We start from the raw sequence: 72089 nt of genomic DNA, 5'->3' as shown, positions 1-72089 counted from the left end.
GAGTCAATCAAGTTCATCATTTCACAGTATATATATATATATTTTTAGAACCATTTCATGAAGGTACGCGTCAAAGTTATGAAAAAACTTGCTTGTGTTTTGTTCCACCTGTATGGTATGGGTACCAGGACATTTTGGGGACTTTGTTCCTGCAACATGTGGAATAGTCTCTCAAACTACTCTGCCACTCGACTGCAGTTACAGTTTTGCTGCTCCAGAGTTGTTGCATTGAACATTTAGGCATTTTACCCATAGTGACTTACAATGAGTGAGCTGGTAGGGTTTCAGTAGTGATGATGAAACAAAGCTTCCTGAAGCAATGAGGTTTTCCTTTCAGATGTATCGAAAAAGGATTCATTACTGGAAGCAAAACGGTGTACGTTAGTGGCACCTGGTGGTCAAAAGGACAAAGAGCAGCTATTAATCTAATGAAATCATATCTAATGAAATGGTTCCTTCCGGTGCTTTGAAAACATGGTATTTGTTGTCAAAACAATGAACAGTATCATGACGTTTGGGTGTTTTACTTAAAATTAAAATAATATGAATAATAATAATACCTATTATTTCATAGGCAAGGTTCATGTAGGCTTCATATATGAACTCTAAATCAGGAAATAACTGTGTGGTAGTGCTTGATTAAGTCATAGTGCTTGATAATGTGACATTACGGTAAGCAATGCATTAAAAAACACTGGCCTTATCCTTTAATGTTGCCTGTTTTGAATGTATTGTAATTTTGTGATAAACTTTTGCATTATTTCATTGTGCTAATTTAGAAAATGCTCTACTTTGGTGTATCACACTTGTATAATGTTACATCAGGTGACTTATTTTGTGTATGAATAACTAAACCCAATAGTGAGCTCATTGTGAGTAGATGGATAAATTAACCTTAATCATTACAAAATCTGATTTAAACCAGCAAATATGCTGCAGTCCTATAACTGTATATACCAACATTTCTCTAGAGTTTTTTCTTTGCTAGGTGTGGAGAGGCCTCTAGACCATGTGACATTTAAACCATGGGACACTGAAACTCTCCATTGAAAGCAATACTAATGAAATTATTTTATAGTCAGCTTGCATCTGTTCTTTTATTCAAAGCAACAATCCCTGGAGCGCTTAGCCTAGGGCTAAGTGCCTTTTTAGCCCTGGGCTAAGGAGGCACTTAACCATGGGCAAAGAAATGATTCACACAGGCAAATTCCAAAGTGGGATAACCCCGAGTTTAGCCCAGGGCTACCTGGCCCTGCTCCAGAGCAGGGTTAACCCCGACTTTTCAGGGTTATCTCCAGAAAATTGTTTAAAACCAGGGTTATCTGTTGGCTGTGTGAACAGGGTTAGAACACTTTTGTGTCACTTGTGTGTTGTCCAATCAAATCAAACTTCTCCTTCACAATGTTGCTAAGCAATGATGCATGGTTATATCTCTATGGCATGGCATTCCTAAGCTCAAGTGTTTTTATCACAATAGAATATTCAGACATGTAAGCCCTGGGCTAACAAGAATGCTGTGTGAATCGTTAGCCCTGGGCTAAATGTCTGTGTGTGAACAGGTGTTAAGCTAACCCTGGGCCAACTGTTAGCCCAGGGTTAAGATAACCCTAGGCTAAGAATGTGCTGTGTGAATAGCCCTTAAGAGTCTTTGTGTCAAGGCACCGCTCACTGTAGTTCAAATGATGAAGCAGTTTCTCTATTTGGTTTGTAGAGATGATGCCCTCCCCACATTTGCATTACAAATGTGGAAAAGCCAGAAAGGCCAGCAGTCAAGTGTCTAAGACGGAGTGCTGTCATCCGGAAGTTCAGGGAGCAAGATCAGCCGGACACAGGAAGATAGCAGTGTGGCAGAGTGGCAGGTTGGAGTACCCCAAGCTGTGAGAAGCTCTTCTAGGAACACAGGGTCATCCCAGTTTCTGGGTTTGTCCCACAGGCGGTGGATGAGTACTTTGGCTCATGTTGTGAATGGAAGAAGGAAACTCACTGAATCATACTGGCTAGCCAAAACATGGTACACATTGCGCATGGTAGGTGGGACATCATCCATGGGCCGGTGTTTGTAGCCGGTGGTATCTGAAGGGCAGTGCCAGTGCAGTTCCAACATCCATTCATCCTGAGAGAGCCAGAACTCAGTGTTGTTAGATCAAGCTTCTTGCTCCATGCTCCGAAGGATGCACATAGTAGGAATAAACTCTTCATGCTGCTTTGCAATCTGTGAATCAGTTGCCTGTCTGAGCTGTAGCCTGATAAGCCCTGCCAAGGCTCTGCATGGAGTCTGCTGCTCTTCCATCAGTGAGCTTGAGACCATGGGGGGATGTCATACTGGTTGCTCCCTCAGATGGGTGTTCCTCAAACAGGCCTTCCTCTTCATGGCTGTCTGCATGTTGTGCTGTATGTATGTTAGGGGCAGGGGACATCAGAGTAGTCTTGAATGATTTTGGCATTGCCACCAGTAATTGGAGATGCCCTTACAAGCCGAGATTAAACCTGAAATTTGCATATGACTTGCTGCAGTTCGAAAATTAAAAAGTGTGTACACATTGTTTACAGCCAGTCTCTGCTTAATACACAACTCTGAAAGAAAAAAGTTGGGTGGGGAGCAAGAGCGAAGTGTGTCTAATAACAGATCACCCATCTCTTCTTGGGGGCAGTAACAATTTTCTGCTCCCAAAGCATTCAATGCTTGATACTAGTGGGAGTGAGCTGCCTTGTTTCAAGATACTGACACCTATTCTAGAAAATTCCTGATACAAGTGAAATTGCATTGGAAACAATAGGAATTAGCCACACAATAAAAATAATTTTAAGAGAATATGAGATTTATTAAGATAGACATATTTTGCAGTAACTACAAACTAGTGTCATCAGTATGGTGATGGAAAAACAGTCCTGTCTGGCCTGTTTATGACATGTTAAGGATATGATTATCTTGAGGAAAATGTCTCTGTATATTATTTGTATCCCCACTAAATAAAATAAATGGTATTAAAATGTGCAGGACATTTCTTTAAATTGCCACTAACAATTTTAGGCCTCTGGGGGGCAGCATCGAATAATGAATGTTCCTAGATGTGGCTTGGACTTGGGGCCATTTCCTTATTCATCATTTATTACCAATGTTTGTATGGATTTGCATGTTCACCTCTGTTTGAAAGGTTAAAAAAATGCTAAAATAAATTGTTTTCCTGGTTGTTTTTCATAAATAATGTAGGCCTACCACCCAATTAACCCTTATCTTCAGTAACATTTATAAAATTAATGGGAAATGTATTATGTTAACAGGACTATTACATTATTAACTGCAAATTGTTATTACATTATAGGTTTAGTACATGAATGGGACATTAACAGTTGTAACAGTTGTACCAGTACCAATTCAGAGTGCTCATTTACATAAGATTCTGCTTTGCTGTTGACCACGTTGTGTCTATTTAAAAGATGCACCACCACAAGGTAGTTGAACTGTTCCACTCTCAAACAAATAGCACGCTCTTAAAAATAGACCTGATGCAGTGTGTTATTTGAAGCTCTCAGATGAAGGCTGATGATGATAATGATGATAACCATGCAAGTCCATTCTGACATTCTTTGAACAGTCCATTTACTTTGACCTGTACAGTCAATCCAGGTCATTTCCAGTTCATTGAGGTACACTCATTAACGGTCATTAACTATGAATGACAAAATGTTTACTGTCCTCTATCCTCTTTCTTTAACTATTGATGTACACAGGCTCTGCTGTCTGTTATTATGAATACACACAAAACTCCCACTAATGCTCTTAAAATAATGAGATTTGAAAACATCACTCATCTGGACATGTTCAACAGGCTTATTTGGTTCTTCTGTTAATGTTCTAAAAACAGCAAAAGTACAGCAATTTGTGCTATTTAATCAGTGTGTGTCTGAGGCTTCATGAAAATCATCTTCGTAGCATGAATTCATCACAACAACCATGTAACATAGCTGAGTGAGAAACCTACTACTTGCATTACAACTGTACAGTACACAAATACGGAGTGGAAACAGTACCAAAATATCCTACTCAAGTCTAAGTAGCCTAATGTGTTGTAATCTACTTGTTGTTGCATCCAGTTTCCCTCAACCTGCTTTCAGTTAGTGATTTCCTATGTTTCCCAGAATGCCTTTGCCAAACCCAGAGAACAGGTGTGAACATGTGACTATATGTGTATAGAAATAAAGCTAGCTAGCCGACTAGAGAATAATAGGTATAATAGGTTGTGTCTATGATCGCAGCTACGCCTTACTCAAAACACATCATCTCTTATGGCTGCATTCAATTCTGATTGCCAGTGAGAGCCAGAGAGTTTTAGACCGCTGAAATATTTTCTGCTATCAAATTCCATTGTAGCTGTTGGAAGTATCTGGACGTGACGTGACGTGATGTTGTCTACGATTGGCCAGTAATCCACAGGAAATAGAGTGGATTTTTTCTTCTGTAGGAGTAAAATTACTGGTGTAACAACAACAACAGCAACAGCTAGCAAGGCTAGTGAACTAGCTCGACAACAACCAGGCTCGAACCAAAAATATTCTAGCTAGAGGGTTGGTGTTGATGAAGATGTTATCATCGATAAATGATCATGAGCATTTCATGTTATTGATGTTATTTAATATTCATTTAACTTAGCATTACCTTCACACATTTTCTGCAGTTTTGATGTATGTAATTTAGGACTGGCCAGTTTCTGTTTTTGTACTCTGTACAAAATCTTGATTAGATTTAAAATGTAGAAACATAAAATATTTTAGTCAAAACATACAAAGTAAAAGGTAAAATTAATGATTTCAAAAAAATAAAAAAGGCATAAGTTCACATAAAAGCTACTCAATTACTGTAATAAAACTGAGTGATTTGTTTCCACCCTCACACACATCGCATAGCATAACTTTAAAGACTTATAGACAACTTTTTGCTTTAACTTGCACAGGATAACGGCTATAGAATAATGACACCATCGGCGTTTAGATTTGTTCCCTATAAGCCTCGCTTTCACTATGCAATTCTGTCTGCCACCGGGCACGATCCAAGAAGGTTCTCCTGGGACAAGAAGGCTCGACTTACGGCACAAAGGAAGTGCGTCATCCATTGCGCAACCAACAGAGGTCCGGTAGCTATCCCCAGTAAAAAAAAAAAAAAAAAAAAAAAGGTAGCTATCCCCAGTAGCGGAAATGGCGGACGGTGGAACAACCGCAGTGACAGTGGAAACACTACCCTCTGTCATAGCAGCTGTCTAGATTGGGGTTTCTAGTTCAAATTGGGATTGTTTCTTGCTTTGGACAGTAGCAGGCTGCTGGTGGTAGCGTTAGCCATGTTGCTAACGTTTCTGGCTGCTAGCTGTAGCGTTAGCCATGTTGCTAACACCGTGTGGCTAAACTGCTTGGCTTTCCATACACTGGTAACAGTTCACCCGACAAAGTTCACACATAGTCACAGTTCCTCCTCACAAAAACACAGCGCTGAAAACATACTTAACATACATATAACTTCAATTAAGAGAGAGAGAGAGATGGTCGAGCGAGCTAGAGAGAGAGAGAGAGATGGTCGAGCGAGCTAGAGCGGCCGAGAAAGAGAGAGAGATGGTCGAGCGAGCTAGAGAGCGAGAAAGAGAGAGAGATGGTTGAGCGAGCTAGAAAGTGAAGAGAGGGAGCGGTAATAGCGAGAAAGCCGTTGAATCAGAGAATTAAAACGTTATTTTCTGATTGTTTCACAGCGGTTACGTTCTAAAGCGCAGAGAGAGAGAGAGAGCCCCGTATCAAAATACCGGTAGCCTACCTTAGAAAAAAGATTAAAAAAAAAAAAAAAAGATCAATGGAGAAATGTCTTGCTGCTGCTTCTCCTGAGTTTTGTTCAACAAATTTGAAACTGATCGCTTGAATTTCAGTCGTACTTTTTTCTCTGTGCCACCATGGCGATCAGCAAATGTGACTGACATTTGAATGAAAGTAAAAAAAAAAAAGAAACTGCTTCGTAGCGTCAATGGCAACCGGTTTACGGATTACATATAAAATTAAATTTAAAAAAACGAATATCCAAATCCCAAAATTGAAAACCGAATACCTACCCAACGAACGAATATCCGAATAGTCGAATATTCGGGTCCAGCCCTAGTGGCTAGCAGCCAGAAAACAAACCAGGAGCTACAAGGAAGCCAGGACCAGCCAGAAACATACATCTATGTTTGTTTCTAAAACAAAAGAAACAAACATCTAACTATGTTTGTTTCTGGCTGCTAGCGTTAGCTATCGTAGCTAGTGTTAGCAACATTAGCCATGTTGCTAACGCTAGCTAATGCTAACGCTAGCAGCCAGAAACAAACAAATAATCCATTGTCCGTTTCATAATCTAAACAAAGAACACGTTTTCTTGCAGTGGCCTTTCTAAAATGAGCAGTGGTGAAAGTTACTATATTGTGTTATGATCAAGGAGTTGATAAGCAGACAGATGGTTTGTTCTATTGCACAGATCTAGGCTCTAACAGAAAGAGATCCGGTTGTCTTTGCAACAGCAGTGCAAACAACAATACCACTTGGAAACGCTAGAGGGGGACAACGGGGGGAAAGTTGAAAAGTTGTCTGTATCCACTTTAAACAAAGTCCCTCCTCCCTCCTTCAGTCAGGCGTCTCTTCAGTGACCTGTAACACACACAGGATATACAGAGACAACAGTTGTCAGGATGGTGAAAAAAATAGCATACACTGCAAAAATATTCATGCTGACAAGTTACTTAAACCTTTATTTGGCCTCATTTCATCTATCTATCTATCAAACAAGTCATAAAAATTAGTGGGGTGAGATCATTTCAGTTTTTCAATAAAACTCAACTTGCTTTAAGAATTTTCTTGAATCAAGTAACCTTATAAAAAAAAACTGCCTTATTTTAATTTGAAAAAAACAAACAAAAAAAAAACTTGACACTTCAAGTGATGATTGATAGCAAGAAAGTGAAGCTCAGTACGGGTACAAATTTGAGTAATTGCTCATAAAATAGTTATTTTTTGAGGATAGAATCATCTCTGTTCAAGGTCAGTATCACCCTCAGTCTCACCTAGTGGATAGTAGAATAGAAACAGTCCTGGTCTGTTAAAAATGGATCAGTTCTTGCTGAGGGAATCGGCCTCGCGGAGGCGCTGGACACTCCTGGTTCTGCTTTGGAAACAAGTAGAATTATCTCAGCCTGTGGGCATGTTTCATTTGCCTTAAAGAATAAGACATTAAGACTGAATATGATAATAAATACTTTGTTTAAGGTGGACATATTTGGCAGTGTGTCTTGAGCTATAGAACACAATCAGACTGAACTGGAAAGAGAGCCATGTCTGTCACTAGAAGATGCTCTGCCATCGTCACAATCAAGTTTGGGTTTGATCACACCTACAGTATAGTTTGTTTTCTTTGGTCCAAGCCATAGTGGAAAAGTTGACTTTGTTGCATCTTTGTATTTGGTTCCTTTAGGTTCACACTGCTCAATTACAGGTGAACCAGAGCTTGTAAACAAAAGTCACGTGACTCACAAGTAGCTTGTTTATTGGACAGAGCGTGGATCAAACCAAACTCAGTCCCTGTAAATTTAACTAAGTCTGATGGACTCTTCTTCTCTGGTGTTCAGAAATAGCTGAATATGAGCATCAGTCCAGACTTCATGTTGCTATGCTAGGCTTTCCAAGCTTGAAGAACTGGCTATTAGATCCAAAATCCTCCTCCTTATACCCATAAAACCTTGTGTTTTGGAGTCGTCGGTAGCTGTAGTTGGTTCTCACTCCTACAAAACCGTACCAACTCACATTTCCAGAGTTCAAATAAACCACTCCAAACATGTTTGGTGTGAACCGATCCCTAGACATGGTCAAGGTGTTTTGTCACAGCTTGACTATTGGTCCAGCTGCAGCATTGTTCATAGTTCTTATCAACACCTGGAGAACAGCTGTTACCTTTGTAATAACTAATTAATATGGGAATAAATACTGTAATTAATGTAATAAAAGCTTGGGGAGTCTCACCCAGACTCAAGGCGTAGTAAACAGGGGCATCCTCACCTGACAGAGAGAGGGGGAAAGTGTGAATCAATGAAGATAGATAGAGCAAAGGAGCGTACTGTAAAACTTAACAATGTGATTTTATGGCAAGATAAAAAAAAAACAACATATTTTAGAATTTAGAAATTTAGAAAGAGTTTTGAACTGATATGATATTTATGTCCCGATTTCACAAAACGATGCAGGTAGCAGCCATAGACTACTACAGACGCCAACTTCCATTTTGGCACTGTATTCACACAGGTTTTCAGCGTTGGAGTAGGTTGTTGCATCAGCACCTATTCAACATCACAATGTGTGTATGATACTTAATCCTCAGCAGAAACTGGGGAGTGACTGAGTGAGAGACAGTAGGGGAAGTGAATGTGTGAGACAGATATTACATGTGTCGTAACTCATTTCCACCATTTTGTTTCGAATTCATATGGATACCTCAAGACATAATGCTTCTAAGTTACTCTATCAACCTATATTACCTGTTGTAGTGTATGAGGCAAACTATATAAAGTCTTCCTCATTGCCACAGAGTCTAGACAGGGGCCCTTCTACCTTTTTCTCTCTGTGGTTTTCTCGTGTGGTTTCTGTCAGAGAAGCTCAAATTATAACCAGCGTCTTAAGCGTCTGAAACAAAACTCAGTCCGCCAGCTAAACAAACTTTTGAAATGACTTCACAAATGTCAGTTCAATAGCTCAGTGGTTCTCAACCTTTTCTGCTTGTGACACAAAAGCGATGTCTACTCACAACCACTGCTGCAATGTGTAAATGTCAGGGTGGTGAACTCTGACAGCAAGTGATTTATTTTTCCTTTTCGAGCTGTTCTGTTCTTCCTAATAGCATTTTGTTTCTCAGAATGAAGACCACATGTGCTACTAAAGTTCTCTAGTAACTAACATAAATATTGTTGTATCTCAAACTTGCTGTGGCCTTACGCTTCACACAAAGTGAACACAAGTCAAGTCAAAGTAAAGTGAAAATAACAAAGTAAAGTACCTTTCTCCTTCCTGTGTTTTGTGACGACAGCATGCGTCATCATGGGTGGATTAGCTACACTGGCTCCTCCAGAGACAAAAAAAAAAAAAAAAACTTGGTAGGAAATAGAGGTGTACAGAGACGTCATTATCTGTATCTGTTCAACCAACAAAATTATCTGTCTCTGTATCTGTATTCAGATAGAAGACCGGACGTGGCCGTGGTTTATACCGGAAGTCACGTTAAATCGGGCAAATGTTGTATTTTCTAACCTAATATTCATTGGCAATGCAATTTTTTTTGCCTTCAAAGCATCAAATTGTTTTAATATTGCCATATAATTAATTATGAAATATATTTCCACATCCTCATACTGTACTTTTTATCTCTCTTTTTTTATTTTTAACTGGGGGACATTGAACAATCAGAAACTGAAAAAAATGTTTTGTAAATCAAAGATTCTGTTTTGCATTGGAAATAGAAACTATTTACAGTAAACATATATAGAAAAATATCCTTCAGTTGAAGGGAATAATCTTAAATTCCAATGATGCTGCGTTCGCGTTTCTTGATGTGTTAACGTTACTGCAGTTCGCTAGGGAAACATGAATTATTACTTTACAACAGTAATACATGAACGTTTTTGCCTGTTTTATTTATTTTTTTCCCCCTAGGCTTACTGTAGCCGCTGTGCATCTTTCAGCACCAGTGACAGGGAGAGAGAGAGAGAGAGAGAGAGAGAGAGAGAGAGAGAGAGAGAGAGAGAGAGAGAGAGAGAGAGAGAGAGAGAGAGAGAGAGAGAGCACTCAGCAGAGGGAGGGGGGCTGTGTCTGCCCAGCCTGTGTAACACAGAGCTTCAGGAAAAAGCGAGGAGCATAAAACATTGTGCATTTTTCCACGCATGAAAAAAAAAACAACCGAGTCCGACCCGACCCGAGCCAAAATTAGACCAAGCCCAACTCGGCCAATACCTGACATACAGTCTCGGGTCCCTTCAGGTTTGGGTCGGGTTGCAGACCTCTAATGTGTAGTAAATGAAATGACTAGTTAGTGAAATCAAAGTCCTATGTTGCTAACAGAATGGGCATTTTTTATCTTGTGGCCATCCACAAAGATATGAATTGATTTGAAGAAACATAATGGCTGACACACAGACATGTCAATCATGGCTTTTTTTTCCCGAATAATAACGAGCAACTTCAGGTAGAAGAAATATCTGTTTCCATCGCATTATTTGTGCTTTCCCGAATAACGTAGCCTATTCGGATTCGGGTACATCCCTAAAAGAAAGAAATAAGAATTTCAGCAAATAGGTATTAACATCCATATATCAATACACCAATGCATGTTCTGCATTCCTCACCTGTTTGATCCCCCTCGCCTGGCGCTGATCCTGGCGTTGGCATCTCCGAGGATAAACAGGCCACCACTAAAGCGCACAATTGGAAAAGGTTTGAGTTCCAATAGAAAAACAGGAAGAGAAGACAAGAAGTCAGTAATAAACGGCAAACAATTTCGGGCTCAGTTAACTGAAACAACGATATTCTTCGAAACAGCGTGCCTAGGATGTTGCCGATGCCTTTGCCTGGCTACAATCACATAGTGGCTGGAAAGTGTCAGCATCGCATCCCTTTTAAACTTCTGTCACTGCTGCCAGCTTTCATCTTAATTGCGAGTGGCAATTAGGAATCATCATTGTGAACTGGACACATCCTGTAATGAGCCTCATTTGCCTAGAAAGGGGTTGTTTTGCGCTGAAATGCATGTGCATGAACAGTGACGGGGTACTGTCGCTATTTCCTTGGTAGCGCAATTAAGTGCACCTTCCACCTTCTGCGGGTAGTTTGTGAATCACAGGTTTTTGTTTTTGTCTCTGATTTTGCAATTGTTTAACGGCCGCAAAAGCATTTTCACCCCCATGTCTGGTAGGTCTTTGGGAAAAATCCTCTGCTGCACAGGAAGTGATGCATTTTATGTTTCCAGTTTGTTTGGAATAAACAGAAGAAGGACTGAATAGTTAACATGAGCTGCGATAACCACCATGGCTGAACGCACAAAGAAAAGAGAAACTCGAACTGCATCAACAGAAAATCCAAGGACATCACAGAACCGCCCACACTGTTTGATTGACAGGTAATCTCTGGGAAGTGCAGTGCAGAAACACCACGGCAATGAACGCTTAGCAACAAAGACGGAGACAAAATAGAACATGGATGGATGTCATAGATGTGAAGCCCCCTACACAGTCCAGCAAACAGAGAAGAGGCGAGTGAATTATCCTGGTTCAGTGTCATCTGTACTGCCATGACTGCTTATGACCACTAGGGGCAGATAGGCTAACCGTGAGTGAGTGATTGAGTGAATGAATGAATGAATATGTATGTGAAAGAGTTACTCTCTGGATCCATGCGCATACGCATCTAACAACACCACAGCAATGAGCACTTAGCACCAAAGATAGAGCCAGAATAAAAACACAAAACAAAACAAAAAAGCAAGGATTACCGCTTTTCTTCTGATCTCCCTCCTCTAGAAGAGTAAGCAACCCACCCCACCCATGATATAGATAAAGACACTGGATAGCAACACAGGATGGAGGGGAGAGGAGGGAAGGGAGCTAGAGGTACCTGCCAAAATAAAGTAAACACTAACATAAAGTGTGTTAACAGGGTGTTGTTCCACCAGAACAGCTTCAACTCTGCTTGACATCAATTCTACAAGTGTCTGAACTCTATTCACTTGTATTCAGACACACCCGAAGCATGATGGGACGTTAACTGATTTATTATTTTATGGGCCCAACCTGCTTTCAAAATACTTGGTATCCCTCATTTACTCAAGTGTTGCCTTTATTTTGGCAGTTAACTTATATAGTATATTAGTAGGTCGTTATTTTTCTGTACCTCTGTGTTTCCAACGGTAAAGTAGTCCCACCATCAGCAGAGCCACCAATAAAACAGTGGCAACAAACCATGGAGATTGAGGGGAGGAAGGATGAGACTCTTTGTGAAGTGCTGCAAAGATGATAGAAAGTGCATGCTCTAATACTTTGAGGTGGTGTCCTGATACGGCAATATGCAACTATTTTTTTATATTAACATAGCAATAAATAAAGATAGAAAATAAATAAAATAACATAAAAAAAAAACATTTCAATTTGTATTGAGTCTAAAAATGTTTTTCTTAAAAGAAGTATGGAAAAAATTGGGTCACTGAAATAATTTCACTCTTTCCTTTGCAGTTTCACTTGTTTATAGATTTTGCTTGGAACAAGTGACTATATCTTCACATCAGGCACCTCAGTTACAATGAAGGACCAGCAAGGGGATTAAAATAAGTTACAATACAAGTTTACTTCTATTTATATCTTATGTAAAGTCATCATCAACATCATATGATTTCTACCTAGCATCAAACAAAATATCGTCTTAATTTTGTTTGGAAACACTGTTGTCTCACCTCTCACAGCCAGCCAGCTCTCTGGTGATTCTCCAACACCAGAGATGTCACACTTGTAGAGTCCTTCATCAGACTTGGAGACACTGTGGATGGTCATCTCTCCTGTAGAGTCGCTCCTGATGAGGAAGCCATCTTTATAGAAATCAGCTGGGAGGTTGGAGGGAGTCTTGGTTGTACAGTTCAGAGTCACAGCATCTCCCTTCATCACAGGACGGACCGGACTCTCCAGGATCACAGACCCAACTGGACGACATGTGTTGTATAAAAGTTTATTTTATTTTAAACAGAAATTTTAGAGACATATAAAACAGAAACCTGGTGCTCAATCATGTGGGTGGGAAAAAAAATCTAGTGAGGTGTGACATTACAGGCACAAGAATATAGGCATAAGAATGTAGAGCTCTCAATTCCCTTTTTCAGCTTTCAGCTTTAACTCTTTTTGAACAAAGGCTGAAAACATTTTTTTTTAACCTGGCTTTTAGTTATGAAACAAAAGATACATTTTATTATTAGGCATTATAATATGGGGCCAATCTTCCTGATGGTGGCGCTATAGCAACCGCAACTTTAAATTCATAATAGATTAGCAGCACCAACTACAGGTGTGCAATTTTCTGGGGGTGCAGACTAGAGGTCTTCACGGGTCCAAAATGATGGACCCAAACCCTAATGGACCCGGGAAATTCGTTACGAGATCCGATTGGACCCGATCATTTTTAAAAATATATACTGTACCGACCCGTTTTTACCCGAGATATTACAGACCCGACCCGGTGCATGTCCGAGAGGAGAGAGACCTGAGACCCGTCTATTTTATGGACCCGACAAACCCGGTAATTAAAATTGCTACTAAAAATGCTGTTCTACTGCTAAAAACGTTTATCATGTCGGATACAACATATGGTAGCCTAATAAAAGGAGATCAAAATAACAGCCAAGTTTCCGACTTGCCAAGTTGTGCCGTTCTACAGTTTGTCCAGTAGATGACAGTGATACTCCATAATGGAATCCAGCAGCTACTTGGCTACGTAGCTACAACAGGCTAAGTGACAAGGAAATTAAATTGCATGTTAAATGGATAATTAAAACAATAGTTTTTAGCTTATTTTTCACCTCAGTGAAGAAGGTATCCATCTTGCGCCTTTCCTCCGCTCCAACTCGCTGGCACTGCTCAACGTTTTTTTCACCTTAGTTTCGCTCTTGTAATCTGATCCTAGGTCAGCCTGATCATCACGCAAGTTACACAGCGCTTCCGTGCGTTTCTCGTCTCGTCACGTGATCGGCGCTGATCACGGGTCTTCTCGGATCCACTCGGGTATTACACATAATGATAAACAGACCCGGGACCCAAGGTAATAGAATGGGACCCGACCCGGTTCCGATTGACCATAATAAAACGTGGACCCGAACCCGTACGGGTCCCGGGTCGGGTCTCAGATCCTAGGGTCCGGGTAGACCCGTGAAGACCTCTAGTGCAGACCCATGTGAGAGGAATGTTTTGTTCACTGCTACTTAGTGCAAATAAGTTAATCACTCTGTTTTTTCTCATAAACTGTAACACTAATTAAGTTGTTTGTTATCTCTTGTCAGCTCTGTGCTTATAAATGAATATCTAGCCTACAGTAACCTTTTTAATCATGCCAGGAGTTCAGTTTCCTGATTGAAGCCACAGACTGAAATGACAAAATATGCCTTCTCTAAGCGCCAATGAATGTAAATTATGCTTCACAGATTACATGCTTGTTTGTTTCAAACTGGCTATATAGTGTTTTTGGGATTGAACTCTTCCAAAAACACTATTGTGCTATAAACATACCAGTGACAGCGATGTTGACAGAGTTGCTTCTCTCTCCCTTTCCAGCCTCACACCAGTATTTTCCACTGTCTGTTGCGTAGGCATCTTTAATGGTGCAGGATGTCGCATTTGATAGCCCCCAGTCAGTGATACATGTAGTAATGTTTTCCTTGATCTTCCTCATAACTCTCCATCCAGTCGAGCCACCAGACCCCTCACACTTAAAAGAGACAGACTCATATTCAAAGAGCTGCAGTCTGTCAGGAACAATACGAGGATCTGAGAGAGAGAAACAGAGAGAGAGACATTAAATTAAGAAATCCGTTTGTAACAGAAATCACCTTGTAACAGATATAAAAGGTAACTTAAGTCTTGGTGACAGAACAGACAGACTTTTACAGACTAGAGCCTCTAGATTTTAGAGACAGTGAATAATGAACTTCAGTATTTTGTTGTTTTTTTCATAAATGGATATGTAATTGAAAAAGGAAGCCAAGGCACTCTAAAGTTGTTGTTTTTTTTTTACTTTTGAAGAGAGTGGCTTCTTTTTTTTTCAAGTATCTTTTTACCCTCCTTGACACAAACCAGCAACTTTTAGCAAGGAAGCACCCTGGTAGTATCCCCTCTCATCCTGGATATGTAATGTTGTAGAACCAAACTCTTCACGAAATCTAAAACACGGCTTATGTTTAAATGCAAATATGAATGAATGAAGGAATCTTTATTACGTAATGGAGATACACACACCAGATATTCAGGTATATAGCGCTTGTTAAACAGGAATAGAGGTTTAGAAGGTTTACATCAACCTGGCTTTGATTTGGGCATGGAGAGAAGTAATCTATAATTAAAAAAGGTTCATCAATGATGTAAATAATTTTTGTTTCTGTACTGTAGGCAACTGATTAATTAACTTGCTACTTACCACCTTTCTGAGCACAATAACCATGCTGAACATGTGCAACCAGCAGCATCAATACAGTCACCACTGGAGAGACAAAGGAAGAGAGCAATATCACATATAGATGCTTTTAGATCAACAAGTCCTCTAAACCATACGACCAAATACGTTGTTTGTTCCTACCCGCTCTAATAGGCTACGACCCACAGGAGCGTTTCCTAAATTAGCGCCCCTACCGGCGGCAACAAGCGTTTCCAACGTGATCTCATACAAATATGTGAAATGAACACGACCTTGACGAATTTGAAAACGTTCCTCCGCCACAAATTGAATTACGTCCCACAGGTTGGTTAATGGTTAAATTTAGGCAATTAAAACAAGTTTGGCTAAGGTTAGGGTTATGGTTATGGTAAAGTTTAGGCAAATAATACAACTTGGGTAAGGCTATAGGAAAATGGTTTGGTCACGGTTAAATTGAAAAAAAGAAAATAAAATATACCTCACGGTTGTATGTCCTTTGGAAACGCTAGGAACCGAACCCCGGTGGCCGACATTGAAGGTAAACGTACACGGCCATCCGCCACCCCGGACCACAACGCCCTTACCACCGTACTACTTCAATGTTGAAAGAGAAACTTGACAGTCACGTGACGTGGACGCGTTGTCGTTATTTACACGACCGCTAGAGGTCGCTTAACTTTAAAACGCAGGCTAACTATAGGTCGTAATAAGCTGCTTGTACAAACGACGTATGGGGTCGTTTTTGGGGGAGGACAGTCTCTTTTAGATAGGCCTACATGTCTGCTAGCTAAAAAAAAAACCCCAATAATACTCAGATACAAAAAACCTCAGACTGTCTCTCATTGCTTTACCTGCTACTTCTCTCATACATGATACACTAATTCTAGGAAAACTGAGACATGTTAGATTTATTGTGGGTGCTGTGACCTCTGACTTTTGTACTCATTAATATTGACTGTTAGTGATAATATTGGTCAGTCAGTGATTGCTGAGTGTACTTGAAATATGAGTGAAATTGTATTTTCGTATGGGACAATGAAAGGACAGATTGACCATATATTTCGGTTGCCTACTCTCCTCAGAATTAGGCTTACAAGTTATATCTTGAAATGTAGTAACTGTAATTGTCCTGTTTTTACTCAATACAGTACAAAATATAAGAACTACAATACACAATAAATACAATCCATACATTACACAATGTACACTTCAATACAATTTATAATACAATATAACATACAACACCAGGAGCGTGAGTGTTATGAATAATATAAATGCTAAATGATAAGTGATATATGGTATTACACAGTAGGTAAGTGGTAATATGATATAAGTAGTCAACACTGATGGCACAGTGGTAGTGCAGTGATGACACAAAGACAAAAAGACATTTTAAACTCAGTACCAGTACTGCTTATAAGCTTTGTTTTGATTGATCACATGGCTTTGATTCCTTTCAACTTCAAGCGGCCTCCTTTTTCATTGTTTTCTGATTTGTAAAACAGAGAAATGACGAGAAAGAGAGACTCAGTACTCACACAGTCTGAGGCAGAGAGCTGTAACCTCCATGCTGTCTTGCTGCTGACTGTCTGAGCATCAGACTGAATAACAGCGAAGATCTAATGTCGGTGAGAACCTCCCCTTCCTGTGGAGCTTATATCGATTGGGGTTTGATTCATATATAAAAAAAGAAAACCTGTTTGAAGTGTTACGTTATTTGGTTAACCTTGAAATATTGCAGAGTGAAGTTTTAGTTCTACAAACATTTCTGAGAAGCAGAGCTGCTCTGTAGGCAGAAATAATCTCAACGGTTGAGTTAAACCTCAGTGGAAAAAATTACAGTTTTTCAGGATGCAAACTAATATCAAGGTCTAAGGTCAAAGGTGCATTTTTTTCAGTTTATAGCAGAGCACAAGGCTTCAAATTATTAGTTTCCTCCTGTGTTACCTCTGGCCTTTTTCACTGGGCTTCAGTCTAACATTACTTAGCCAGAAAATCGGTGGTTCTTTGGCTCCTCCCACTGAGGTGTAACTCAAACGATGAGATTATCTTTGCCTCCAGAGCAGCTCTGCTTCCGAGAAATGTCTGTGGAACTGAAACTCCAACCTGTATGTTCTAGTATGTGCCATCAAAAGACAGTTTGTGATTCAGTACCGATTCTATAGGGAAATTCTCTTTTCTCTTGCCCCTCCTCCCATGGAAGTATTACACTGTCGCCTCGTCCACATGGAGGTCAGTGTCAGTGTCAGTGGGAGTCAGTTCCTGCATTTCATTTCTCATTTAACTGGCCCTCTCTCACTTCCCCTCGACACTCGGTAGCACCAAACATCACGTGAATGGCCACTTGCAGAGCAGGGGGGCAGACTATTTGAAATGGAACGCACTTGCCCTGAAGGCCTAATAATTAATAATACTAACATAATTATTTGTGTTACTATTATATAATAATAGTAACACAAATATTGCAGATGAGTTAATTTCATAAATAAGTCTAAATCCTCTAAATATTGTTTGTTACCTATACATCAATTGTTCACTATGGTGGGTCGTGCACAGGAAATAACAACCGATCACAATGAATTCTGGGTAAGACATGCTCCTGGAGTTTACATTGTCGTTGACTCGCTCCCTCGGCCCACTTTGACAGAACATGGGGATGTTGATGGTCAAGTTGGCTGCTGTGGGGATTGAACCTGTGACCTTTTGGTTACGGCACAGTCTCTGTAACCACTAGGTCTCCCTGCTACTGAGGTTTCCATATTAGGGACAGTTGATCTTAAGATGGTGGGGTATCCTACCATTGTGACATTATGTAGGATACTCTATATACCATCCTGCAGGGAATATAGAAATATCACTTTTTCTCTCTCTCTCTCTCTCTCTCTCTCTCTCTCTCTCTCTCTCTCTCTCTCTCTCTCTCTCTCTCTCTCTATCTCTCTCTCTCTCTCTCTCTGAATGAAAGGTCCCACTCTGCCCCCTGCAGTAAATCAACTGACTCTTAAAGCTCTTAAACATTTCCTTTTCCTGGTTTGCTAAGATTTGATTGCTGCTGTAGTATTTTATAATAGTGGTAATCAGTTACTTTGCAGCTGGTGATGTCCAAAGTTCAGCTGTTTATTTTCAAGTAGCTCACTAACAAAGACGTTGAAAGTAAATGACATGCAGAACAGTGTTAGTGTATAGTAAACAGACATGCACATTCACAATATTCTTAGTAATATAATAAATATTGGTTGGCTAACTTTGGCCTTTTATTAAATTTCAGATGTCAAATGACATACACCTCTGATATGACGGAGGTCCTCGCTCACAGCTACAGAAAAACAAAAACAGTCTGTAAACCCTGAAATGAAAAATTTGTTTTCTTTTTTTCATTGCACATTTTATTTTTTCATTTAATTTTTCAGTAATCTTGTCTGTAAATTGTGTGTGTGTGTGTGTGTGTGTGTATGTGTGTGTGTGTTTGGTGAGGGTGGAAACACACACACACACACATACACACACACACACACACACAGGGTGCCTTTAAGAGCTGCTAACCCTAAAACTATTTCAATGATCTGAGTTTCAATGGAGAATTTCAGTGTCTGTTTCAGAGGTGAGGAACATTGAACAGGCTATTTGTAACTTTTGGGGAAGAACATGGTGAAATTTAAAGATACTGAAGCACAAAATAAAAAAATATCGGCATTGCTTCTGGCCTTCAAAAACCCATATTGGTCAAACCTTATTAGAGCCTTATATTATAAACAAATTTAAAAGCACACTCACAGTAGTGTTCATAGCCTATGATCAAACAGTTACAACACAGTTGATATCTATAGGCTAAAATCTAATAGACATGAACTTTAATCTAGGCTGCAGCAGACAGGAATTACAAAGTAATCAGATGACCCAGTACAGCTGACTAGGGTGAAGGGACATGTGATTTTTATCTTTTTATTTGAGTCGGGCGGTCTACTTTCCTCTGAGTTTTGGCGACTCTGAGACATGAAACAGGTATGTTGGTCTGTGGTATGTTGTTCTTTTTAATTAAATGTTGCCTATACTAGCATTGCTAATCCTAACTTTTAATTGAAGGAATAGCCTATACATCATCACCTGTTTTTAGAATAAAAGCTGGTCTGCCATCACAGCTGGAGTTTTTCTCTGAACCACAACTAGTTTTTTCACCTGTAGGAGTCGCTTATTGCAATCAAAACTATATATATGAAATATAGCCTAGACATTTGTTATATTTATCTACATTGCCTTATATATTTCCTGTACAATTTATATGCTTATTACTGTATTATTTTTTATTACCTTGTTCTGCCATTGCACTGTACACCACTACTGTGACACCCAAATTTCCCCTAGGGGATCAAGAAAGTGTAATCTTATCTTATCTTATTACCCAATAAAGGAAACACATAGCCTACAGTAGCAGAATGTTGTAGTTTTTTTTGTCAAAACTGTAAAAGTGTATTGTTTGAAACAGTCACAGAAACTGTGTTTGGATTGTCACTCGACGCATAGCCTAATTAAAATAAAATGAATGTCTATGTACATGGAGGTGAACATGAAAACGACCAGCAGGGGGGGCTGGGGAGCAGGTCCCCTGTTACATCATCCAACATGGTGGATGTAGATGTTTCATTACATTTTATCAGACAAACATAACAGGAATGAACTAGGAAGACTGAAAACTGCTCGCCTGTTCTGCTGGGTCAGCAACTATATTTATTTTCTCCTAATCCAAGAGTCTCATTCCAAAATGAGGAAGCCATGAAAATATGACACTCTTTCAGAATGACTGTTGGCAGATACGTACTACAAATAAGGATTTCAGAGCAATAATTACTTAGTGTTAAGAAACTTAATAGTAAGATGATCTAAGGGTCATAGGATGGTGGAACTTGCTTGACCTTCTTTCCCCTTAAGGTCTCAACCTCTAACCATCCTTTGGCTTAGCTTTAGCTTGAGTAATTATATTGGCTTAAGTTTGTTAAGCCTGCTCAGTAGTGACTTTATTTTTGACTGGTTGAAGAGATATTTTGGATTTTATTATTTTGCATAAATACCACGTGAGAACACATTTTTTCTTCCACATGGTCTTCCTGGAAATTAACATTTCACAACTGGTTTATTTCAGTTTTCAGAACTCCAGGATGCTTCAGCTGAAGAACAGACTGTCTCTTAAATCTCAGCTCAGAATCTTCAGTGTCTTGGTTTTCCATCACACTGCTGTCTTTCTTCTTCTAACACACTCATGTGGAGGTAATTTACACACAAAAACATCAGTAACACCTAGGTGTGTATTAAAAGGTGAAAGGTCATGATTAGGCTTTAGATCTAATATAATAATAATAAAAAGAAAAACCTACCTATGAATGCTGCTGAGATATATAGTGCTGATATATACATCCACTTCTGTACCAGCAATATGTTCAATATATTTCAATGCACAGTAAATGCAGTAGCCATGACTAGCATTTCACTTTCCATTTCCATTCAGTATAAATAAAAAAGAAGCCAGCATTGTAATGAGACTTTCTGGGTAAACACACAGCCTGATAGAGATGAACCAGTTCAGTCAGTTTTCACAGCAGGAATTAAAAACACAAACCTATTTCTTCCCAGGTCTGCCCCAGGTGATTGGTCCAACTGAGCCAATAGTGGCAATAGTTGGTGATGACATCATTTTGCCATGCCACCTGAAACCTGCCATGGATGCTGTTGCCATGACACTGGAGTGGGCGAGACCTGACCTGAACCCCAGATTTGTCCATGTGCGGCGTGACGGTCGGGAACTTGTGGATAAAAAACACCCGTCCTACGAGGGAAGAACGTCACTGTTCATCGACAAACTGAAGCACGGAGACATTTCACTGAAACTCTCCAAAGTGAAACTCTCTGATGAGGGAAAATACAGATGCTTCATTCCTTCATTGGATAGAAAATCTATCATTGAGCTTGTTGTTGGTAAGTGGGCACATGATCATTACCTCCGCCAACAGAGTTGGACGGGGGGTTTGTTTTCACCCCCATTCCGTCTTTCTGCAGGATATCTCAAAAAGTTCTGAATGAATTGGCACAATGCTGCTTGTTGCATGTGGTGTTGTGATAATTGGCTAAAATGTTTAAAAGTGTCTGGAATTTGATCTGGCATACCTCAGGTGTCATTTCAGGTCCAGTCATGAAAATGTGTGCATCTCCTGATGTGAAACGTGTGAAGTTGGTAATGGGGCATGGAAGAAATTATAAACTTTTGGGGAAAATCCAGCTTGTGGAATTAGCAGATCTAGACAATTACATGGCGTTGACAGAGGTGGGCTCTACTGAGTGCATCTAGTTGTGCATATTTTTTTTCTTATTCTTATTTCATCCAGGGAAGGGTTTTGCATGGTCCTGCTCAACTCCTGCTTCACATCATAGATTTACACCCATTCACACTGGGAGCTGATCAGTACAACAGTCTTCTACTGTTGGAAACTGTGCAACTCCAGTGGGGTAGTTGGGGGTTAAATGCTTTGTTCAAGTGCAGCTCATGCAAGCTTTTCTTCCCAGATTTTCCCAGCTGGTCTGGTATTTCATCTGGAGCTTCCAGTCACAAGCAAGAATCTATCTAGATGGAAATATATTAAACAAAAATGTAAACACTTTTTACACATGAGCTGATGTCATAAATTCCTTGTGCCAACAAGTTCCCAAAATTACTCAGTAATATCTAAACTTGCTATTGATCTCAACAACAAACTTATAAGATGGCTTGAAACAGCCACAGAGCCACAGCCATCAGGAGTTGAGAAAGTGAATGGTCTCTTAAAATAGATTTAAGGATATATTTAAAAGTACAGTGTGTTCATCATGTTAATACAGAATTTCTATGGGCTATGAACAATTCTCTTGATGATGACTATTGACACATTTGCACAAATTTGCGGATGTTTGCAGTTTACAGATTTATAAATTTACAGTCCATTGAAAGAGCATTAATGCAGGGTTTGCCCATTTTCAGTGTTTGCTATCTGCTTTACCAGATTCAATGAGTAGATCTGCAGGTGTGCGTCATTAGGTAGACATTATCAGGTGGTTCTCTCCACTTTACTGATTTGATGAATGTATGCTTTGCCAAGTATCATTATTACATTTCCATTGAAACCATTGTTTGTAATTTCTCCTCTTACTCATCAGCTGTCTCCTCTCCTGTCGTTGGGATTACCAAAAACAGCAGTGCAGTGGTTTTAAGGTGTGAATCTAAAGGCTGGTACTCAGAGCCTGAGGTGTTTTGGCTGGACGGTGAGGGAAACATCCTCTCTGCTGGACCTACAGAGACAGTCAGAGGTCCTGATGGCCTCTATACTGTCAGCAGCAGAGTGACTGTGGAGAAGACCCACACCAACAGGTTCACCTGTAGAGTTCAACAGCAGAACATCAGCCAGACCAGGGATACACACATTCATGTTCCAGGTAAAAATGTTTTCTAAATTCATGATATGGACACTTTATTAGCTTTAAACAGCTGAGGTCTAGTTTTATATAAATACCATGCTGCTCTGTGTTTTATCATTTCAGATGATTTCTTCACGGTCCCATTTCCTGCTGCTGTTTACATCACCATTGTCTTGGCTGTTGTCTTCATGTGTATTGTTGCAGCTGTCGTGTGGAGATGGAGACGAAACAAAATCAGTAAGTCACAAATTAATTTTTCTTCTTTTTTCTTGATGTCAAGTTAATATCACAGCTGTTTGATGTTTATAGTGATAAGAAGGGTTTTATTCCAAAGCCTGAATACAAAAATAACCCAATGTTCATTGTTTAATATAAAAAAAAAATGACTTAATACTATCAAAATGTTAGTATTTTATAAGGTTATAGTGTAGAGAAAAAAATAAAAGTATCCCATATTAAATTTTATCCTCATCAGTCAATTTGTCAGAAAAAGTGTTAATTTTATTTACGGTTTATGTCTCATGGAATGAAATGCTTCTTATGCTGTTGTTATCTTCATGTAAAAATGTTTTTAGCCTCATCATCATATTTCTGTTGTGCTTCTGCAGTTGTGTCACACCTTCTCTCTACAAAAGTTAACACTGCATAAACACAGCAACTTTTAACATCAACTTCAACACTGTTTCCTGCTTCTATATGCACACAGAGACCAAGAAGAACCATGAGGATGAAACTGAACAGAGAGGAGAGAAGAAGACCGAATCTATAAACAATGACACAGAACTTCAAGTTCTTATGGGAGGAAAAAGATACAGAGAGCAGCTCCCAGCAGAAAGAGAGGAAATGAGGGATGTGAAAAAGAAAAGAGCAAAATGTGAGGAAGAGCTACAGAAGAAAGAGAACAAAGGGAAAGGCGCAAAAGGATTGGTTACTAGATGGATGGGAAGGAAGAGGGAATTGGAGGAGACAGAGAAACAGAGTGATGAGAGAGAGAGGAAGCTTCAGCCAGTCAATAGAGAAGTAACAGAGAGGGAGACAGAGAAGACAAACCTCAAAATACAGCAAGAAGCAGCAGAGAGAGAAAACCAAGAGCTCAGACAGGAGACAGAGCTTCAGGCAGAGCAACAGAAAGTAAAACCTCTGGAAGGTCTGGAGGAAATCACAGAGCAGCTGGAGAAATCCAACATGGATTTCAATAAGAGAGAAGCAGAGAGTCAGGAAGAGCTACAGGAGAAAGATAAGGACATGGAGGAAAGAGCTGACATTAATCAAACACAGAAGAAACAGGAGGAAGTCAGAAAGGAAAAGGAGAGAACAGAGAGCAAGAAGAAGGTAAAAGATACCAGAGTATTATCAGTCGCAGGTGGTAATTGGACACGATATTAATGTCTGCAGTTACGTAATAATCATAGAATTTGTCAACATTAAATACACAAAATAATTGAATTTAGGTCCCTGGTGTTATAAAATTGAGCATTCGATTTTCATTTTCATTCATCTGTTATTCCCAACCAGAACTATGAAGAGTTATTGAGTGAGCATTTAGCAGCTTATTGATCTCTATTCACATCCTCTGTGTCACATGACTAAATCACACATTAACATATCAGAAAGTGAAAATGAGTTGAGCAGGTTGCTCATTCAGCCTAATGCTTGAATTTCAGGACAGCTCTCCCAGTGTTTATGTTTCAGTTCTCTCTCTCTCTCTGTCACACAAACTATGTGTGTGTGTGTGTCGGTGTGTGTGTGTGTGTGTGTGTGTGTAGGTGTGTGTGTTAATCTCAGAATCAGAATCACTTTTGTTCAGCAGCTCAGTTTGTTGATTTAAGATGAAAGAAAGAAACTGCAAATAATACAATCCCAATTTTTGAGAACGGTAGTTACTTTGTGACGCTTTCGGTTTTTATCATAGGATATTTATATTTTTGTATTTTTTTTGATTGTGTTGCTTAGCGTCGCCTGTTTTGAATGTATTGTAAAATTGTGATAATTAACTTTTGCATTATTCCTTGGTGATAAGGCTAAGGATCACACATCATCACACACCTGACATCAGGTGACTCACTGTTATTTTGTATATGTGAATAAATAATCCAGTAGTGGGATCATTGTAAATCAAATAGATGGAGAAATAAACTTTCATCATGTCTGTCCTGAAATCTTTTCTTCAAACATATTTAAACCAGTAAATATGCTGCAGTCCTATAACTGTAAATACCAACGTTTCCCCAGTTTTTCCCTGGTGGGGTGGAGAGGCCTCTAGACCATGAGACATTTAGACCATGGGACACTAAAACTCTCCACTGAATCCAATACTAATGAAATTCTTGATGGCAGCTTCTCTTTTATTCAGTGACAGAGGAAACAGCAGCATATAGACCAGTTTAGCTTTCTTCTTTAGAAACCAGCGGTGACCAGTTGTTCACATTTTAACAGTTTCTCTCTACAGAAAGTTCATCTGTTTCAGCCCCTGTGTTGCTTGATCCTTCCCATAATGTTATTTTTCTTGACATGTCAGAGTTTTGCTGAGGAACACAAATAGTTAACAGTTTCAGCAGCTGTTAGCATTAGAAACAACAAAACTTGCCTGGCACCAGATCCTGAATCACTTTTGTTAGATTCATTATGAATAATGAAGTTTAAAACAAAATGACCATTTCAGTCTGAATATCAGGCAAGAAGAAAACAAATAATTAAATTTCAATTCAAATCAAACTTTATTGTCCTGTGGGGGAAAAGTGGGTTGAGCACAGGGTTTAAAACAAATAAAAGTTGCACATACACCATTGCGTTCTTTTCATGGTATAAGGAATAAAATCCACTGAAATTGTTTGTCCTTTTTAAAAAAAAAAGTAGATTCCAGTGCACTTGAATCACCTCTGCTTATTTTATTGTCGGCCAGGGATGCTGGAAGTCAGTCAGAGTTGGGGGTGTTGAGAGAAAGTCTATATAATGACGTCATATTAAATGCTGCGCAACATTCATGATTTTTGTATTAATTTGAATGGCCAACATTTTACACCAGTTTTAGAACATTTTACACTACAACAGACAGCAAACTTGAACACCAACATGCTGTAAGTCAAAGCAGCATAGTACCATATTCAGCTATGGACAGTTCACACACGGAATCCAGGTTTATTCCTAATCAGAAGACGATTTATTGTTGAGTGAGCCACAGCCACGCTATATGGGTAGCAATAGAACAAGGCACTTGAACTTTATAACACACACACACACACACAGTAACCGAAAACATTAATAATAACTGAATTAATTGAAGACCGCACTCCAAAACGCAACTCCACACTACAGACGTCCTCTTGCTCTCATTCGAAGCATGTCGCACTACCAGATCTGTGACAGAAACAAGAAATAACGTAACTTACTAAATATAATCAATTCATACGCCCTGTAACCAGCGAGACAGGAAATTGAGATAGCCTACATAACGAATCGTCCAGCAGCACCACCACTCCAAGTTTAAAACAATGAACACACAAAGCATCTGAAATCTACAGTGTGACGGGGCTTAGCCTTGCAGTTACAGCCCCCCGCCAGTAGGGGGTGCTGCAGCCCCCTCAGCACCCCTACTTCCAGCATCCCTGTTGTCGGCATTTGGTCGTTGGACCTTTCTCAAGACATTGTACTCGCAGTGACACAGTGTGTACATACAATCTGGACTGTCAACATTCAAATATGCAGAGGAGAATTGAAAAACACAATGTGAACACATATGAAAGGATAATGAAACATAACAAATTGCCACAACACATAGACCAGCATAAGATAAGATATATTGATAATATTGGTTTATTCGTTGATAATAGCTCAGTATAGTGAAGTTAAAGCATGTTCATTCACACAACTGTCTTGTAATCTGTCAGCAGCAGTTAAGCAGGTCAAACTATCTGTCCACATGTTGGACCTGTTGGTGATTCTGAAATGAGACCGTTTTCAATATTTTCTCTCTCTCTCTCTCTCTCTCTCTCTCTCTCTCTCTCTCTCTCTCTCTCTCCCTCAGACACACACACACACACACACACACACACATTAGAAAGGGTGTAGATGTTAGAGCATGAATAAAAGGTCCTGCTCTGCCCCCCTGCAGTACTTGGAGACCTATCTCCTCTCTCATCAACACTTCCTTTTCCAGACACATGTTGTTATCGCTCACATTTCAGGAGCTTTAGATTTGACTGCTGCTGTAATATTTTAGTATCCATTAGCCCAATTTACGACATGCACTCTGACCTAAGATCAGAACCCAAAAACACATCATGTTACTCCGCCTCCACATCAGTAACTTCAACACATCAGTATCAGTGCGTGGCACTATATACTACAGGGTGGGACCTATATATTGTCCTTTTATTAAATATCAGATATCGTCCAGTCAACTGCCACATTGATGGAGGTTCTGCCTGTCCACAGCTACAGGAAAACATTCAGGAAATCCTACAATGAAATTGAAATGAAATGGAGTTTATCTGCCGTTGAACAGGTGTGTGTGTGTGTGTGCTCGCATGTGTGTGTGTGTATGTGTGTGTGTGTGTGTATCCATCTATGTGACCTCTTCACCTGACATACACTGTCAGTTTTCCTGGAGGTGGATAAAATAATTTAGTCTGCGCTTCAGTGGAGAGTTTTAGTGTCCCATGACAGTCTACATGCTGTTTCAGAGAATTTTCCACCCTGATGAGAAGAAATTTCTGGAAGAAAGCCAAGCACAGTCACAGCATTGTTAATATAGATTAACAATATAATATAATATGATATGATATATATATATGTATATAAATATTAACAAAAGATTAACAAGATTAAGCAAAGATGGTAGACATGCACACTTAAATATTGTTAAAATGGACTAAACTCTAATAAACACGCCCACGGTATTTTTAATCATGCAGCAGATAGACAGTAAAGACACATTCATGCCCAGTACAGATGACCAGGGTGAAAACAGTCCACTGTTTGTTTTATTTTTTTTATTATTTTATTTGTGGACTTTGGCCGTGCCGTCTATACAGTACTTTCCTCTGAGGTGAGGTGACTCTATCATGCAACAGGTATGTCAGCTTTTTAAATTAAATTCTTATTCTTAAATTGTTTATTCTAGTGATGCTTTTCCTAACTTTTAATTAAAAGAAATACAAAATCATCTATTTTTAGAATAAAAGCAGGTCTGCCGTCACAGCTGCAGGTTTCCTCTCAACCACATTTTTTTCACATGTAGGGTTCGCTTATTACACTCAGATTTCTATACGAAATGTAATATGAAATGTAATAATAATTCATAATTTAAAAATTCAACGGCATTTTACTGCCTTTTACAAACAGCTTACAGGTTATTTTGAGCGTTTAAACCAGGGGTGTCAAACTCAATTTCATCCCGGGCCACATCAGCATTATGGTTGCCCTCAAAGGGCCGGTTGTAAATGTAAGACTATTATAAATGTATCTACTTGTTATCATATTACATAATTGCCTCTGCATTCGATTATTATTGGTTTTAGTAATAACTTAATAATGAATAACTATTCCTAATAAGTATTCCTTTGGCACTGCCTCGTTACAAATAACATGTATTCACAAACATGTATTCGCTTTCCCATCTCTCATTAAATTGCCTTCCCTCTGCGTCAACTAGGGCTGACCCGAATGCTTCGAAGCTTCTACCGTTGCCATGGTAATCGATGTTTTTTTTATTCATTTGACGAAACGTTACGTTTCCGTCCTGTACATCTCTGTACACGCGTACGGAAACGCACTGTAACCGGACATGTCTGGCGACGTGCCAGGAGATATTCGGATCGCCACACATCCGTAATTCCCCGAGAACGCACAACTTTTGTGTACCGGAGATTTCTGTCACTGTACACCCCTCGTTAAATGTCAGCTCACTCCCGTATAGGCTACTGTCGCAAATTATCAGATATCACTGTACACTCACCGGGAATCTCTGTGCACCTGCACACATGGTCCAAATACGTCCGGAAAAGTCAGTTTTCCACCTCAACACAGGTCCAAACACGTCCGGAAAAGGCCGATTATCTTGCCAGAAAAAGTCCGTGAAACACAGGGCTTTCCTATGCTGTCCCAAAATCGGGATGCATTCTGGGACATGTAGTTTATGGACACCGTACTTCCTTAACGCAGCATAGAATTGTATTGCGCAAATTATATTCTTTGCAAGCTCTCGCGGGCCACATAAAATGAGGTGCCGGGCCGGATTCGGCCCGCGGGCCTTGAGTTTGACATACCTGGTTTAAACATAAAGTCCTTTGTTTCTGAACACCAAACTGTCCGTTATTATGAGTTTACATGTCAGTAGCGTAATTTATTGAGAGGATTGGACTTGCATTGTAACTTAGAAACGATGCGTTTTAATCAGTGTAATATCTTAATCAAATCTTAATCATCCTGACAGCTTCAAAAAACGTTTTAAAGTCACAACAGTCTTTGGTCTTTGAAAGTGAAACCTCTCTGATTTTATTCAAATGTTTAAAAGTGTAATGTTTGAAACAGGTCAACCAAGACTCGTTTGGATTCACACTCCAAGCGTAATATAGCCTACAGTATGATATTAAATTATTTTAAATTTAATTAATTTGTCCTACAGGAACATGGACGTGAAAATGTAGCACCGACCAGCAGGGGGCGCTGTTGATCAGATCCCTGTTACATTATTCAACATGGTGGATGTACTGTCTGTTACAGATACAGTGACCCATTGTTTCTAAGTTGTATTTTACCGGACAAACATACAAATGGATAAATTGAGAAGACTACTCTATTACTTGTTCTTACCTGTAAAGGTATTTTAATGGTAAAATCATCTACATTAATGGTATTTAAGAGTATTGTAGTACTACACTAATCAGGATCTGACACAGACTGATTGAAATGAAATAATGATAATAATATAACAGCACATGATGCTGGAAAGTTCTTGAAACAAGCTTTTACTACCACACTAATGCTTAAAATCTGTCAAAAATATAGAGGGAATATTCAAGAACTTCGCTGCAAATTTACCTCACAGGACAATAAAATTTGGTTTGAAATGAAATTGAATTGAATAATCTGTCTCAGCAGCTGTTCTTCTTCAGCCTCGGTGTCCATCTTGGTTCACAGAGGAAAATGAAGTGGAGTCTGTGCAGCTGCTTTGGATTCTGTCTGTTATTCCTCCACAGCCTCCCAGTTACCACAGGTAAACTGACCAGTACACTGACAGGACCAGTTTGGCACATTGGTCATCTTAACCAATATGTGATGAGAGGACTGGCACCAAAATCAGAGAAAAATATATTTCTACCATACAAATTTAATATCATGTCTATTTTTTCTGATTTTACTCAAATTTTTGCGTTCTTTTTCTCATAAGACCAGCTTTGGTTTTATGATTTTTGTGTCTCTCCCTGTTTTCCAGTACAATAGCTATTTCAATCTCATCTTTCTAACTTGTGATAAAGACTAAAAGGTAGTGGAAGGATTATTTCTTCTTTTTAGATTATAATAATTCATTTTGATGATGTCAGTTACAACTGTGCTCGTGTTTGTCTTCATATTTTTTCTCTTAGGGCAGTCTCAGGTGATTGGCTCACCTCAACCAATAGTAGCACTAGCTGGTGATGATGTCATCCTACCATGTCGCCTTGAACCTGCCATCAATGCCATGATAGTGGAGTGGACCAGACCTGACCTGAACCCACAGTACATCCACATTCACCAAAATGGTCAACTGATATTTCAAAATCCTTTGTATAAGCATCGGACAGGACTGTTTCTGGATGAACTGAGGAAAGGAAATGTCTCACTGAAACTCTTCAGAGTGAAACTCTCTGATGAAGGGAAATACAGATGCTTCATTCCCTCAATACGGAGTGAAGCTACCATCCAACTCACTGTTGGTAAGTCACACAGTGTACAGTATGTTTTGAAAGATTTGTGTCACAGCAGCATCACTGTTTGAGAAACTGGATTGAACTAGCTTTTAACATGCATGCAATGGTATTTCTGATATAAAATGTGATTCCTCTCTCAGTTTTCCTCTGTTCCATTGAGAAAGATGAAGTAGTGCAGTTTGGCATTTGGTATAAAGACAACTGGAGTGTGTGTGAGCATATGTGTGTGTGTGTGTGTGTGTGTGTGTGCATCTTCACATAAAACACACAATTACATGCCAGCACAGGCAGCAAGAAGCTGTGATTTCCTACAGAAACACAACTTTAGTGTTAATCTACAGTCATCGATTCTGCACGTCTTTCACTAAGAGATCGCCAAGTACATCGATTTTGATCTGAAAGCGTGTTTATAGTGTGCAGTACATTTTAAAAGTGTTTCACAAGGACACGAGGACTTTGTATCATTTTAGGCACTGTGTTTGTGGGTTTCAGTAATAGTGCAGTTTACAGATTACATTGTGTAATGGCGGACGCTGGTGCGCTTGGCTGCCGCTTCGCTACCTGAATTTACGTTATTTTGAGTAGTTTTCTTCTAAAGCGATCTCTCTTAATTTTAACCTGGTCGTCTGAGTTTGGTTACATGCTACCAACCGCACCACTGTCCCGATCGATCGGATTCATTCATTGGATTTATTTCTTTTATGTTGCTCACCTGCCACGACGCTGCTGCAAGGCACAGCCCAACAAGAACTCCTCTCCAGGTGCGGTTAGCTCGCCTGGTCTAACACTGTCATTTCTGGAGCGTACCTTAACGTCAGTCTGAGTTCTCCAGAATTTCACCGGCTAGCGTCCTGCTCCTCGTCCATGACACCCTTTTACTCCGCAGCAGATCTCTTCAAACTCAACAGCCACTCATATCCGGACTGTATGGATATTCTAAAAGAAGCTGGGATATTGCGCCAACCCCGTCCTGTCCACAGAGACTCCGGTCGTAAGTTTATTTACAACTACGCTTCTGCCACCTCAATCCCGTCTCTGTGGTCCTGTTGCCGCACACCCACTTCCTCCCTACGTCATCACAACACAAGGCACTTGAATACAGCCAATCTGCGACCCCTAGCCAGATCCTCTCAACCAATCAGAATGCAAAACCGTGTGAAACTCGTCTTGTTCAACAACTGGTCCCTCAACAATAAAAGTGATATTCTCAACGAATTCATACTGGACAACAAACTTGATTTTCTCTGCCTCACCGAAACCTGGCAAAAACCCCTGGACTACTTCTCACTCAACCTGACTACACCTAATGGATATACATACATCAACAAACCACGACCTGAGGGAAGAGGTGGTGACATTGCTGTGGTACACCGGCAGGACATTAAGACAAGTCTCATCTCCATCCCACCTCCACCCTCATTTGAATATCTGGCTTTTAAACTCTCCAGCCCCACACCTCTGGTCACGGCTGTTGTTTATCGTCCCCCCAAACCAAACCAATCTTTTCTCTCCGACTTCTCTGACTTCCTTACTCAACTTTGCTCTCTCTCACCTTCCATCCTCCTTCTAGGTGACTTTAACATACACATTGACTCTACGGACTCCACAACAACCACTGAATTCATGGAAATACTGAACTGTTTTAATTTCACACAACATGTCAATTTCCCCACCCACAACCGCGGACACATCCTGGATCTGGTTTGCTCCACTGGTCTCAGCATACATCAACTCTCTGGCTCTGACCTCACCATCTCCGACCACTTAGCCATCACCATGGACATCGACATCCCCACCCCCATGCCAAAACAAAAACGCACAATAAACTTCCGTAAGTTCAACTCCGTTTGTCCCCCCTCTTTCTCATCCTCCCTCATCGAAAAAATGTCCACCTCCCCTCTCCCTGAGCTCCATACCCCCACTGACCTCACCAACTACTACAACCGCACACTCTCCTCATGCCTCAACCAGCTGGCACCCATCATAACCAAAACAGTCTCCTTCACTCACTCTGCTCCTTGGTACACTCCCGAACTCCACCAGATGAAAAACTGTGGGCGTCAACTGGAAAGACTGTAGGAAAACAGGTCTCACAGTACACAATCTAGCTCACAAAGAACACCTGCAACAATATAAAGATGCCCTCTCCAACGCCCGCTCCACGTACTACTCTCAGCTCACAGTCTGGCTCCGGTAACCCCAAAGTCCTATTTTCAACAATAAACAAACTCCTCAAACCTATGGACAACATTTCCCAATCTTTCACAGTCAACAAATGCAACTCCTTCCTGTCATTCTTTCAAACAAAAATAGAGACCATCTATAACAACTTGGCCACTCCTACATTTGCCCCCCCTTCTCTCACTTGTCCCCCTTTAACTTGCCAGTCCCTGTCTCAGTTCACCCCAGTCTCCCCTACAGACCTTTCTGACCTTATGGTGGGGATGAAAACTGCCACCTGCACCCTGGACCCCATCCCCTCTAGTCTTGTCAAGGCCTGTCTTCCCACTTCATGTCCACTCATCACCACAACAATAAACTCCTCCCTGACTACTGGCTCCATCCCTCTCACCCTCAAACTTGCTGCTGCCACCCCCATCCTCAAAAGACCTGGGCTCGATCCTAACATCCCTAATAATTACAGACCAATCTCCAACCTCCCCTTTCTGTCTAAAATCCTGGAACGTGCAGTTGCTTCACAACTCAAAGCCCACCTATTTTCCAATAACCTGTATGAATCATTCCAATCCAGATTCCGAACTAAACACAGCACCGAAACAGCCCTCCTCAGAGTTACCGATGACCTTCTCCTCTCCTCTGATAAAGGAAATCTCAATATTCTCATCCTGCTTGACCTCAGTGCGGCATTTGACACCATCAACCATTCTATCCCCCTCACCCGCCTTGAAACCATCTTCAATATCACCGGCACTGCCCTCTCCTGGCTCACTGACAGACACCAGTACATCAGCATCAACAACTGCAAATCTTCCTCTTCTCCCCTATCCCAAGTTGTTCCTCAAGGCTCAGTGCTTGGCCCCCTTCTCTTCATCATGTACATATGCTCCCCCTTGGCCACATAATCCGCCGTCATGGACTTAAGTTCCACTGCTACGCCGATGACATTCAGCTCTACATCTCCACCAATGCAATCACCGCTGCCACTCAACCCTGACCAACTGCATCATGGAAATTGAAGTCCTGGCTCCAAACCAACTTCCTCAAACTGAACTGTGACAAATCTGAAATCATCACCATTGGCCCAAAAGCTCTCATCAAATCCACCCAAAACTTCTCCCTCACCATCGACAGCTCCACTGTGCTGACGTCCCCTCACATCCGCAACCTTGGCATCATCTTCGACCAAACCCTCTCTTTTGAGCAACATGTCAATCACATTACCAAAACAGCTTTCTTTCACCTCAAAAACATTGCCCGTCTCCGTCCATCTCTCTCTTTCTCAGCCGCGGAATCACTCATTCATGCATTCATCACTTCCAGACTGGATTACTGCAACAGCGTCCTCTATGGTACATTCTCCAAAATCCTCAGAAAACTTCAACACATCCAGAATTCTGCGGCTCGTCTGCTCACTCGCTCCCATGCCCGCGATCGCATCACCCCTGTCCTGCAAAACCTCCATTGGCTCCCCATCCTACAGCAAATTAAATTCAAACTCCTCCTCATCACCTACAAAGCTCTCCACAACTTGGCTCCCCCCCTATCTGACTGAGCTCCTTCACCGGCACACTCCCACCCGCAGCCTCTGGTCTGCTGATGCCAACCTCCTGTCCCCCCCCATCAGCACCAAGCACCGGACCTCGGGGGACAGGGCCTTCTCGATTGCTGCTCCCTCCCTATGGAACTCTCTCCCAAAGGACATCAGAGACTCTTCCTCACTCTCCACATTCAAGAGATCCCTTAAAACACACCTTTTCAAATCTGCTTTTAATCTCTAGCTCTCCTTTGGCCTCCTGGCCTTTTATTTTATTTTAACTGTCTTCTCTTTCTCTCACTCGACATGTTCTATTCTATATTCTATGTACTATTTATTCATTGTTATTGTCTGTAAAGCATCTTTGAGTATCTAGAAAAGCGCTCAACAAATATAATGTATTATTATTATTATTATTAGTGGAGTGCAGTGAAGTAGCTATGTTAAAACCATTGTCTGAAATTTCTCTCTCCTCTTACTCATCATTAGGTGCTGTCTCCTCTCCTGTCATTGTGATTACCAAAAACAGCAGTGAAGTGGTTTTAGTGTGTGAATCTAAAGGCTGGTACCCAGACCCTGAGGTGTTTTGGCTGGACGGTGAGGGAAACATCCTCTCTGCTGGACCTACAGAGACAGTCAGAGGTCCTGATGGCCTCTATACTGTCAGCAGCAGAGTGACTGTGGAGAAGACCCACACCAACAGGTTCACCTGTAGAGTTCAACAGCAGAACATCAACCAGACCAGGGAGACACACATTCAAGTTCCAGGTAAAATTGTTTTCTATTCATGATATGGACACTTTATTAGCTTTAAACAGCTGAGGTCTAGTTTTATATAAATGCCATGCTGTTCTGTGTTTTATCATTTCAGATGATTTCTTCCCGTCTAGTTCTGCTGTTATCAGCATTGTCTTTGCTGTTGTCTTCATGTGTATTGTTGCAGTCGTCTTTGTTGTGTGGAGATGGAGACGAAACAAAATCAGTAAATCACAAATTAATTTTTCTTCTCCTTAATGTAAAGTTACTATCACAGATCTTTGATGGTTAGTGATATGAAGGGTTTATTGTTCAATATAAAAAAAAACATAAATACTTGTGATATTTAAAAAAAAAAAGATTTTGTAAAGTTACAGGGTAGAAGAAAATTAATAGTATTCCATATTGAATTTTACTCACATGCTGCCAGTCAATTTGTCAGAAAAGTTTTTTGTTTCATTTTGGAATGAAATGCTTCATATGCTGTAAGGCAAGTAAAATGTCTTATATGCTGTCATTTTAATATACAACTGTGTTTTTAGCTTCAGCATCACATTTCTGTTGTGCTCCTACAGTTGTGTGTTCAATTTCATACATTTTCTCTACAAAAGGCAACACTGCATAAATACAGTAAATGTGAACTTCAACACTGTTTCTTGCCTCTATTTGCACACAGAGACCAAGAAGCACCATGAAGATGAAACTGAACAAAGAGAAGGAGAGAAGAAGACCAAATCTATAAATAATGACCTCGGGGGACAGGGCCTTCTCGATTGCTGCTCCCTCCCTATGGAACTCTCTCCCAAAGGACATCAGAGACTCTTCCTCACTCTCCACATTCAAGAGATCCCTTAAAACACACCTTTTCAAATCTGCTTTTAATCTCTAGCTCTCCTTTGGCCTCCTGGCCTTTTATTTTATTTTAACTGTCTTCTCTTTCTCTCACTCGACATGTTCTATTCTATATTCTATGTACTATTTATTCATTGTTATTGTCTGTAAAGCATCTTTGAGTATCTAGAAAAGCGCTCAACAAATATAATGTATTATTATTATTATTATTAGTGGAGTGCAGTGAAGTAGCTATGTTAAAACCATTGTCTGAAATTTCTCTCTCCTCTTACTCATCATTAGGTGCTGTCTCCTCTCCTGTCATTGTGATTACCAAAAACAGCAGTGAAGTGGTTTTAGTGTGTGAATCTAAAGGCTGGTACCCAGACCCTGAGGTGTTTTGGCTGGACGGTGAGGGAAACATCCTCTCTGCTGGACCTACAGAGACAGTCAGAGGTCCTGATGGCCTCTATACTGTCAGCAGCAGAGTGACTGTGGAGAAGACCCACACCAACAGGTTCACCTGTAGAGTTCAACAGCAGAACATCAACCAGACCAGGGAGACACACATTCAAGTTCCAGGTAAAATTGTTTTCTATTCATGATATGGACACTTTATTAGCTTTAAACAGCTGAGGTCTAGTTTTATATAAATGCCATGCTGTTCTGTGTTTTATCATTTCAGATGATTTCTTCCCGTCTAGTTCTGCTGTTATCAGCATTGTCTTTGCTGTTGTCTTCATGTGTATTGTTGCAGTCGTCTTTGTTGTGTGGAGATGGAGACGAAACAAAATCAGTAAATCACAAATTAATTTTTCTTCTCCTTAATGTAAAGTTACTATCACAGATCTTTGATGGTTAGTGATATGAAGGGTTTATTGTTCAATATAAAAAAAAACATAAATACTTGTGATATTTAAAAAAAAAAAGATTTTGTAAAGTTACAGGGTAGAAGAAAATTAATAGTATTCCATATTGAATTTTACTCACATGCTGCCAGTCAATTTGTCAGAAAAGTTTTTTGTTTCATTTTGGAATGAAATGCTTCATATGCTGTAAGGCAAGTAAAATGTCTTATATGCTGTCATTTTAATATACAACTGTGTTTTTAGCTTCAGCATCACATTTCTGTTGTGCTCCTACAGTTGTGTGTTCAATTTCATACATTTTCTCTACAAAAGGCAACACTGCATAAATACAGTAAATGTGAACTTCAACACTGTTTCTTGCCTCTATTTGCACACAGAGACCAAGAAGCACCATGAAGATGAAACTGAACAAAGAGAAGGAGAGAAGAAGACCAAATCTATAAATAATGACACAGAATATGAACTTCAGTTTCTGATGGAAGGAGACAGAGAGCAGCTGATGGCAGAAATAGGGGCAGATAACGATCTGGACAAGAAAAAGGCAAAACCTGAGGAAGAGCTACAGAAAAAAAAGAACGATCAGAAACAGTTGAAAAGGCTGGTTACTGCATCAATGAAACGGAAGAGAGAACTTGAGGAAGAGCAACAGGAGAAAGAGAGCGAATGTAAATGGCTGAAAGAAGTACTTGCTAAAAAGACAGGACAGCAGAAGGAACTGGAGAGCCAGAGAGAACAACTCAAATCAGAACTGGAGGAGGTAGAGAGACAGGAGGAGGAGAACAATGAGAATGAGAGGAAGCTTCAGTCAGCGAATCTGATAGTAGAAGAGATGAGAAAAAACCCTCCATTAGAGGTCAAAAAGGATCTAGAGAGGAGAAAGGCAGATCTTGAGAAACAGCTACAGATAACAGAGAAAGCACTGGGGAACAAAGAGGGTGAAATTACTAGAGAGACAGAAAGGAAGAGGAAAGCAGAGAACGAGAACGAGCAAATCAATGTGAAATTGAAGGAGAAACAGATAGATGAGAGAGAGAAGATAGAGAACGAATTGAAACAGGTGACAGAACTACTTGCTAAATTGATGGGAGAGCAGAAGGAACTGGGAAACCAGAGAAAACAACTCAAATCACAACTGGAGGAGGTAGAGACACAGGAGGAGGAGAACAATGAGAATGAGAGGAAGCTTCAGTCAGCAAATTTGATAGTAGAAGAGATGAGAAAAAAGCCTCCATTAGAGGCCAAAAAAGATCTAGAGGGGAGAAAGGCAGAAATTGAGAAACGGCTACAGACGACAGAGACAGACCTGGAGAACAACAAGAGTGAAATTACTAGAACGACAGAAAGGAAGAGGGAAGCAGAGAACGAGAAGCAGCAAATCGATGTGAAATTAGAGGAGACAGAGAAACAAAGGGACAAGAGAGAGAGGAAGACAGAGAAGACAGACCTCAAAATACAGCAAGAAGCAGCAGAGAGAGAAAACCAAGAGCTCAGACAGGAGACAGAGCTTCAGGCAGAGCAACAGCAGAAAGTAAAACCTCTGGAAAGTCTGGAGGAAATCACAGAGCAGCTGGAGAAATCCAGCTTGGAGTTTGACAATAGAGAAGCAGAGCATCAGGAAGAGCTACAGGAGAAAGACAAGGCAGAAATTGAGAAACAGCTACAGAAGACAGAGACAGAACTGGAGAACAACGAGGGTGAAATTACTAGAGTGACAGAAACAAAGACAAAAGCAGAGAACAAGAAGGAACAAATCAATGTGAAATTGAAGGAGAAAGAGATGGATGAGACAGAGAGGAAGCTTCAGTCAGTCAACAGAGAAGTAACAGAGAGGGAGACAGAGAAGACAGACCTCAAAATACAGCAAGAAGCAGCAGAGAGAGAAAAGCAAGAGCTCAGACAGGAGACAGAGCTTCGGGCAGAACAACAGCAGAAAGTAAAACCTCTGGAAATCACAGAGCAGCTGGAGAAATCCAACATGGATTTCAATGAGAAAGAATCAGAGAGTCAGGAAGAGCTACAGGAGGAAGATAAGGATGTTGAGGGAAGAGCTGACACTAATCAAACACAGAAGAAAGAGGAGGAAGAGGAGGAAGTATGAAAGGAAAGGAGACAACAGAGAGAGAAGGGGGCAAGAAGGAAGAGTGATCCATTAAATAGTCACAGGTGGTCATTTTAGACTATTTTAATTTCTGCAGTTAATAATTAGGGCATTTGTTGACATTAACTACACACAAAATAATTTCATTGAGATCCCTGGTGTTATCAAATTGAGCATTTGATTTTTCATTTCTATTCTGTTATTTCCAACCAGTGCTGTGATGTTGAATGAGCCTTGAGCAGGTTATTGATCTCTATTCACATCCTCCGTTTCACATTATTAAAGCACACATTAACATATTAGAAAGTGAAAATGAGTTGAGCAGGATATTCATGCAGCCTAATGCTTTAATTTCAGGTCAGCACTCTCAGTGTTTATGCTTTAGTCCTCTCTCTGCTACACAAACTTCTATAATGGGATTTATAAATGTGTAAATAAGTGAGAAAAAACATCCTGTTAATTTCAGATTCTGAATAATTTTTATTCACCAAGTCCAACAGGTGGACAAAGAGTTTGAGCTGGTTAACTGCTGCTGACAGATTACAAGACAGTCACACAATACAGGACTGACACTGCAGGACAAAACATAACAGGAGCTCACATGTAGTGGAGACAAGACCAACTGTAAGGGCGCTTTCACACCACAAAGTCCGCTTAAAGTCTGAACCAGAGTTCTCTAGGTTGTTACATTGTATTGGTCCGGTTCGTTTCACACCGACTATAATATCAAGCGGACCTATTGGACAGATATCTTGGTGGGAGTACAAACATAGAACATTTGCATAATGCTACACCTTGCCATTAGCTATTACTTTTATTTTGACGACGTAATCCTCTGCGTTGCGTCACATGTACTTCCTCTGGGGCAGCCGGTAGGTTTCTCTCTAGCTGGTGAGATTTCAAGGCGTAAAATATGTATAATGAAGGGTCAAATAATTTGGGAAACATATTGACAAGACAGAAGAACTCTCATGTCAACATAATGCTGCATTAGGTGAGTGTACGTTTGTTTTCTTAAAATAGGTGGTGGGTATGCTGTGTTGCACTTAAGAAAAATTGTGTTTCCTTACCAAGTGAAACAGGAGAAAAGAATATCGTTATTGACTCCACAGTCACTACAATACTGAGCAAGCTAGAATTAGAAACTCTTTCCTCTTTGCTGTAATTGGCTAAAAACAACCCAAACAACCTGCTGTGAAAGAGCAAATCGTGTACATATCGTAATTTCCTCTCTTTGGTTCGGACTTTATCAAAGTTGCTTTCACGCCAAAATGATCTACACCTCGTTCCGAATGGAAGAGGACCGAGGCCGCCGATTTTTGGCAAACGTTTTGCAAGATTTTGGTCCGCACCCAAGTCATGGTGTGTTCACACTGGTCAAAATTATCTAAATTTAGCAAAAAGGTCCTAAAGTCCAGACCAAACGATGCTGGTGTGAAAGCCACCTAAGACAGCAGACTAAACATCAACACATTAGCAGTAAACATAGAGCTCCAGTGTAGCAGTTAGCATAGCTGATAGTTAGCTGTTAGTTAAAGATGGATCCTTCATCAGGACTGATTCAACAGGAGAGCTGACCAACAAGTTTTTCAAGTCTGATGACAGCAGCTGCTTTGTGATGCTTTCAGTTTTACAGGATGTTTATAGTTTATATTTTTTTCTATCATGATTGATTGTTTTAAATGTATTGTAATATTGTAATAATTGACTTTTGCATTATTCCACGGTGGCTGTAATTCAGTGTATCACACCTGCATAATGTTACATAAGGTGACTTAATGTTATGTTGTGTATAATAACTAAACACAATAGTGGGCTCATTGTGATTAGACGGAGAAATAAACCTCCATCATTACAAAATCTGACAGTAAATATGTTACAATCCTATAACTCAGGGATTCCCAAAGTGTGGTGCGCGCAGTGTAGTGAATGTAATGGTGGTGTAATGGTGTAATAATTACACCATTACACTGTAATTTTTTCAAGTGGGATTTTTCACTAAATAAAAACATGAAATTTAAACATTTCCTTTGTAAAATTTTAATTTAAAATTTGTATTTAAAATTAAAAACTTACATTTTAATAAATAAATAAATATACCCAAAATGCACTCCAGCTCCTGCTTTTTAATTCATGCAAATATGCACAACTGGCTAAAATCAGGGAAACTGTCAGGTGGGACATCTAAAGTTAAAAAAGAGGAGAGTGAGGAAAGAGGAGAGGGACAGAGAGAGAGTGAGGAATCGGAGGCGAGAGAAACGGAGAGATGTGTTGGAGTGAGACCAGGAGAAGAAACCGAGCGGGAGTCAGAAAAAGGGGAAGCCCGAAAAGGAGGAACAGGGAGCACAGACAAATCAGGAGCACAGGCCCTGGATCCTGGATGGATCCTCTTTTTGTCCATGTCATCTGTTTCTGAGCCTATGCATGTGTTATTCTTTGTTCTTTACGTGGTGGATCGTGTGAATCTTTATTGCAGTTTGATTCAAAATACTGGTGTTCTAATTTCTGTAACCACTATGTTATGTATGGTTAATTGTAATTTAAACTTGATGCAATTTTTCTTTAATGTGGCTGAAAATATGACAGAATTTTGTGCGTAACTTTGTTGCAGTTTCAGTTTCATTTTAATGTGAGAGCGCATTGTTGCGATCTCTTGAATATTTTGTTACGTGTGTTCTGATTATTTGTGCATGATTAAACTTTAATGCGGCTATAAATAGGCTATGTTGCGTTTTTTGAAGGTGTGGGGGATTGAGGGTGCATCAACCCGGTCAGGATGTAGAAGGGGCTGCGTTGCCTAAAAAGTTTCCCCATTTTTTTCACTTTGGTGGGGTGGAAAGGCCTCTAGACCATGTAACATTTAGACCATGGGACTCTCCATTGAAACCAACACTAATTAAATTCTTTTAGTCAGCTTGTATCTGTTGTTTTATTCACAGCTACCCACCCTGGAGGTTACAATCAGTTCCATAACAGCAGCAGAGTTCGCTAGCAGGCAGGGAACACAAGCACACCTGAAGTTGTGTGCGTCAGGTGGATAGAGTCTTGGTGTCAAGGCACCGCTCACCGTAGTTCCAACGATGAAGCGGTTTCTCTATTTGGCTTGTAGAGATGATGCCGTCCCCACATTTGCATTAAAAATGTGGAAAGGCCAGAAAGGCCAGCAGTGACATGTCTATGGAGTGCTGTCATCCGGACGTTTAGGGAGCACAACCAGCCAGAAAACTGGGCATGGGTAAACTTTATCTTTGATGTTGAATTCCACATCTGTCAATGTAAAAATTTGTCACCGCACTCCCACAGCTCTGATGCAGAATTCTTTATTGTCTTAAAAAAAATGTTTCGACAGCGACACTGTCTTCTTCAGGGTGTAGCAAGACTGTCGACTCCCTTAAATACAAGACCAGCATCAATAATCATTAGAACACAGATGCTAGTACTCATAGTCTAATTAGTAGAGAGTACTAGACGTAGAAATAGAGCACAGAGATACCACCCGAAGTAACCTCAATAAAAACAATAGACAATTACAGAATATTATCAGTACAAAAATCAAGCACTACTACAGTAAGGATTAGAAAGAAAGGGGGCACATCGAGAGTTCTACATCGTGACATGAGTATCTGCACTGCAGGGTCACCTTGACTACACAGCTGATAGGCCAGAGGGCTCTTGGTAGTTGAAGGTCGGCCAGCATCACTGTGGTACCTACTGAGATGTTCTCCATGGCATTCTGCCACTTCTGGGAAGGTTGTAGGCCTTGTAGGTAGTATCTGATTAACCTGGACCAGAAGATATCAGTCAAGATCTGGCTTTGTCTCCAGTGCTGCCAGCTCAGGAGCTCTGACTGTGGGTAGACCATGAGAGGTAAGGAGCTGCTACCCCATAAGAAGGAGATTTGGTGTAATAGGGTCAAGGTCTACAATAGTGGAGGACATGTAACTCAGAGGTTTAGAGGTCAGGATGCCTTCAACCTCAATTAAGACCAACCTGAAAACCTCCTCAGTGACCCTCTGTCACCTGTTGCTTTGAGGGTGGACTTCACAGAGTGGAACTCACACTCCTCCAAAGGGTGCAGAAGAGAAGTTTGTGGAGGTGGAAGTTGAATACACTTCTACTTTCACAGCATTTTGTGCCAAGAGAGAGGACTTGGACAACTACAACATCTGTAACTTTATTTGCTAGAACTGTGTATACAAACAAACCTCCAAGTCTGCATTAGCATACTCTTGAACATGATCTACTTTCTCAAAGAAAAATACAGAGCTCTGTTTTATTCTGTATGTTGCACTGGCTTTTATATTCATTAACGTGTCTTGAGTGATTCTGGAGCTTTGCCTGCAATAACAAGATGTAACACCTTTCAACAAGACCCAGAATTAGATGAACTGAAAAGGTATTATTTTAGATCAGGTTCGAAAGGAGGAGTTGAAGTAAAACACCAGGACAGCAGGTCTTAAGAAAATAACAACAGCCGACATTTGTTACACAAAACATCTGACTCAATAAAACCTTTGAAAAAACCCCACCCCAAAAAATCAAATATAAAAAAGAAATTGTGCACTCTGGAGAAAAACGTTCCAGTCCAAAAAAAAAAAAAGTCAGGAGACTCTGTTCAGTTCAGTTTAGTTTATGCTTTTCAACTCAGTTCAGTTCTGTTAATCTTTCAAATGAAAATAATAATAACTGTCCACATCTGCCCGGGTAGTTTGATTTTGTTTAGTTTATCTTTGTGTGTTTGGGTGGATGGAGGCCTCCCTTTTAATAATTTTCTTGCTTATCTGAAATCCGTGCGGCGAACATCCACTCGTGGGACAGTAAAGTGGCATACACAGGAAGAACCCCACGGCCTCTTCAAGCAGATCTTTTGTGATCACTGGCTGGTAGACTGGCGTTCCCTCTCTTAGAATCATGTACAGAAACAAACAACCAGAGAGTCTTGAAAACAAAACTCAATAAGCGATCCTCCCTGGTCACACAGTGAAGTATAGCGGCTTATTAGAGAACCAAACTCAAATTCTGTTACTTTTACTGGGTAAATCTGCCAAATTCTTAAATTTTAATTGCACTTCTTTTCACTGTAGCTCTCTCTCTCTCTCAGTCTCCACTCTGCCTCAACAAGTGCAGTACAGATCCTCTACATGTATAATTACCGCCCCCTAGTGGGGATGACATACTATAACAGTTTTAACTCAATCAGTTAAATTTAACTGGGCTACAAAGACATGTCCTTAAAAGCCTAGATTAAACCTGAAACTTGCTTGTGACTTGCTGTAATTTGAGGGCAAAATTAAAGAGTTGTTTCAGTCTCTGCGTAATACACAACTTTGAAAGATGTGAAAAAGTTAGGTGAGGAGCAAGAGCGAACAGGAGTGTATGTGTGATAACGGATCACCCATCTCTGATCACAAAGCATTTGATGCTTGATACTAGTGGAGTGATCTGCCTTGTTTAAAGATACTGACTCTTCTTGAAACTGCATAAACAAGGGGAATTAGCTCACCCAATTAAGATAATTTTTCACATGTATTAAGAAAAATATAATTTTAAGACTAAATATGAGACGGAGATGGACATATGATGGACATTTTGCAGTACAAATACAAACTGTATATAAATAATGGTGTCTGGCCTAGGACATGTTAAAGATATGATTATTTTGTGGAAATTATTTCTGAATATTACTTGTACCCCCACTAAACAAAAATGGTATTAAAATATACATATAAAGAGCATTTCTTTAATTTGCCACTACCAATTTTAGGCCTTTGGGGGGCAGCAGAGAAAAATGAAAGTTTGAACTTGAGGCCATTTCCTTATTCATCAGTTATCAATGTTTGTATGGTTTGTATGGTGCATGTTTACCCCTGTTTGAAAAGTTAAAACAAATCAGATGCTCAGAATGAAAACAGATATGTATCTTTTCAAAATGGTTGTCCAAGGTCAGTATTTTTTATAACATTAATGGGAAATGTATTATGTTAACAGGATTATTACATTATAAACTGCAAATTGTTATTCCATTAATGGTTTAGTATGTTAATGGAACTTTATTATGTTAACAGTTGTAACAACATTGGTAGCCAGTTGTGGCTACCAATTCAGAGTTCTGGTACAAGACAAACTGTTCTCTACAAAAGATTCTGCTTTGCTCTTGACCACATTGTGTCTATTTAAAAGATTCACCACCTCTGTTCTTGTAAACAGCGTCTTCAGGCGTCTGAACAGGCAGAGCAGAGAGAACAAGGTGGTTTAACTGTTGCACTCTCAAACAAACAGCACGCTCTTAAAAATAGAACCTGATGAAGTGTGGTATTTGAAACCTTCAGATGAAGGCTATAATGATGATGAGAACCATGTCCATTTTTAAATGCTTTCAACAGTCCATGTACTTTTAACTGTACAGTCAATCCAGATCATTTCCAGTTCATTGAGATACACTGTCATTAGCTATGAATGTACAGAATGTTTACTGCCTTCATAAATATACACAACCTATACTATCTGTACTATATTTAACTATTAAATGAGGCTCTGCTGTCTTTTATTATGAATATACACAACACTCCAATTAATGCTCTTAAAATAATGAGATTTAAGATAAGATAAGATAAGATAAGATAAGATAAGATAAGATAGCACTTTATTAATCCCCTTGGGGAAATTCAGGAATTTGAAAACATTGCTCATCTGGACATATGCAGACTTACTTGGTTCTTCTGTTACTGTTTTAAAAAGTGATTTAATCAATGTGTGTATTTAGGCTTGATGAAAATCATCTTCATTCATCACCATGTAACATTGCCTTTGCTGAGTGAGAAACCTACTTCTCATATAAATATAGCTGGCTAGCCAATAAGTTCAGGAACCTTGGGGCAAGTCTATGGTTTTGGTCACGCCCCTTACTAAAAGCATGTCTTGTGGCTGCATTGCATTCTGGTCTATTTTATGCTCCTGTGGGTGGAGAAAACGGTTTCTCTCCTCTACAATGGATTTCTCCCTGTTGTTGAGCGTCGGTGCAGAGCTCTAGAGAAAGAAACCCTCGCTCTTTGATTCTGAGGTACTGACACCAAAACCTGATGTTTAGCGCTGATGTTTTACATCCTGAAAAAATTTCTCATTTGATATTATTAATGTTATTTAATATTAATTTAACTCAGCATTACCTTAACGTTTCTGCAGGTTTGATGTGAGACTGTCCTCCCCCAAGCAGCTTATCACGACCTATAGTTACGTTTTAAACGTTTTACATTTTAAGCGACCTCTAGCGGTCGTGTAAATAACGACAATGTGCTACGTTGGTCTGCGTCCACGTCATGTGACTGTCAAGTTTCTCTCTCAACATTGAAGTAGCACGGTGGAAAGTAAGGGTGTTGTGGTCGGGGATGGCGGATGGGCGTATACGATTGCCTTTGATGTCGGCAACCAGAGGGTCGATTCCCAGCGTTTCTAAAGGACATACAACCGTGAGTCACATTTAAAACATTTTTAATTTAACCATGATCAAACCATTTTCCTAACCTTAACCAAGTTGTTTTAGTTGCCTAACCATAACCCAAGTTGTTTTATTTGCCTAAACTTTACCATAACCTTAACCCTAACCTTAACCAAACTTGTTTTACTTGCCTAAATTTAACCATTAGCCAAACGTATTTTTGTGAGATCACGTTGGAAAAGCTCCTGTGGGTCGTATAGGAACTAACGACCTATGTGGTTGTATGGGTTGGAGGACTTGTTGCCATCTCCTGCTGCCGCTAGGGGCGCTAATTTAGGAAACGCTCCTGTGGGTCGTATTAGAGACTAGGAACAAACGACCTATGTGGTCGTATGGGTTGGAGGACTTGTTGTTTGATGTAGACGTAACTTAAGATTGTCCAGTTTCCAATTTTTGTACTCTGGAATTGATGGAATTTAAGATGTAGCAAAATAAAATATTTCAGTCAAAACCTAGTCAAGTAAAAAATACTAAAAAGGACAAGTCCACATAAAAGCTACTCAATTTCTGTAACAACACAGAGTGTGACTTGTTACTTCCACCCAACACACTTCTTTAAACAAAGTCCCTCCTTATTCCTTCAGTCAGGCGTCTCTTCCTTGAGTGACCTGTAATACACACAGGATACAATAGCTGTCATGATGATGAAAACAAAAAAAAATCATGTCATTTAAACTTCTACTTGGCCTCATTTTACTTATTTATCAAGGCAAGTGAAAAAACAATCAGTGGGGTGAGATAAATTCACTTTTCCAATACAACTCAACTTACTTTAAGATTTGCCTTGAATCAAGTAACTATCTTAAAACAACTGCCTTATTTTAAGATATAGTTTAATTTGAAAAATGTGACACTTAAATTGATGATTGATAGCAAGAAATTGAAGCACAGTATGGGTAAATATCTGAATAATTACTCACAAAGTAGTTATTTTTTGAGGATAGGATCACCTCCATTCTTGAATTATAGACATATTAATTTCATGTAGCAATTCCCAGACTGATATTTAGCATTTTTTAAAGACATCCCTTGAAATTGTCCTTTTCATTTGGAAGGGCACAAGAATCAGGCCTGGATCGGCCTGATGCAACATGGTGAGTTTGAGTCCTTCCCATGTCCTGTGCCTTTCCTCCCTCTCTCTCCTTCATACAGTCTAACAAGACTGAGAGGTCCCATAAGAAGAGTATTTAATCAAATTTAGAGCAAAGAGACGCTGTTTAAAAGATCTGTATTGCCCTCAGTCTTACCTAATGAATAATAGAATAGTAGTGGCCCTCATCTGTTAAAAGTGGGTTGGTTCCTGCGGAGGGAATCGGCCTCGCGGAGGAACTGGACACTCCTCTTTCTGCTTTGGAAACAAGTAGAATTATCTCAGCAGGTTGGTAGAATGTTTCATTTGCCTTAAGAAAAATAAGATATTAAGAGTAAAGATTTTTTAATGGTTGACATGTTCTGCAGTGTGTCTTGAGCTATAGAACACTAACAGATTGAACTGGAAAGAGAGCCATGTCTGTTATTGCAAAATGCTCTGCCATGTCACCTTTCCAACAAATCAGCTTGTCAAATTTTTTGCCCTGCTAGAGCTGCCTCAGTCAACTGTGCTGTTATTGTGATATTTCACATAATGTTTAGCTGTAACTCATTTCCACATTTTGTTAAGTTTACATGGATATCTCAAGACATAATGCTTACCTATTGTACTGTATGAGGCAAACTACATAAAGTCTTCCTCATTGCTACAGAGTCTAGAGCGGGGGGCCTTCTACATTTTCTGTCTGTGGTTTTCTCATGTGGTTTGTCAGAGAAGCTCAAATTATCACAGCCAGACTGAGAGACAATGCAAACAGACCTTTTGAAAATGCTTTGCAAATGTCAGTCCAGCAACTCACTAGTTCACAACCTTTTCTGCTTGTGACACCAAAGCGATGTCTACTCCACCATTGCAAGCGTAAATGTGCAGGGTGGTGAACTTTGACAAGAAGTAATTCATTTTTCCTTTTCTAGCTGTTTACCTGATCAAAAGGTGCTACATGTAGCATTTTGTGTTTCTGAAAATTACAAAATTACATGTGCTTCTAAAGTACTCCAATAACTGAGACACAAGTTGTTATGTCACAGACTTGCTGTGGCCACATGCTCCACAGGTATAATAATACAAGTGAAGTCAAAGTAAAGTAAAAATAACGTCAAATAAAGTACCTCTCTCGTTGCTGTGTTTTGTGATGACCGCATACGTCGCCATGGGTGGATTAGTTACACTGGCCTCTCCAGAGACTGAAACATAAAAAAAATATACGTATATATATATATATATTGTCATCCTGTATTTCAACAAACTTTGTAGGAAAATATAAACTGGATACCAACATGATCTCACACAAATACCTAAAATAGCAGGTAGGTAGGCAGACAGGTATATATACATAGGTACACTTAAAAAAAAACATATTTCTTTACATCATAACAAGCCATTTAGGCTAACTTTGAGTCTTAAGATTTTATTTTTCTTTACACAAGTGAAAAATTCTGCTAATGTGATATAATTTCACTTTCTTCTAATGCAAGTCAACGTATTTCAAGAATTGTCTTAAATCACGAGACATGATCTTGACAGCAGTGGATTGATCTGCTTTATTTCAAAAGGCTGGAACTTGGATTTATCTCACCCACTAGCAGATTTTTCACTTTTGAATGTTTCACATTTTAATGGGGCAATAATACAGGTTTTTCCTGTCCTATAGCACTAAATAAACATAATATATCTATGGGGGGTTGATAGGAATGTTGATCAATACCAACATCTCAATGATTACCGCTGAGATTTCTGGCTTTCAAAACTCACTTTCTGGCATTGCAACACATTTCAACTACGAACGCTAAAAAGCCTCGTTCTCAAGGCAATAAAGCAAATGACAAAGCAGTACTAATATTCCAGTTGGTGATAAATTTCCTCTTTACTTGATGTTTCTGTTGGATTAGCTATAGGCCACCATAGCTTGAGAGGAAGAAACTCATAACGGAGGAGATCAATTCTATGCATTATGTTGCATTTCCCAGTGGTTGCCAATAGAGGTCAAAAGAGTTGATAGATCAATTTATGCCTATTTGAGAAAAACAGGATTTTAAGACTCGACATTAAATGCCTTCACATGGATTTTTTTTTTTTTTGCAGGGTTGCTAAGTAGGAAGGTATAGGCTAAGATAAATTCCATAATAACAACAATATACTGATACATGGTTGGTGTTCCCCGCCTGTTCGATCCTCCACGTCTGGGTCCGATCCTGCTGTTGGCATCGCAGAGGAAAAGCAGGTCACCGCTAGAGCACAGAAGAGGAAAAAGAGTAGGATCAATACAAAAACAGGAGAAGCAAGAGGCATTTAAAGGCAAGTGTTCCAAAAACAATGCAGCAAATATAGCATGTTTCTTGTGTAAATTGTTCTGTGTTGCTCTATCTTCCTCTTTGCTGTGTTTTCAGGAAACACAAAGAAAACTTTAAACAATTTTTTTTTTTTTATAGAGATGGACTGTGTGCTTCACATCACGCGCTGATTAATTAAGACACACAGCTGTTAACTGGCTCTGTACTGTAGACCACAGCGCTGCTCACCGTTGTCGCAATGAATCTTGGGGCTTTCAATTCATTGGTCAGTGGTCAAGTCACCATCCGATGCATCCTCAATATTTTGAGGTTGGCAAGGAAACTTCCGGGGTTTCTATCCGTCCTCCGACCTGTCGTTCTTTTGTTTTGGAATCGTACTTCGTAGATATTACGTAAAACGCGTCACGGAGGACACAAGAACTCACAAGAACACATATTGATAATCAGCCCAACTCTCCCTTCAGTCTTTGCCAGATCGTTCTAGCTTGCTACCTAGGTCGTTCCCGCCATTACCTGTTCTGCTCTGCTGAATATTTTTCTGTCTGCCTGGTTCTGACCATGCCCGTTCTTTGGACTGCCCCTGCTTGCCTAGCCCTACTGGTATTTTGCTTTGTGACCAACTGTGTTTGAACTGTGCCTGTCTATGACTCTGTACCTGCCAACTACTTCAGTAAAGACGTTTTTGAACAGTATTCTCAGCCTCAGTCTGCGTGTCTGCGTTTGAGTCCTTGTTCTGATCCTGACACTTCTGATCTCTGTCTCCTCCTCCAGAAGAGTGGGATACCCATCCCACCAATAAAAATAAAAGATAAAGACACTGGATAGCAATACAGGATGGAGGGGACAGGAGTGATAGAGGGATGGAAACACCAAAATTAAGGAAACACCAGCATAAAGTGTATTAACAGGGTGTTTTGGTCCACCAGGAGCCATCACAATAACTTCACCTCTCCTCGGCATCGATTCTATTCTATTCTATTCTATGCTGTCAGAACTCTAAGCCACACCCTAAGCATGATGGGATTTTAACTGCATAATTATTCTATAGAGCAAACATTTCCTTTATTTTGGCAGTTACTTATACATATTTCTAGGTAGTTATTTTTCTGTAGCCTACCTCCGTGTTTCAGACAGTGATGTAGTCCCACCACCACCAGCAGAGCCGCCAATAAAACAGTGACAACAGTCCATAGTGAGTGATGGGGGGAAGGAAGAGTCTCTGGAAAGATGAAGAAGAAAGTACATGCTCTATGAGACAGGGTAGGATCTTAATGCTGCAATGCACAACTTAATTACCTCCGCCAAGGAGGTTATGTTTTCGGTGCCGTTTGTTTGTTTGTCTGTTTGTTTGTCTGTTAGCAGGATTACGGAAACACTACTGGCCCGATTTTCATGAAACTTTGTGGAAGGGTGTAGCATGGGCCAAGGAAGAACCCATTAAATTTTGGAGTGGATCCGGATCCGACTCACGAACAAGCAATAATAGCATGAACCTTGGCGGAAGTCTGCGCTCTCTGAGTGCCCTTCTAGTTTGAGATTAAAACAACTTTAAATAAATAAGATATATTCTGCATTATCGGTCTATGTATTCAGGCCTAAATCTCCCAATTTGCCTGAAATTGGCTTTTTAATAATGGAATGCTGGGACTTTTTAGGGCATAAACCATTTCCTGTGGGTACGTTGTATGGGCGTGGCCAGTGGTGAGCTGGTTGTGGCTATCAAGGTGAGGTTAGCGGCCACAGCAACATCAATGGAGGAAAGCAGTAAGAAGAAAAGAACATCATAGCTAAATGTTCAAAAAGAGAAAACAATGCAGCTATTGTTGGCAGTTTCTGAAGATCTTATGGATAAACTGGTGATTCAGGTAATTGGTGTTACTGGTGTCTGGTAAACCAAAAATACAGGCGATGGTAGTCACCATATTGGTATGAAGTAAACGTTACTATGGTTACAGACATTATTTACAGCCATCGCAAGATTGGAGGAGTGGAGTGACTCCTGTTACCCGTACATACACAGTCAAGTCATTTTACTCCAGTCATTTTACTCCGGTCCTTACTCCAGTGTGTACCATACATATGCGCATTCACTGTCATTCATAAATTCGGTTGTAGGTATACAGCATCACCTATCATCTGCACAAAACATGGCTGTGCAAAAAGCAAAATATCATCTTAATTTTGTTTGGAAACACTGTTATGTCTCACCTCTCACAGCCAGCCAGCTCTCTGCTGATTCTCCAGCACCAGAGATGCTACACTTGTAGAGTCCTTCATCAGACTTGGAAACACTGTGGATGGTCATCTCTCCTGTAGAGCCGGTCCTGATGAGGAAGCCATCTCTATAGAAACCAGCTGGGAGGTTGGAGGGAGTCGTCTGGGTTCGACAGCGCAGAGTCACAGCATCTCCCTCCATCACAGGACGGACAGGACTCTCCAGGATCACAGACCCAGCTGAACAACATGTGATTTAAAAAAAACTATTTTATGCTAAATCCACACAATCCATATTAGAAAAGCGAGCCTCTAAACGAGCCGTTTGGACTTCCGTAACTTTGTGGTGTCACAAAGGTTCGCTCATTAGCATTTTTGTAAAAAATAATAGACTAACAACATGTTTTTTTTCAAAGCGGTTGAGCGGTTGTCATTGTTTATTACCAGAGAGTTTTCCCTACCTGTCACTGCCGGGGCTGTGGTTTCACTCTTGTAACGGTTAGCTAATCAGAGCAGAGAGGTTGTTAATATTAATGAGACACAGTGACAGAAACAGCCTGTTCTTGGTAAGGCTCAGAAAGATGCTGGAAAATGAACGTGTAAAAATGGATTGACTTGGTACATGACACCACACAAATGGACATCAAGACATAAAATAAAACAGTGGAAAGTGTAAAATATGGAACTTTTAAGGCTGGAATCCAGGACTTTTTTCCAGCAATAAATAGTTATTTTATCCATCTGGACTGTAGATTCAGGATATACAACACCAATTGTCAGTGTTACCATGGTTGGAGATGCTCTTCATAGACCACTACTGAAGTTTTTGACCGGGTAGGACAAAAGTCTGCTAACTATACATTTAACCTTAGCCTAACCTGACTGACATTTTAGCGGCACACACTGTAGGCTGCTGTTACTGTCAAGTCACATTATTTACACCATCATAAGTGATGTTGGTTGTCCATGGTTGTTTGCAGAGATGTGGACTCGAGTCATTGTGACTTGGACTCGAGTCGACTCGAGTCACTGTTTTGATGACTTCCAACTTGACTTGACAGAAAATAAATGACTTGAGACTTGACTTGGACTTGGAAGTTAAAGACTCGTGACTTAACTTGACTTGAGACATGATGACTCAAATGACTTGTTTGTATTCATTTTATGTTTTCAGCTTAAATATTAAATATAAAATATTAAATGTTCAACATTGTCAATGCTCACATTACAAGTGTCTGTAGTGTAACGTTACCCGGTATGCGAGCGCACACTGGGAATGGCATTGTCATGATTGGATGACTACCCTGTCAGTCAAGCTCCTCGCTACCTGACGTTTTTTTCAATGAGAAGCACTTGTTAGTCATTACACCCTCCCACTCTAGACTATTTCGTATTTCTGGTGGTTACACACACACAGTATGATCAGATCTTTATACGGTCTATGGATCAGATCAGATCATCATCATCATGGCGGCCGCGACTGTGCCAAGAGTCATCACTTTCGGATTCAAAAATTTCACATGTGAAGGACAAAGGCGAACTGCTGAATGCAAGACCTGCTCATCAAAGATTTCTGACAGCCAGACGACAACATCAAACTTTGTTCGTCACTTGAAGACTCATTCGGATCAGTAAGTGTCTGTGAGGGCTGATGTTAGCTAACGTTAGCCTGATATGATACAATCTGTTCTCTAACTCCATAGCTTGCTAACGTTAAAAAAAAAAGGGACTTGACTTGGGACTTGACTTGCCTTAACTAAGGACTCGGCTTGACTTGACTTGACATAACCTGTGACTTGACTTGACTTGCCCAAGAAAAAATGACTGGGGACTTGCTTGCCTTGCCTTGGACCAAATGACTTGAGTCACATGTCTGGTTGTTTGGTTGTAGTCTGAACATAATTTCAAATAGGTCTGCTCTGTGTCGCCAGAGGTGGAGACAAAGCAGAGAAATCGGGGAAATCCCAGATTTCAGCTTTAAAATGTTGTTTTTCTTAAAGCAAGTGGAAAAAATTGGGCCACTGAGATAAGATAATTGCACTCTTTCCATTGCGGTTTCACTTGTTCCAGGTTCATCTTGAAAAAAGGCATCTCAGTCCGCCAGAATCAAGATAATGTCACTTGATTCCCCAAAAACATCTTGAAACAAGTTGATTTGCGTTAGAAACAGGTGAAATGATCTCACCACATTGGCAGATTGAAGACTGGCAGAAAAATGTGATTTTAAGACTCAGTACGAGATAAAATAGTGTTGAAGAAGTGCAACACTCTGAATGTAAAAATATGTAGTGAGCTGTGATGAAATTGTTACGGATTACAGAATACATCTGAGCCCAAAAATAATTTTTGTGTTGTAGCAATTCTCACACTATTTACTGAGTTGGAACAGCAAAGATATTAAAATCTGTTCCAATACAAGTTGACGTTTGATTATTTAAAACTGTCATATGATTGGACATTCTACCAAGAGTCAAACAATGGGTCTTGACATAAGTAGTGTACACTGCATTTTCTATCATCTGCATGAAACGTGGCCATGCAAAAAGCAAAGTATGATCCTAATTTAGTTTGGAAACACTGTTATGTCTCACTTCTCACAGCCAGCCGGCTCTCTGGTGATTCTCCATCACCAGAGATGTTGCACTTGTAGAGTCCTTCATCAGATTTAGAAACCCTGTGGATGGTCATCTCTCCTGTAGAGCCGGTCCTGATGAAGAAGCCATCTTTATAGAAAGCAGCTGGGAGGTTGGACGGAGTCGTCTGGTTTCTACAGTGCAGAGTCACAGCATCTCCCTCCATCACAGGACGGACAGGACTCTCCAGGATCACAGACCCAGCTGAACAACATGTGATTTATAAAAAAATCTTTTTTTACGTTAAACATAAGTTTTATAGACAATCTTACAACAACAGAGAATTGGTTATCAATCGTGTGTGTGTGTGTGTGTGTGTGTGTGTGTTGGGGGGGGGGGATTTATAGTGTTTTTGTAATTTAACTCTTCAGTTACAATAAACATACCTGTGACAGTGATGTTGATGGTGTTGCTTCTTTTTCCCTGTCCAGCCTCACACCAGTATTCTCCACTGTCTGGTGTATAGGCAGATTTAATGGTGCAGGACGACCCATTTAGCACCCCCCAGTCAATAGCACATGTGGTAGGCCTAATGTTTCCCTCGATCTTCCTCATAACTCTCCGTCCAGTCGAGCCATCAAACTCCTTACACTTAAAAGAGACAGGCTCGTATTCAAAGAACTGCAGTCTGTTTGGAATGGTACAAGGAAAAGCTGAATCTTAGAGAGAAACAGAGAGGAAGAGATATTAATTGAAGAGATTTACTCCAAAATGAAACATCCATGATGCCTATAAAATGATAGCACAAAATCAAAACAAACTAGATGCTCAAAATTTTAGAGATATTGAATGATGAACTTATAAGTATTTTGCTTATCTTTTCTTTAAAAATTGACATATGATGTTTGAAAAAAGAAGCCAAGGCACTCTTCTTTTGTGTGCAAAAAAAGCCTTATTTTTCTATGGCTACCCTACATATTTCGGCACAAGATGCTAAAACATAGATGCTGTAAGCAATTGATTAACTTGCTACTTACCACATTTCTGAGTGCAATAACCGTGCTGAACTTGTGCAAAAAGCAGCACCAATACATTCACCACTGGAGAGACAAAGGAAGAGTAAGTATATCACACTTTTATATGTACATCTGCTAGCCACAAAAAAAGGCTTTTCCAACTGGCTCTCATTGTTTCACCTTACACCTCTCTCATACAAGATACTGGGATATTTATTAGATGTATTGTCTGGGTGCTGTGACCCTCATACTCATTAATATTGGCTGCTTGTAATGTTGAATTTGAGCGGCAACTAAATGCCTGAAATGTAATCGACAGGAATTCAATGAAATTCGGCTTCTATTGGAGGCCGATGGATGTACAGAAAAACCAACACGTTTTGGCAGAAAGCTTTCATTGGGCTTACATGGCGAAGAGGTAATGGATCTTAAATGTGCTAAGGCTTAAAATGTAAATGATAATATAATTAATATCAATTCAGCATGTTCACTTGAATTTCTTCTATTCCAGGCAGTAGTTACTTCATCAGACACAGAGATGCAGCCAGACACCTGACAATACATTTTCAACTCGGTAAGATTTAATTGTGTAAGACCTGTAAAACATTATCTTATTGCTATCAGATTCAGTACCAGTGCTTCTAAGTGCTGATAAGCCTTGTTTTGATTGCTCTGATTACTTTCACCTTTAAGCGGCCCCCCTTTTTCATTGTTTTCTGATTTGTAAAACAGAGAAATGACGAGAAAGAGAGACTCAGTACTCACACAGTCTGAGGCAGAGAGCTGTAACCTCCATGCTGTCTTGCTGCTGACTGTCTGAGCATCAGACTGAAAAACAGCTAAGATCTAATGTAGGTGTGAACCTCCGCTTCCTGTGGAGATTATTTCTGCTGCTGGCGCAACAGCAGAGTGGAGTTTTAGTTTTACAAACGTTTTTGAGAGTTTTTCAGAGCGCAAGTTAGCTATCTGGCAAACTATTGGATGGCAGAGGAACTGTGGTCAAAAATATAACAATATACACATATATAACAACTAACTAACTATAGCTAACCTTGATAACATGGGGTCTTCAATTCAAGTTGTTGGTTTCCTGAAAAGAGCTTCAGATTTTGAGATACACTGATCCCGGGTAGAAGAACAAAACACCACTCTGTTTTTTTTTTCATCACTTTGACACATCTCCTTCATGAAATGCATTGTTGTGAAAATAATTTTATTTCAAAAGTGATGAAAATGATCAATAATTTGACTCACTCCAAAGGCAACAAAATGATGTAAGGTTAAGTACGTATTCCCCTCCAGAAAGACCTGATCTGCACTTTTTTGCTTAAAGTAGTAAGTCAATTTATTAATCAATTTTGTCACTTTTGCAATAAAAATATTATATTACCATTGTCTGTTTCATGAAGGGGACATGTCAAAGTTATGACTATGGGTCCCAGGATATTTTGGGGACTTTGTTCTTGTACTATCTAGGACAGTCTCTCTAAACACTTTACCACTCCATTAACTGTTTACAGTTTTCCTGCTCCATATTTGTTGCATAGTTTAGACATTTTAGCTGATGCTTTTATCTATGAGTGAGCAGGTATAGGGACACATTGACTGTTGGGGGGATTGAACCACTGACCTTTTCATTATGGGATGTTCTATGTAAACACTAGGCTACACTGTTACCCAAGTTTCCACAGTTGATCTTAAGAAGGTTCAGCATCTCATCAGCTCTAGAGAAGGAGGAGCAACATGACAACCTGGTCAGACTCCATCTACCATCCTGCAGGGCATCGAGCACTTTGGAGAAATATTTACAGGTATCACATTTTCCTCATCTCTGTCTCTCTCTCTTCTCTTTTGCCACTCTTTCTCGCTTCCTTTCCTCTCTTTTTCTGCCTCCCTCCCTCTCTCTCTCTCTCTCTCTCTCTCTCTCTCTAACGCATGAATAAAAGGTCCTACTCTGCCCCCTGCAGGAAATCAGCCGACCCATCACCTACCTCATGAACACTTCCTTTCCCTGGGTTGCCAATACCACAGAGAATTTTGTTTCTCCTGTTTCAATAAAGAGAAACAATTGTTTTTTTTCCCTCATGAAGTATGGGGGCTTTAGATTTTATTGCTGCTGTAGTATTTTATAATAGTAGGAACCAGTTGCCACTTGCTGCTGTGGCACCTGGATTTCCCCAAGGGGATTAATAAAGTGCTATCTTATCTTATCTTAGCTTTTATTAGCTTAGCTTAGATCTGTGACAGAAACAAAAAATAACGTAACTTACTAAATTATATAATCAATTCATACGCCCTGTAATCAGTGAGACAGGAAATTGAGAGACAGGGAGCGAGCTACATAACGAATCGTCCAGCAGCACCACCACACCACGTTTAAAACAAGGAACATACAAAGCATCTGAAATTTACAGTGTGACGGGGCTTAGCCTTGCACTTACAGCCCCCCACCAGGAGGGGGTGCTGCAGCCCCCTCAGCACCCCTACTTCCAGCGTCTCGGAGTCAGCAGTGAAACAGCATGCAGCATTGAGCAGTGCAACGTTCACTGTCCTGAACGCCAAACGGTGTCGGTTATTATGGAATTACGTATCAGTAATTTATTGAAGCGGTAGGTTATATTTTATTTAAGGTCTTAAACAAACCTGGCAGCTTCAAGACACATTTTAATGTCATAACGGTCTAATGGTCTTTGGCGAGAAATAAAAGTGAAACCATTCTCAAATACTGTTATCAGTATAAGGGCATATATACAGAAGAGGAGAGTTTTGTTGTTCAAATTTGTAAAAGTGTAAGGTTTGAAACGGGCCACCAAGCCACGTTTGGATTCACACTGCAAGCGTAAATACAGTGAAATTAATTTGTCTTTGTACATAAACATGGAAATGAAAATGAAGGAAGGAGCAGCAGGGTTTGAGCAGCCTTTGTCCTCGTGGTACATTATTCACCATGCTGGATGTACAGTAGATTTGATTTGTTTGTTAATTTACATCCGTATCTTTAAAACGATGTAGAATATCATCACCAAAGTTCATCTTAATATTAATCTGACTACACATAGACTGTGTGACAATAATATGAGGACAATTTTAAACCTAACCAAAGCCTGTAATACTCAGATGGAATGATTCTCCATTGAAACCATACAATTTGTTTCTTTTTTGTGGTGGAGCTAGTTATATATACCACCATTTGGCTTAGTTTGAATATGTATAGACACATACATACCTGTATATATATTTTTATATACACATACACACTATGTATGTATATTATTATTATTATTATTATTATTATTATTATTGTTATTATTATTATTATTATTTAGCCTGATCAGTGGTGACTTCACTTTTGACTGGTAGGTATTTTGGACTTGACTGTTTTGCATAAATGCCACTTCAAAAGCATTGTTTTTCTCCCTTGTAGTCTTCCTGGGAATTAATATTTCACAACTGTTTGTCAGTTTTCAGAACTCCAGGATGCTTCACCTGAAGGACGGACTGTCTCTTAAATCTCAGCTCAGAGTCTTCAGTGTCTTGGGTTTCCATCACACTGTTGTCTTTCTCCTTCTGACACACTCTTGTGGAGGTAACTTACACACAAAAATATCAGTAACACCTTGATGTGTGTTTAAAGGCAAAAGGTCATGATTAGGCTTCACATCTACTATGACTAGAAAATTTAATAAACTGACATCAGAGTCACATATGTACAGGAAACACAGTTTAGGTCACCAACAACTTTCATTAGGGAAGGACAAGGTTAGTCATGCACAGATCACATCTACAGACATGGGGCCGAACAGTGCCATTACAATACCTATAAATGCTGTTAACTGATATACTATCCACCTCTATACCAGCAATACGTGGGTAGGAGAAGGTGATAGCCTACAATTTGAAGTAATTTTCCTCATTTTTGCTACCCATGTTTTTTATTGCTTTTAGGCTTCGTAGGGCTGCTCTGAAAGCTGTGAACCTACCAGAACCTCTGTAAAGTGCAGGTTGCTGCTTGAAAAGGATTGTACCTGGATTGTTCTAACTAAAGCCTTGACACCAGTATGTCCATTAAAACACAAGGACCCAAAGATAGCATTCTTCCATTTAATGGATGAAAGGGTGATAGTACAGTTGGTTTGGTAGGTGGAAGGATGTATGGATGATTTTCTGCAACACAGCAAACACAACATAAATAACCAGCCTTTATCAAAGAAAAACTAATGTTCCTATTACTATTTAAACAAAATAAGTATCTCAGTTATTACTCAAACAAAAAGGGTTTAAACTTACATCTCTGTAATGCATCTAAGTTCTAAGCAACATCTAGTTGAGGTAGGGAGGCTAACACCTAAAGAAACACTGGTGGACATAATTGATTCACATTAAATATCATAATTAATAGATCTTTACAATCAATATAACATTTCCAATAGACAAACTTACTCTGACAGAGCTGCACCAAACACACTGATCTCACACTGGACAATGGTCAGAGGTTTGGCTCTGCCCACTAAGGTTTAACTCCACCGATGAGATTATTTCTGCCTCCAGCTCTGCCTTCAAGAAACATTTCTACAACTAAAACTCCAGTCTGCAATATTTCAGCTTTTAGCAAAAGAATATCACACTTCAAACACGTTTTCAGCAGATTCACAGTAAATGCAGTAGCCATTACAGCACTTCACTTTTCATTTCTATTCTATATACCGTGAGTAGAAACATAAACCATGATTGTAATGAGAAGTTTATGATGGACACACAGCCTGATAGAGATGAACCGGTTCAATCAGTTCTCACAGCAGTCAGCAGGTGTTACAAAACAAATTTGTTTCTTCCCAGGTCAGTCTCAGGTGATTGGTCCACCTCAGCCAATAGTGGCAATAGTTGGTGATGACATCATTTTGCCATGCCACCTGGAACCTGCCATGGATGCTGTTGCCATGACACTGGAGTGGGCGAGACCTGACCTGGACCCCAGATTTGTCCATGTGTGGCGTGACGGTCGGGAACTTGTGAATAAAAAACATCCGTCCTACGAGGGAAGAACGTCACTGTTCATCGACAAACTGAAGCACGGAGACATTTCACTGAAACTCTCTAAAGTGAAACTCTCTGATGAGGGAAAATACAGATGCTTCATTCCTTCACTGGGTAGAGACTCTATCACTGAGCTTGTTGTTGGTAAGTGGGCATATGATCATTGTGCATGTTTTCATTGTGCAGTCTTCTACTGTTAGAAACTCAGTAACTGGGGGTTAAATGCTTTTTTTTAAATGCAGCCAAATATCATTTTTCAATTTCCATTGAAACCATTTTATGAAATTTCTCTTAATCATCATTAGGTGCTGTCTCTTCTCCTGTCACTGGACTTAACAAAGACAACAGTGGAGTGGTTTTAGGGTGTGAATCTAAAGGCTGGTACCCAGAGCCTGAGGTGTTTTGGCTGGACGGTGAGGGAAACATCCTCTCTGCTGGACCTACAGAGACAGTCAGAGGTCCTGATGGCCTCTATACTGTCAGCAGCAGAGTGACTGTGGAGAAGACCGACACCAACAGGTTCACCTGTAGAGTTCAACAGCAGAACATCAACCAGACCAGGGAGACACTGATTCATGTTCCAGGTAAAAATGTTTTCTAAATTCATGATATGGACACTTTATTAACTTTAAACAGCTGAGGTCTAGTTTTATATAAATGCCATGCTGCTCTGTGTTTTCTCATTTCAGACGATTTCTTCCCGTCTAGTTCTGCTGTTTATATCATCATTGGCTTGGCTGTTGTCTTCATGTGTATTGTTGCAGTCATCTTTGTTGTGTGGAGATGGAGACGAAACAAACTCAGTAAGTCACAAATAAATGTTTCTTCTTCTTTTCAAGTTAGTGTCACAGCTCTGATGGTTATAGTGATGTGAAGGGTTTCATTCCAGAACCTGAAATGTAAGAAATGTTCATTATTTAATATAAAAAAAAATACATGATAGTATAGTATTAATGATAGTATTATTGAAAATGTTAGTATTTTATCAGATCATAATGTAGATAAAAATTGAAAGCATTCCATGTTAAAGTTTTCTCACGCCATCAGTCAGTCATTTGTCAGAAAAGCTGTTTTTCAAATGGTTTATGCCTCATTTTGAAAGAAATGCATCATATGCAATACCTTCCTATTAGGCTGTTTTGCTTCAGCAGCTGTCACATCTATTATCTCCAAAGGCAACACTCCATAAACACAACAGGTCTGAACGTCAATTGACACTGTTTCCTGCTTCTATATGCACACAGAGAACAAGATGTACCATGAGGATGAAACTGAACAGAGAGAAGGAGAGAAGAAGACTGAATTTATGAGTAATGATACAGAATGTCAGTTTCTGTTGGAAGGAGAAAGACACAGCGAGCAGGACATGGCAGAAAGAGAGGCAAAGACACATCTAGACCAGCGAGAAGAAGAGAAGACCAAATCTATAAGTAGCAAAACAGAACATCAGTTTCTAATGGAGAGAGAAAGACACCAAGAGCAGCTCACAGCAGCAGAGGCAATGAAGGATCTGGAAAAGGGAGAAGGAGAGAACATAACCAAATCTATGAGTAATGAAACAGGATGTCAGTTTCTGATGGAGGGAGAAATACAGCAAGAGCAGCTCGGGGCAGAAACAGAGACAAAGACCCATCTAGACAAAGGAGAAGGAGAGAAGCTAACCAAATTGATAAGTAATGAAACAGGACATCATATTCCAATTGAGGGAGAAAGACACCAAGAGCAGCTCACAGCAGCAGAGGCAAAGACCCATCTAGACAAAGGAGAAGTAGAGAAGAAGAACGAATCTATAAGTAATGATACAGAACTTCGGTTTCTGGTGGAAGGAGAAGGAGGCAGAGAGCAGGACATGGCAGAAAGAGAGGCAAAGAGCCATCTAGACAAGGGAGAAAGTGAGAAGAAGACAAAATCTAGTAATGGCACTGAACTTCAGTATATGGAAGGAGAAAGACACCAAGAGCAGCTCATGGCAGAAAGAGAGGCAATGAAGGATCTGCCCATGGGAGAAGGAGAGAAAAAGACCCAATCTACAAGTAATGACACAGAACTTCAGTTTCCCATGGAGGGAGACAAACACAGACAGCAGCTCATGACAGAGGGAGATGCAATAAATCTGGACAAGACAAAGGCAAAACTTGAGGAGCTACAGAAGAAAGAAAATGAACGGCAACACACGGCAGGGGTGGTTAATAGATTGATGGGACAGAAGAGAGAACAGGAGAACCAGATAGAGAAACTCAAATTGCAGCTGCAGGAGGTAGAGAGACAGAGGGATGAGAACGAGAGGAAGCTTCAGTCAGTGGATAGAGAAATAACAGAGAGGGAGAGAGACAAGACAGACCTTGAAATACAGAAAGAAGCGCAGAGAAAGATGAAGGAAAAAAGAGTCTATTAGAGGTCAAGAAGGATCTGGACAAGAGAAAGGCAGAACTTGAGAAACAGCTGCAGAAGGCAGAGACAACACTGGAGAGCAAAGAGGGTGAAATTACTAGAATAACAGAAAGGGTGAGGAAAGCAGAGAACGAGAAAGAGCAAATCAATGTGAAATTAGATGAGATAAAGAAACAGGGGGATGACAGAGAGAGGGAGACAGAGAAGACAGACCTCAAAATACAGCAAGAAGCAGCAGGGAGAGAAAACCATGAGCTCAGACAGGAGACAGAGCTTCAGGCAGAGCAACAGCAGAAAGTAAAACCTCTGGAAAGTCTGGAGGAAATCACAGAGCAGCTGGAGAGACTTGAACTCAGTAAGAGAGAAGCAGTGCATCAGGAAGAACTACAGAAAGATGAGGACAGAGCTGACACTAATCAATCAGAGGAAGAAGATGATGATCTATGAAGAAGAAGGGGGCAGAGAGAGCAGGTAAACAGAAAAAGTGATGCTGGAAATCTCATATATTCATGTTGTCTGATCTTAATTTCTACAGTTAATAATCACAGAATTTGTCAAGCACTGAGAACACATAAATCAATTTAATTTAGATCCCTGTTGTTATCGAATCGAGCATTCGATTTACTTTTATATTCATTGGATATTCCCAACTAACGCAGAGTGAGCATTGGGCAGCTTATATGTCTCTATTCACATCCTTTACGTTACTAGAGCACACATTAGCATATCAGAAAATGAAAATGAGTTGAGCAGGTTGCAGGTAGCTCAATGCTTGAATTCCAGGTCAGCTCTCCCGGTGTTTATGTTTCAGTCCTCTCTCTCAGCTACACAAACTTCTATAATGGGAAATATAAATGTGTAAAAAAGGAAGAATATTGAAAACAGTCTCATGTTGATTTCAGAATCTGAATCACTTTTATTGACCAAGTCCAACAGGTGGACAAAGAGCTTGACCTGGTTAACTGCTGCTGACAGATTTCTATATAGATGGATCCTTCATCAGGACTGATTCAACAGAAGAGTTGACCAACAACAGTTTTTACAAGTCTGCTGTATCTGCTGTGAGAAATTAATACTGTGCTGATTTAGAGAGACTGAAGGGGGAAAAACTACATTCAGAAGATCTGTGATTGAATGGTTCATTCCATCAATGGTTGAATTAAGATGAAAGAAACTGCAAACAAGAATACCATTTACAATCCTTTGTGACTCTTGGTTTTATCGTAGGATATTTATATTTTTGTATTTATTTTTTTCTATCACTATTGTGTTGCTTAGTATTGCCTGTTTTGAATGTGTTGTGATATTGCGATAATTAAAGTTTGCCTTATTCCTGGGTGAGAATTCACATAAGGCTCTCCTTCAGTTTGTCACACTTGAACAATGTGACTTAGTATTATTTTATGTGAGTAAATAAATCCAATATTTTGATTATTGTAAATAAAAACAGAAACATGCATCAAGTCTGTCTTAAAATATTTTCTTCAGATTTAAACCAGCAAATATGCTGTAATGCTATAACTGTATACCGATGTTTCCCTCCCTGGGTTGGAAAGGCCTCTAGACCAGTGGTTCTCAAAGTGGGGTCCGGGGACCCCAAGGGGTCCATGGCACTCTGCCAGGGGGTCCATGAAAAAACCATCAGACGACGAATTGAGGACATGTCTTCTGATATCAAGTCACAACTCCTGGAAAGATTGAGAGTGTCTAAATTTGCTAAATTTGTTCAATTGAATGAGTCCAATTGCAATGCAGGCATGTGTTCAGTTTGTTATAGCCTGCATTTATTTTATGATTAGACTTTTATCAATCATTACGTATGAACTAAGAGTGAAACACTTTATTGATTTATTGACACTTTACTTGATTTCCCTTTGATATTTTGTTTAGGTACAGTGTTACTTGCAGGTAATTGATTGATTGTTTTATGGGTATTCTGTGTTGAGATGGTGCAAATATTTTTTATCTAATATCTTTCTAATACATTTCTCTTGTGTTGTTCTTTCGCATAACTAAGACTATAGAAGTGTAGAAAAATAGGCTACGTCAGATTATTCCAAGGGACATACATGTCAAGTCAAGTCAATTTTTATTTATATAGCCCAAAATCACAAATCAGAATGAGGGGGTCCCTGGTATATTCTCTGTCTTGTAAGGGGTCCTTGGCTGAAAAACAATTGAGAACCTCTGCTCTAGACCATGTGACATTTAGACCATGGGACACTAAAACTCTCCACTGAAACCAAAAGTCGGAGTGTAACCCCGGTGCCCTGGCAAAATTCCCAAACAGGCCTTCCTTCCATCATGGCCACCTAATCATCCCTCGTTACCTAATTGGCTCTTTCAGTCCTCTACTCTCCACTGAGATAGCTGATGTGTGGTGAGCGTTCTGGCGCAAACTGCCCAGCAAGCAATTTTAGATTTAAAAGACGTCTAATAGGCGTCTGTACGTAGACCTGACGTCTAGGCTAAAACACAGTTAAATTTGGGCTGTCAGTGAAAGTTTAGTAGACGTCTAACCTTAGCCCAACTATAGCCTAGCCATCAATTAGACAGCTATTGAACGACGACATATATATGTCTGATAGACAAAGTAGCAAGCAATCTCGCATTTAAAAGATGTCTAATAGCCATCTATAGGTAGACCTGACGTCTAGGCTAAAACACGGCTAAATTTGGGCTGTCAGTGAAAGTTTAGTAGACGTCCAACCATAGCCCAAGTATATAGCCATCAATTAGACGGCTATTGAACAACTACACATATAAGTCTAATAGACAACAAAATAATGGCTAAAGGATTATTTTTACTCAAATATAACATGTTCTGATAATAAATGCCAATCCATCCAACAAACAACAACAAACAAGATAAATATATAAAGAATTTATTGCAAAAATTACAATCATGGAACATTTTAAACAACAACACAACTGCTAGGTGCGGCTAACCGCTAAGGCGAATGCTAACGCTAACAGGCACGTTTTGAACGGGCACTGCACTAGTTTTAGGAAATACAGAAACAGATGCAACTTGAATACACATCACCTGCTGCTGTGAAATGTGCATGGATATTGTGCCAGCACATGTGCTGTCTAGGTAGCATGTTAAGCTAACCACACTATGGCTTACTCTACACTGCTAACCGCTAAAATGGCACGGCCCTGCACATGATAACAAATAATGTAGATACATCGAGAACACATGACAAGACAAAAACACAGCGACTTACAAGATAAACCAAATAAGCCGTAAACGTGGCGTGAACTGCTCAGTTCTGCTCTGCCTCTGACTGCTTCTTCAACCGGGCGGAGCATTATGCCACAGACTGTCGAGTCTCGCGTTGCCAGTTGTCATGTCTCTCAAGCAGTACAGCTGCCCTCTAGTGGTTGATAATCGTAATTGCAGTTTGTATTTACTTATAAAATGAAAGAAAGTCAAATACGGAGAATGGTGTATATGAATGTGTGACAGCAAAAAATAATGCTAATTCAAAGGTTAATGCTAACTACGCTGGATGGGCTTAAGCAGGCTATACAGTAGCCGGTCCAATTCAGAGCTAAATCGTGGCTACACATAGACTATTTCAATGAAATGATACTAATCTCAGTTTGTTGTCATAGTTGACTTGGTAACATGATCCGATGCCATGCACCTCACAAGCTGCGTGGGCAAAAACTACATTTATAATACAGACAACTTTTCAACTTTCCCCCCGTTGTCCCCCTCTAGCGTTTCCAAGTGGTATTGTTGTTTGCGCTGCTGTTGCCAAGACAACCGGATCGCTTTCTGTTAGAGCCTAGCTCTGTGCAATAGAACAAACCATCTGTCTGCTTATCAACTCCTTGATCATAACACAATATAGTAACTTTCACCACTGCTCATTTTAGAAAGGCCACTGCAAGAAAACGTGTTCTTTGTTTAGATTATCAAACAGACAATGGATCATTTGTTTGTTTCTGGCTGCTAGCGTTAGCGTTAGCAACATGGCTAACGTTGCTAACGCTAGCTACGATAGCTAACGCTAGCAGCCAGAAACAAACATAGTTAGATGTTTGTTTCTTTTGTTCTAGAAACAAACATAGATGTATGTTTCTGGCTGGTCCTGGCTTCCTTGTAGCTCCTGGTTCGTTTTCTGGCTGCTAGCGGTAGCGGCTAACGCTACCGCTAGCAGCCAGAAACGTTAGCAACATGGCTAACGCTACCACCAGCAGCCTGCTACTGTCCAAACTACTGTCCAAAGCAAGAAACAATCCCAATTTGAACTAGAAACCCCGGTCTCAGTGCTATGATAGAGGGTAGTGTTTCCACTGTCACTGCGGTTGTTCCACCATCCGCCATTTCCGCTACTGGGGATAGCTACCTTTTTTTTTTTTTTACTGGGGATAGCTACCGGACCTCTGTTGGTTGCGCAATGGATGACGCACTTCCTTTGTGCCGTAAGTCGAGCCTTCCTTGTCCCGGGAGATCGTACCCGGTGGCAGACAGAATTGCATAGTGAAAGCGAGGCTTATAGGGAACCAATCTAAACGCCGATGGTGTCATTATTCTATAGCCGTTACACTGTGCAATCATAATGATAAGTTAAAGCAAAAAAGTTGTCTATAGAGTCTTTAACCAATTTTAACACTATTTTGGCTAGAAGTAGGATACACATAGCCGGTCTAAATCAGGGCTATAGCCAAGCCGTTGGAATGACGGCAATTGATTGCCTCGATTTCGCCGGATGGGCTAAAAGCAGACTACACGTTGCCGGTCCAATTCAGAGCTAAATCGTGGCTACACATAGACCATGTCAATGAAATGATACTAACACCTTGTATTTATTATTGACATTGCAAACATGATGGGATATTATCCATCCATCTCACAAGCTGCGTAGGCAAAAACTACAATGGAACAGTTTTGGCTAGAAGTGGGCTACAAATAGCCGGTCCAATTGGGAGCTAAATCGTGGCTACGCATAGACCACGTCAAAGAAATGAAACTAATCACCTTGTAATCACTGTTGACTTTGCTACATGATGGAATATCATACAGCTCGCAAGCTGCGTTGGCAAAAACGAAATCTAACCAATTTCAAGATCATTTTGGCTAGAAGTGGGTTACACATAGCGGGACTAAATCGGGGCTATATCTAGCCGAGACGTTGAAATTATGTCTATTGCTTGCTGGGTGACTGCCGTGTATCACCCAGGTGGGTGCTACACATCGGTGGTGGATGAGTCAAGTCCCCCCAGAGCCGGCGGGAGAAACGAATTTGTGGATGGGCATTACATTTTCTTGGCGAGGCACAGTGATTTTTCAATGTAACATAAGACAAATCATAATAGAACGCCATTAGTTTACACTTTTTGAAGGATATTTCACTAACAAAGCTTATTAATTTAATTCTTTGTCAGTTCACAGAATTGTTTTGTGGCAAGCAAGTATCTGGTTTAAATAGATTTATTTCTTTGCATAAGGAAAATGCCTCTTGTTAATAAGGGTGTCTCTGCAACAGGTTTCTCTGCAAATTTACAATGTTTATATTTTTTATAATGCGCATTGATTTATTTACTGCTGTTGCACATCTCCCGTCCAAATGGACAAATTTGGACCAATACAACGACACTAATATATAACTTGTAGCTTACTATATTGTAGGCTATATTAAGTATTTTAACCCCCTCAGGTATCATGATATGATATGACATACTAAATATCTCTGGAACGCTGCATTTGAGAGACTTTTTTTTTTTTTTTGCCCAGAAGCTAACCATTGAGGGCTCCGGTGCGATCGGATCCCTTCCAGAAGCTTTGTAATCCAGCCTTGAAGTGCAGTGTCTTTCTGGAGATTTTGTAAAATAAATCCATAATGATAAATCCGTGTGGTAGCTCTGATCTCAAACGCATGCGCAATGGAATAATATAAGATTGACCGCATCCTCCTATCTATATTATTAGGGCAGCACCCGCAATAATGAATAGAATAGCGTAAATGTAGTAAATATAAATGTAAATATGAAGTATAAATGCTCAGAAATCTTGTGTGTTTTATTTTAGTACCTTCTAGGCTTCAATTTTGGGGGGGCACAAAAGCCCATTTGGACAGGCATTGCCCCCCAATGCCCCCCCGTGACGCTGGCACCGAGTCCCCCAATATGTGAAGCACTTTGAGTACTTAGAAAAGTGCTATATAAACGTAATCAATTATTCTCTATGAACCAGAGGCAACCAGTTGTTCACATTTTATCAGCGACTATTATTAGTATTGCCTCATCCTTCCCATAATGGCATTTGTTCTGTCATATCAGGGTCTAGCTGCAGAAAACATTGAAGATAACACAGTTTCAGCATCAGAAACAATAGAGTTTGCTTTATTCCTGTGTACATGTGTGTCATGTGCCGCAGAGAGAAACTTGACAGTCACGTGACGAGGATCTCCTGCCACCGGTAGGGGCGCTAATTTAGGAAACGCTCCAGCGGGTCGTATTAGAGAGTAGGAACAAACGACCTATGTGGTTGTATGGGTTGGAGGACTTGTTGTTTTATCTATGAGTGAGCAGGTGGGGGTTCAATGTCTTGCTCAGTGGCACTTCAACAGAACATGGGGCTGTTGATGGACACATTGACTATTGGGGCCCACTGAGCAATTTTACGTTGATTAGACGTTTAAAACACGTCTAAATGGCCCATACCCGTCTAGGCTAAATTAAGTTTAAATGGGGTTGAAAAGTGAAAGTTTATTAGATGTCTATACATAGACAAAATTATCCTAGGCTATATGAGAGCTACGCATAGACGCAATGTTGAAATTACTTGTGCTCAGATAATTATCTTGTAGGCTAGCCTACAGGACTTCTCTGGTGCATATTTTTGGTATTTACAGATGTTTATTCATTGTAATAATGTATTTACTGCTTGGTCTAAAATAGGTCTATACATAGCCGTAATGATCCTGGGCTATATGAGAGCTAAAGCATAGACGCGACGTTGAAATCACGTCTTTTGCTCAGTGGGGAATGCCGAATTAGTTGACAGTCTTTTGGTCCTCTGACACTTTGGTTAAATCTAAAGAATTCAAATGTAACTTCAGTCCCTTATCATTCCTATCTGTTCCTTCATAGAGATTTTGGTAATATTTCAGAAAACGTGTTGCTATTTCAGTTTTTTCAGTTTGGTACTTAGAGTTTTCATCCTTAATTTTAGAAATTATAATTCTCTCCTGTTTTTTTTAACTTAAATGCCAAGAACTTTAATGCTTTAATGCTTTTGGACTGCTATCGTAATACGTTTGTCTTGTGAAATATTTTTATCTCCTATTTTTTTTTTCTTCCTACTTGTTTTTCTATTTCAATTTTTTACTTTTGTGCCTTTTTCTTTTTCAAAGCAGCATATGCTATTATTTCCCCACGTACTGTGGCTTTAGCAGCTTCCTACAAAGTAATGGGTGTAGCCTGTCCATTGTCATTATTCTGAAAATATTGTCCCATAGCCTGCCGAATTTTATCTTTAAAATGTTTATCCTTTAGTAAAGAGTTGGTAACGCTTTAGATTACAGCCCGCAATGTACAGCGTAATTACTCCGGAGTTACGGTGTAATCTTTTGTACTAACGGTGTACCAGTACAGTACCTACCAATACATATATGTAGGTACAGGGGAACAAGATGTGAAGTTATGGAATAAGGGGGTAACAATTCGGGAACTTAGAAAGAACTTATACTGTAGTTTTTTTTTAACTACCGGGTACCTATTCTATTATTTCATTCATATCAGATCGGATCACAGCAGGGGGCGATAGAGTGTTTTCTATAAAGAAATGGAAAAGGCTCTCCGCTCGCCCACTCTTCAGGAGTACGCCGGTGAGTTGAAGGAACATACCCGATCTGTTCCCTGCTAACCTACTTATGGTGGGTAATAATCAGAATATATTTATTGGCACAGAGCTGTCTGGTGTGTGGCTCATGTCAAATGTAGCGTTAACTGAACAAATGAAAGGTGTTGTTGGAGTGTTAGCTTGATAATCATTTGTTAGTTACTGAACGTTCACGTCCTCGCTAACACTGTGCGCCCAGCTGAAAGAGCAAAGCGTTTCCCTGCAGTTTTTACAAGATAACACTAATGATTGCTCTAATAGACCAATTTGGAGCGGACGTCACAGTTATGTCACTGCAGTTGCGCGCGCAGTGTGGTGGCAGAAAAACAGAGGAAACACGTAGAGGGAAACGGGCGAGATCCCCGGAATAAGGGAAAAACTGGTGCAACAGATCTATATAACAACACACCTAATGTCATCTATTTACATCAAAAGCCCAGCCCAATGTAATGGAGATTTAAAGAGTCATAGTGCCATCTTGTGGTGAAAAAAATGACTTGTCAAATGTTTTGACTCCGCTGAGATCGGGAGGTAGCTCGTTTCTCAGTAAGCAGGCTGACCATTATCATGCATGTGATAAACTGAAGCTTGAAAAGTAAAATCTGGAGAGGACAACGGCGGAGAGAGGAGACGGGATGCGCTGGAACGGAGATCAGTATGGATGTATGGACTATTATTATGTATATTTTAACAGTCTACAGCAGAGTTTTTAACGTTGTCTTAAATTTGACCGGCACAGAATCGGAAATATGAGACTGATCTGCCGTCAGTATATAGTTGTTTGACTTGTTTATAATAGCCCACGTCTTGTATAGCTGCGCTTTATGTCCTTGCCGCTGGCTAGGCAGTACGTCGGTCCGTAACACACAGAAATCATTCGATAAATCTCGGTATTCAAGGTCCTGGACATGACCACAAAGTACAAAATTGTATGGGTCAAGAGATTTGTATGCCTTGAGTTTTCTTTCGTATAGACGCTGGGTGTTTCCACAAGGTATACAAAGATGTCCGGCCACTGTAACTGTAACTAGTTGGATCCTTGACCCATTGATCCGACAGCGAGTAGGCTACGGGTCAGGAAACCTCACCCCATTGCTAAAGGTTAGCTTATTAGTGTAAGACAACCTGTCTTCTGCTGGCAAACCATTAAAATAATTGGAGAAGGCGTCCGGATGACCCATATTACTATGTTGTAAATTGACACCTGATACCGCTAACTCTCACTTTCTGCCACCAGTTCGGCTCCGCCCACAAAATACGTCATCGCTGTTTACAAACACAAAAAAGGTCTATAGAATTTACAACACTAT

At 40.0% G+C, this 72089-nt stretch overlaps 2 protein-coding genes across 6 annotated transcripts; one reads left to right on the top strand and one right to left on the bottom strand.

Annotated features, from left to right (window-relative positions):
• Window positions 1-4551: 4551 nt before the first annotated feature.
• Window positions 4552-16778, bottom strand: LOC139649686 (low affinity immunoglobulin gamma Fc region receptor III-A-like). 5 transcript variants are annotated; one of them, XM_071526161.1, is made up of 11 exons: window positions 16743-16778; window positions 15208-15270; window positions 14304-14561; window positions 12488-12730; window positions 11932-12042; window positions 10392-10457; window positions 9050-9115; window positions 8023-8058; window positions 7071-7171; window positions 6614-6657; window positions 4552-4917 (listed from the first exon to the last, which is right to left on the bottom strand). In XM_071526161.1, the coding sequence occupies exons 1-9, from the start codon at window positions 16771-16773 to the stop codon at window positions 7071-7073; spliced, it is 975 nt and encodes a 324-aa protein (XP_071382262.1). In that variant the 5' UTR covers window positions 16774-16778; the 3' UTR covers window positions 4552-4917; window positions 6614-6657. The 5 variants fall into 5 exon arrangements, with proteins under 5 accessions (XP_071382262.1, XP_071382263.1, XP_071382264.1 ...); XM_071526162.1 differs by having other exon boundaries at window positions 7071-7168; XM_071526163.1 differs by lacking the exon at window positions 9050-9115.
• An 11645-nt stretch (window positions 16779-28423) lies between these two features.
• On the top strand, window positions 28424-62925 carry LOC139649674 (uncharacterized). Its single transcript, XM_071526149.1, has 7 exons — window positions 28424-28467; window positions 29838-29854; window positions 30225-30554; window positions 60333-60674; window positions 60836-61114; window positions 61220-61333; window positions 61775-62925. Exons 1-7 carry the CDS (start codon window positions 28424-28426, stop codon window positions 62923-62925), a joined length of 2277 nt encoding a protein of 758 aa, XP_071382250.1.
• The last annotated feature ends 9164 nt before the right edge of the window (window positions 62926-72089 follow it).

Source organism: Centroberyx affinis, unplaced genomic scaffold (assembly GCF_046629955.1).
Source record: "Centroberyx affinis isolate AG114_WGS23_722 - 3 ecotype Tasmania unplaced genomic scaffold, CSIRO-AGI_Caff_v1 ptg001387l_1, whole genome shotgun sequence".
NCBI classification, from domain to species: Eukaryota; Metazoa; Chordata; class Actinopteri; order Beryciformes; family Berycidae; genus Centroberyx; species Centroberyx affinis.
This window is presented reverse-complemented; position numbering and strand designations above follow the sequence as displayed.

Bases quoted from the DNA above. Each gene is read 5' to 3' on its own strand.
- LOC139649686 (XM_071526161.1), bottom strand. From the start codon at position 16,773: ATGGAGGTTACAGCTCTCTGCCTCAGACTGT. The intron at 10,458-11,931 runs GTACAGAAAAAT...TGTGCGCTTTAG, and splicing joins TTACCGTTGGAAACACAGAG to TGGTGGCCTGTTTATCCTCG. The intron at 9,116-10,391 runs GTGAGGAATGCA...TTGTCTCTGGAG, and splicing joins AGGCGAGGGGGATCAAACAG to GAGCCAGTGTAGCTAATCCA.
- LOC139649674 (XM_071526149.1), top strand. From the start codon at position 28,424: ATGTCTGGCGACGTGCCAGGAGATATTCGGATCGCCACACATCC. The intron at 61,115-61,219 runs GTAAAAATGTTT...TTCTCATTTCAG, and splicing joins GACACTGATTCATGTTCCAG to ACGATTTCTTCCCGTCTAGT. The intron at 61,334-61,774 runs GTAAGTCACAAA...ATATGCACACAG, and splicing joins ATGGAGACGAAACAAACTCA to AGAACAAGATGTACCATGAG.